The sequence below is a fragment of the Salminus brasiliensis genome, chromosome 22 (assembly GCF_030463535.1).
Source record: "Salminus brasiliensis chromosome 22, fSalBra1.hap2, whole genome shotgun sequence".
NCBI lineage: Eukaryota > Metazoa > Chordata > Actinopteri > Characiformes > Bryconidae > Salminus > Salminus brasiliensis.
In genome coordinates, this window is record NC_132899.1 from 3,865,642 (window position 1) to 3,937,730 (window position 72,089).

At 39.8% G+C, this 72,089-nt stretch overlaps 3 protein-coding genes across 5 annotated transcripts in view; 2 read left to right on the plus strand and 1 right to left on the minus strand.

Moving 5' to 3' along the window:
• Positions 1 to 12,250, plus strand: part of cdc42ep4b (CDC42 effector protein (Rho GTPase binding) 4b) — a 29,714-nt gene extending 17,464 nt beyond the window's left edge. For both annotated transcript variants that reach the window (XM_072667507.1, XM_072667508.1), the window contains exon 3: positions 10,115 to 12,250. In XM_072667507.1, coding sequence (XP_072523608.1) covers positions 10,389 to 11,297 — 909 coding nt within the window. In that variant the 5' untranslated portion in view covers positions 10,115 to 10,388 and the 3' untranslated portion in view covers positions 11,298 to 12,250. The remainder of the gene's footprint in view (positions 1 to 10,114) is intronic.
• Positions 12,251 to 23,779: 11,529 nt separating this feature from the next.
• On the plus strand, positions 23,780 to 29,495 carry LOC140544217 (uncharacterized). 2 transcript variants are annotated; one of them, XM_072667646.1, is made up of 2 exons: positions 23,780 to 23,897; positions 28,110 to 29,495. In XM_072667646.1, the coding sequence occupies exon 2, from the start codon at positions 28,215 to 28,217 to the stop codon at positions 28,995 to 28,997; it is 783 nt and encodes a 260-aa protein (XP_072523747.1). In that variant the 5' UTR covers positions 23,780 to 23,897; positions 28,110 to 28,214; the 3' UTR covers positions 28,998 to 29,495. The 2 variants fall into 2 exon arrangements, with proteins under 2 accessions (XP_072523747.1, XP_072523748.1); XM_072667647.1 differs by lacking the exon at positions 23,780 to 23,897 and adding an exon at positions 26,222 to 26,273.
• A 5,541-nt stretch (positions 29,496 to 35,036) lies between these two features.
• Positions 35,037 to 45,599, minus strand: LOC140544389 (legumain-like). Its single transcript, XM_072667913.1, has 13 exons — positions 45,525 to 45,599; positions 45,320 to 45,417; positions 45,108 to 45,189; positions 43,730 to 43,821; positions 43,571 to 43,646; positions 43,429 to 43,491; positions 43,259 to 43,325; positions 41,235 to 41,353; positions 41,004 to 41,093; positions 38,582 to 38,800; positions 37,201 to 37,362; positions 35,465 to 35,535; positions 35,037 to 35,076 (listed from the first exon to the last, which is right to left on the minus strand). The coding sequence occupies exons 1-13, from the start codon at positions 45,597 to 45,599 to the stop codon at positions 35,037 to 35,039; spliced, it is 1,254 nt and encodes a 417-aa protein (XP_072524014.1).
• Between the last annotated feature and the right edge of the window lie 26,490 nt (positions 45,600 to 72,089).

The window sequence follows — 72,089 nt, forward strand, 5'->3', positions numbered from 1 at the left end:
ATGAATGAGCAGGTGTCCCAATACTTTTTTTTTTTGTCCATATATTGTAGATATACCAAGTCATTAGCTTTCCTCAAACCTTAGCTAAGCTGCTAATAAGTCTCCGTACCGTCAGTAAAACCTGAAATAGCGAAGTGTAAACTCTTTGGCTTCGTTAATACCGCCATCAAAGCCCATCAGCTCCATAACACATCTCTCATCTTTCATTTTCTATTAGACTTCAGTTCAGACGAGTGTGTGTTTGTTTGTTTGATCCTGGGGGCACAAAATAGCCACGCCTCCACATACCAACGACTGTTATGTAAATTAGCACTGTGTTTGTGAGAGAGTCTCTGATCTGATTGTGAAACCTCAACCTCAGTAAGAAGCTACTGCTGCTGTTCGGTCTGTAACGATTCACAGCATTTAGAGGTACGGTACGATGCCGAGGTGACTGGAGTGAATATTATAAAAATATGCCAATAAAACATGCAACAACAAAATACACTGCCCTGATTGGTCAGAAACATGGCTCTGAATGACCAAAAGGTTGGTTGTGGCTCATTAGAAGGTTTGTCCTGTTTGGTCTGGAAGGTTGGTTGTGGTTGAGCACATGGTGGCCCTTATTGTTCAAAATGGTCAAACATTGGCGCTGATTGGTCAGATGGTTGGTCTTGAACGTTGGGCCTAATTGGTCAGAAAGGCTGCCCTGATTGATCCGTGGGTTGGTCCAGATTGGTCAGAAGGGTCAGAAGGTTGGCCGTGATTGATCAAACTGGTTGCTTGTGATTTGGAGAGATGTTGGCCTTGATTGGTCAGAATGTTAGTTAACCAACACTACACCAGTATACACCAGTATAACCCAGTATATGTTGTGTTCTGAACATGGGAATGTTGGTCATCCTGCACTATACCAGTATAAACCAGTATACACCAGTATAACCCAGTATATGCTGTATTCTGACTGTGGAAATGTTGGTCAACCAGCACAACACCAGTATAAACCAGTACATGTTGTGTTCTGAAGGTTCATCAGAAGGTTTGTCCTGTTTGGTCTGGAAGGTTGGTTGTGGTTGAGCACATGGTGGCCCTTATTATTCAAAATGGTCAAACAGGGGTCCTGATTGGTCAGATGGTTAGTCCTAAACATTGGACCTAATTGATAAGAAAGGCTACCCTGATTGATCTGTGGGTTGGTCCAGATTGGTTATTGGGTTGGCCCTGGTTGGTCAGAAGGGTCAGGAGGATGGCCGTGATTGATCAGACTGGTTGCCTGTGATTTGGAATGATGTTGGCCTTGATTGGTCAGAATGTTGTTCCTCAGTGGTCTGAAACTAAACTGGCACAGATTGATTGGACCCTGACTGATTAGAAGGTTGGTCTTGATTGGTAAGTAGGTTTTCTTAGATTGGTCAGAGGCTTGACTATGAATGACCATTAGCTTGGCTGTGATTGGTCAGTAGGTTGGCTTTGATCATTCAGAAAGATAGCCCAGATTGATTGGAACTTTGGTCCTGACTGATCAGAAGTTTGGCCCTGATTGGTTGGATGGATCAGAAGGTTGGTTCTTGCTGGTCAAAAGGTTGGCCCTGATTGGTCCAGGATCTTATTATGATCCCGCAAAGCAGGTTAGGCATGTTGATGTAAAAGTAAGAAGTGATCCAGTATGATGAGAAATCTAGAAAATGCACGAACTAGGGTTGAAGTTATCTGCAGTATCTGACGTATGCAGAAATGTATACCATATAAAAGTGGTGGTATTTTACCAGATTTCCAACCAGATATTCAGTGAAATTGGATTAAAGGGAATAACTGAAATGTTACAGGAATGATGTGAATAAGTCTGGCCTTACATCAGTCCTGCACAAAAGAATAAAACTACGTCACGCTACCGAATCACCATTATGTAAATAACCTCATGCTAACTGGTGGCTACTAGCTTCCATTCATTGTTGGCTACATTAGCATGCTTGGCCAGGCTATTCCTTTAAAGGGATTGTGTGCTGCGTCTGCCCGGCCCTCACTGCAAAGATGAGTAATCTCAGTCCTACTGGCCTAAATCTCAGAGGATTACTGCAACTCATACTGATATACTGCAACAGTCCAGCAGTATATCTTACTGAGAAACGGTACTGTAGTGAAAGTATGGTACTGTATCCCAATCTAACTCAATTAAAGAGCTGAAACTGTACTATAGTGACAGTATGGTACTGTATCCCAATCTAACTCAATTAAAGAGCTGAAACTGTACTATAGTGACAGTATGGTACTGTATCCCAATCTAACTCAATTAAAGAGCTGAAACTGTACTATAGTAAAAGTATGGTACTGTATCCCAATCTAACTCAATTAAAGAGCTGAAACTGTACTATAGTGAAAGTATGGTACTGTATCCCAATCTAACTCAATTAAAGAGCTGAAACTGTACTATAGTGAAAGTATGGTACTGTAACCTAATCTAGCTCAATTAAAGAGCTGAAACTGTACTATAGTGACAGTATGGTACTGTAACCTAATCTAACTCAATTAAAAGAGCTGAAACTGTACTATAGTGAAAGTATGGTACTGTATCCCAATCTAACTCAATTAAAGAGCTGAAACTGTACTATAGTGAAAGTATGGTACTGTAACCTAATCTAACTCAATTAAAGAGCTGAAACTGTACTATAGTGAAAGTATGGTACTGTAACCTAATCTAACTCAATTAAAGAGCTGAAACTGTACTATAGTGAAAGTATGGTACTGTATCTCAATCTAACTCAATTAAAGAGCTGAAACTGTACTATAGTGAAAGTATGGTACTGTAACCTAATCTAACTCAATTAAAGAGCTGAAACTGTACTATAGTGACAGTATGGTACTGTAACCTAATCTAACTCAATTAAAAGAGCTGAAACTGTACTATAGTGAAAGTATGGTACTGTATCCCAATCTAACTCAATTAAAGAGCTGAAACTGTACTATAGTGAAAGTATGGTACTGTAACCTAATCTAACTCAATTAAAGAGCTGAAACTGTACTATAGTGACAGTATGGTACTGTAACCTAATCTAACTCAATTAAAAGAGCTGAAACTGTACTATAGTGAAAGTATGGTACTGTATCTCAATCTAACTCAATTAAAAGAGCAGAAACTGTACTATAGTGAAAGTATGGTACTGTATCTCAATCTAACTCAATTAAAGAGCTGAAACTGTACTATAGTGAAAGTATGGTACTGTATCCCAATCTAACTCAATTAAAGAGCTGAAACTGTACTATAGTGAAAGTATGGTACTGTATCTCAATCTAACTCAATTAAAGAGCTGAAACTGTACTATAGTGAAAGTATGGTACTGTATCCCAATCTAACTCAATTAAAAGAGAAGCTGTACTATAGTGAAAGTATGGTACTGTATCTCAATCTAACTCAATTAAAAGAGAAGCTGTACTATAGTGAAAGTAGGGGTACCATTTCCTTTACCTTATTATATTAACAGAGCTGAAACTGTACTATAGTAAAGTATAGGTACTGTATTAATATATATTTATTTGCTTAAATACACAGTTATTTATTTTTTTACAAAAACTTAGGCTGAAGTTTGGGCCCTTAACTGATCAGCAGTCCCGCTCTGTTAAACTACAGCTACTAAAGGCGGGCCTGTCCAGAACACTCAACCAATCAACAAGCCTTTAGTATTTTAATAAAGTGACAGTTTCAGTAAGGCTATGTGTGTGTGTGTGTGTAAAGTTTACTATGTATATAATACAATGAATAATGTTTTATTTATATTTGTTATATAGAATATATTTGTTTTATAATATTTGTATGTCTATCTACATGTCTATATATGTCTGTCTGTATAGTTGAGCCGCGGCTGCTCTGTATCTCCTCTCTCTGGATGTCACAGCTGCTGTTTGTTTACAGTGCAGAATTATGGGTAATTGTGTGAATCTGCCAACGGTTTCTTTTCGTTTTATGCAAAGTATATGAGGGGCCATTGTTTGACCTTACAGGATCACTATTCTGTGTGAGGGTGTGTGTGTGTGTGTGTGTGTGTGGGTGTGTGTGTGTGTCTGTCCCAGATAAGTTGATGTTAATCTTTCACGCTGTGCTGGTTTCCGGGTGGTGATGCTGGTCATGTGACGTCGGTCTCTGAAGTCTTTTATCTAAGCAAAGGCGAAGCTGTAGGCAACAGGCAGAAAAGCTGTTTTTGATTGTGTGTGTGTGTGTGTGTGTGTGTGTGTGTGTGTGTGTGTGTCTAACTAGAGTGAATGTACAATGACTTTGTGGATCATATGAACATAATATTGCATAGCCCTATGCTTCCTATGGGGTCATAATGAGCATGTGGATCATATGAACATTATAGAGCATTATAGAGCGCCCCCTACGCTTCCTGTAGTGTATTACACTGTTTTTTAAGTAAAATTGTTTTTTTCTATAATTGACTTTGTAAACTGCTCATGCAGTCTTACTGTGTGGGTTTGAGAGTGAGTGTGTGAGTGTGTGAGTGTGTGAGTGTGTGTGTGTGAGTGTGTGTGTGTGTGTGGATGCAGTGGTGTGTGTGTGTGTGTGTGTGTACAAAGTTCACACACTAAGAGCCATACAGCTGGGAGAGGTTGGAGAGTTAAACACACACACACACACACACACACACACACACACACGTCCTTATGCTCCTCTCCAGCTGTGGTTTGTGTATGTACAGGTGTGTGTGTGTGTGTGTGTGTGTGTGTGTGTGTGTGTGTGTGTGTGTGTGTGTGTGCGCGCATTTGGGCCACAGGCAAAACTGAAACACCCGCAGAAGGAGGAGTCGTCCCTACTCTGAATCAGTGCTTAAATCAGTACTATGTAAGAATTGGTATTTTTGCTACTGCTTTGAGCGCCCCCTCATGGACAGACGGCTGTACACATGCATTTCTGGACAAGCTGAGAGCTCCAGAAGCTTGATCTGAAGGTAGAGCAGCATGTGGGCTGAGGCGGTAGAGTAACACTACAGGGTTTTACACTAATATGACTCTATGGGTTCTGCAGCGTTACACAGCAGCAGTTCTGGAGAGAGGTTCTCCTCCTGCAGCTCCACCACCCAAGCTCCATAGTGCAGTAGCAGCAGCAGCGCTCCGGCCCGGAATGGGAATGACGGAGATGGCATTCTCCTATAATATTACTCTACTGCCTCAGTTCGCATGCTTCTGGAGATCTCAACAAATGCACTTGTACAGCTCTCCATGAGGGGGCGCTGTATTTCCTGCAGTGGTGAAAAGTGAATTACATTCCCCCCAACTGTAGGGGGAGCCGAGGAGCAAAAACGACCAGTTCCCAGGCCTTTAAGATAAACTTTCAACCAAATGAAGGTTTGTAATAAATGTAGTTTCGCTCTATGAAGTACTCCAGTACTGCAGGTGGCGCTATGATGCTTTCATAATGATAATGATATGATCCATGATTTCTATGGTTATTAGTATAGTAATACAAGTGCTGCGAGTGTTGCTGTGGCGACAGAGGAGTTGCTGTGTGATTGAAGCCAGGACCAATCACAGGCTTGGGTTTTTTGGCATGGTGTGTACATTTGTCTGCTATAGTAAAGTAAACTGAGGCCTCAAGAGTCCCTACAGCCTTCCCTTACACCCCTCACTCACACAACAGCCTGTGATGGGTCAGTCCTCTCTTTAAGTCCTGACCACTGACCAGACGCTCTGGCGATCGGTGCAGGTCTAGCTGGTGAGGTCTTGTCTGACTCAGAACCGGGTTGGATTTGGACTCTAATAAGCCTCCAGCTGCAGGCCAGCTCCGTCTGACCGAGGAAAGAGAAATCGGCTATTATTCTCTTTATGAGTTTTCCACTGTCTGGCCTGGAAGCCACTCAGCTGCCTGATAAAGTCATTCGTGCAGCACCTCATGTGTTCCAGCTTTGTTAAGACTGGGCTGTAAATCACAGGGAAACAGCCTGGGAATCAGTTCATCGTCTAATAATTCTTATTTTCGAATCATTTATAATTTACAAGCGATTATCTCAGTTTATTTTAGTCATTTATCCACTGAAACTGTTTTTATTCCACTGAAAAATTTATCTTTACATCCACACTGCATGTCCAAATATTTATGGACACCCCATTCTAATGAATGCATTCAGTTCTAAGCTTTACATTGCATCCTTTGCTCACACAGATGTGCAACTGCACATGCACAAACACACTCACACACGGCTAGATAGAATAGGACTCTCTGGAGGAAATGAACATGAACCTATTGGCACCATGCCAGGCCTAATGCGAGGCGTGGGCTAGTAGAGGGGTATAATAAAGCCCCCCAGCAGCATTGAGCTGTGGAGCAGTGGAAGAGCTGTGCTCTCTGGAATGATGGATGGTGGAGCTCCATCCAGTACTTTTGGGATGAGTTGGGGAGTTGGGGAATACCCTTGATTTTTAAAAGAACTTATGAATGAACTGGTGTCCCAATACTTTTGTCCATATAGTGTGTGTATACTTTGGGATTGGTAAGTAAACTGTTTCGCTGTTCTGCGTCAGTCTGTGTTTTTTTGCACTAGCGTATCTTCATTGTGAGTACGCAAGCCTGGCACTGCCTTCACCCTACACACACACACACACACACACACACACACACACTGTCGCTCTCCCTGCCACTGTCTCGGACTCTCTGTTTAGAGTTGATGTGAAGTTCTTGAACAATAGAAGCCCCTCCAGTCGTGTGGAGCTGATTTCTCTGGGCAGACAGTGAGTCCTCTGACCACAGCGTCCATCTGTTCGTCTCTGGCCTGTTCTGAATGGGCTTCTGTAATGGAGATGTAAATGTGTGTGTGTGTGTGTGTGTGTGTGTGTGTGTGTGTGTGTGTGTGTGTGTGTGTGTGTGTGTGTGTGTGTTAGTCTGAGAGCTGTATCAGGTCCTGTTTAAAATAAAGAAGTATGTTTAATTTTATACATTGGGAGCCCTTACACTGTGAGAGAGAGAGAGAGAGAGAGGGTGAGAGACAGAGAGAGAGACAGGGTGAGAGAGAGCGAGAGGGTGAGAGACAGAGAGAGAGAGAGGGTGAGAGAGAGAGAAAAAGAATGAGATAGAATGAGACAGAAAGTGAGAGAAAGAGAGAGAGAGAGAGAGAGAGAGAGGGTGAGAGACAGACAGAGACAGAGAGAGAGAGAGAAAGAATGAGACAGAAAGTGAGAGAGAGAGTGAGAGTGAGAGAGGGTGAGAGACAGACAGAGAGAGAGGGTGAGAGAGAGAGAGAGAGGGTGAGAGAGAGAGGGTGAGAGAGAGAGAGAAAAAGAATGAGATAGAATGAGACAGACAGTGAGAGAAAGAGAGAGAGAGAGAGAGAGAGAGAGAGAGAGAGAGAGAGGGTGAGAGACAGACAGAGAGAGAGGGTGAGAGAGAGAGAGATAGAATGAGACAAAGTGAGAGAAGGAGAGAGAGAGAGAGAGAGAGAGAGAGAGGGTGAGAGACAGAGAGAGAGAGAGAAAGAATGAGACAGAAAGTGAGAGAAAGAGAGAGAGTGAGAGTGAGAGAGAGGGTGAGAGACAGAGAGAGAGAGAGAGAGAGGGTGAGAGAGAGAGAGGGTGAGAGAGAGAGAGGGTGAGAGAGAGGGTGAGAGACAGAGAGAGAGAGAGAGAGGGTGAGAGAGAGGGTGAGAGACAGAGAGAGAGAGAGGGTGAGAGAGAAAAAGAATGAGATAGAATGAGACAGAAAGTGAGAGAGAGAGAGGGTGAGAGACAGACAGAGACAGAGAGAGAGGGTGAGAGAGAGAGAGATAGAATGAGACAAAGTGAGAGAAGGAGAGAGAGAGACAGAGAGAGACAGACAGAGACAGAGAGAGAGAGAGAGAAAGAATGAGACAGAAAGCGAGAGAAAGAGAGAGAGAGAGAGGGTGAGAGACCGAGACAGAGAGAGAGGGTGAGAGAGAGAGAGAAAGAATGAGAGAATGAGAGAGAGAGAGGGTGAGAGAAGGAGAGAGAGAGGGAGGGTGAGAGACAGAGAGAGAGAGAGAGAGAGAGAGAGAGGGTGAGAGAGAGAAAAAGAATGAGATAGAATGAGACAGAAAGTGAGAGAAAGAGAGAGAGAGAGAGAGAGAGGGTGAGACAGACAGACAGAGAGAGAGGGTGAGAGAGATAGATAGAATGTGAGAGAGAGAGAGAAAGAATGAGAGAATGAGAGAGAGAGAGGGTGAGAGAAGGAGAGAGAGAGGGAGGGTGAGAGACAGAGAGAGAGAGAGAGAGAGAGAGGGTGAGAGAGAGAAAAAGAATGAGATAGAATGAGACAGAAAGTGAGAGAAAGAGAGAGAGGGTGAGACAGACAGACAGAGAGAGAGGGTGAGAGAGATAGATAGAATGAGACAGAAAGTGAGAGAAGGAGAGAGAGAGAGAGAGAGAGAAAGAATGAGATAGAATGAGAGAGAGAGAGGGTGAGAAACAGAGAGAGAGGGTGAGAGAGAGAGAGAGAGAGAAAGAATGAGAGAATGAGACAGAAAGTGAGAGTAAAGAGAGAGAGGGGGGGAGGAGAGAGAAAAAGAATGAGAGAATGAGATAGAGAGTGAGAGAGAGAGAGACTGAAAGTGAGAGAGAGAGAGAGAGAGAAAGAGAGAGAGAGCGGGTAGGAGAGAAGTGATAAAACGAGAGAGAGAGTGAGAGAGAGAAAAAGAATGAGATGGAGAGAGAGAGGGTGAGAGAGGGTGAGAGAGATCTGGCTGCAGACGCTGGCGTCAGTCTGCGCTTCTGATTTAACGATTCAGGAACAAAAGTAAAGTCTTCAGAAAAGCATTCCTCCTTCACCCAACTTCAACAGGAGGAGGATCCAGGAGAACTGGAGAGGACAGGAGGGAAAGAGTCCGTCTGTCTCTCTTTGTCTGTCTCTCTTTACCTCTCTCTCTCTCTCTCTCTCTCTGTCTCTCTCTCTTTACCTCTCTGTCTCTCTCTCTCTGTCTCTCTCTCTTTACCTCTCTGTCTCTCTGTCTCTCTCTACCTCTTTCTCTCTCTCTGTCTCTCTCTCTCTCTGTCTCTCTCTCTCTCTCTCTCTCTCTCTACCTCTTTCTCTCTCTCTCTGTCTCTCTCTCTCTCTACCTCTCTCTCTCTCTCTCTCTCGTTACCCCTCTCTCTCTTATGTAACTTGTTCTGGTCCTGTCCTTTTTTCTGCCTAATTACACCCTCTCATGCTCTTGGCTCTGATTTCCCTCTTTAAAGTCCTGGTGGAGAAAGTTTCCACTGTGGATTTGTGGCTGGAGCTGCAGGCCGTCGGGTTTCGGAATAATTTCAGTGTGTGACTCATCTGGATCACGCATTCCACACCAGTTAATGCCCACCGCCGTAAATCAAGCTCCACTTTTAGAATAAAAGCTTCTCTGAACGAATGACGCAAACACGAGCAATGTTAGATATTTACACTAGATTTAAAGTGATTTTCTAAGATATGCTTTATGGACAAAAGTATTGGGACACCTGCTAATTCACTGTTTCTTCTGAAATCAAGGATATTAAAAGAGCTTTTTGCACGTTAGCGACTTGAACAGGATGATGTTAGTGAAATCAGAATGTTGGATGATCACACCCCCACCTCATCATCCCCAATTCCCCACCTCATCCCAAAAGTACTGAATGGAGCCCCACCACCATCATTCCAGAGAGCACAGCTTAATGCTGCTGAGGGCCTTTATACCCCTCTAGCCCACGCCTGGCATTAGGAGACATGGTGACACAAACAGTTTCATGCTTATCTGCTCCAGAGAGTCCTATTCTATTGGCAGTACTTCTCTACAGGGACTAGGGACTAGACAAGGTGTTTGTGTGCATTTGCACTTCTGTGTCAACAATGGGTGCGACTTACAGTAGCTGAATGCACTCATTAGAAGAGGTGTATATTGGCCCCCCAGCATTGAGCTGTGAAGAACTGTGTTCTCTGGACTGATGCAATCAAATCCTCACAGCAATGCTGCTCCAAAATCTAGTAGAAAACCCTTCTTCTTTAGACAGTGGAGACAGTTACTCCAACAAAAGCAGGATCAGCTCTTTTTAATGCCCTTGATTTTGGAAGAAACGATAAATCAGCAGGTGTCCCAATACTTTTGTCCATATAGTGTTATTTATTTTTAACCATTTTGACCAGATTCCCACATACTTATGGACTGCTGTGTTTCCTGTTACCCTGCAGGTTCTTCTGCGGACACCAGCGATCAGCCACTTGTTCAGACTGATGATGGCTTTGAGGCCCGGACCTGTGGACCGTTTGGTTTCCTGACCACACATCCTGGAAAACTAGTGCACTAAGAGGACTGACCCTCCTATTGGGCAGAGTCTCTGCCTTCAGAGACAGGAAAGCGATAGCGTGTATCTAGAACACCTGCTGGAAAACCCGTGCAACTAACAGAACTGACCCTTCGTTCCTTTTTCCGTTTGTTCTGGACCTGGTCTGGACCGCGTTCACCATGCCCATTCTAAAGCAGCTTGTGTCCGGCTCGTCTCAGTCCAAGCGCCGCTCCCGGGCCGATCTGACGGCAGAGATGATCAGCGCCCCGCTGGGCGATTTCCGCCACACCATGCACATCGGCCGCGGGGGCGATGCATTCGGAGACACTTCCTTCCTGAGCAGCCGGTCCGGAGAGCCTCCTCAGGAACCGCAAACCCAGCAAAGCAGCTCACCCAAGCAGGGCCTGCTGTCTCGCACCTTCAGGAGCAGCAAGCGCTCGCAGTCTGCCAACCGTCCGGACAAGAATGACAGCAAAATCCCACCCTCTAGTGGCTCGCCCGGGTATGTGAAGACCGCCATCTCTCTGCCGTACCTTAACAACGAAGAGGCCACTAAAGGGGGACCCAACCTGCCCAAGAGTGTGTCTTCCAGCCCAGTCAAGAACCCTCCAGAAATTGACCAAAAACCGACCGGAATTGACCCCGAGCTGGACGAGCACAACTTTGGCGTACTGACCGACCTCCCTGTGTCTTTGGCTCCCCCTTGTAGCGGTGGGATGAAGCACGCTGAGTCCATCCTTTCGTTCCACGTGGATTTGGGTCCCTCCATGCTTGGAGATATCCTCAGCGTAATGGACAAGCAGGGATACGATGAGGCTGACTTTGGATTTGAGGAGGATCTCCGGTCACCCACATCCCGTCCTTTCAAAGAGCCCGAAGAGAAGAGAGCGGCGTCTCCGTCGCAACCGGTCAACTTTCATGCCCGAAGCGAACGGCAGCATCCGGAGAGCTGCTCCATGTCCAGCTCAGGATCTGCAGACGAGATACCCAACAATCACCATACGGACAGCGGCGAGAACAGAGCCATGGACGACAGGGACTTCACCTACATGGACGAGGACGAGGACGACGATGAGATCAGGGTGTGAAGGCGGCCGGAAGGCGCTGGAGCGGATTAAGAGGACGCTTGCGATGGGAATTTGAGTTGTATATGAAAACCAGTGGATACTGGACAAGAGACGTCTGAGCCACCTCAGACTGGACAGGTGTTTGACGGTAGAAGGTGGAGGGCAGAAGGAGACTCTAATTGACCTAGTTTCAACCCCTTACCATGGATGTAGTCAGTCAGCCAGGTGTGGAGTGAGGCGAGGTCTCAGAACTCTCTTATAGATGTAGCTTCAGGCATCAGTTGGAGGCTGATGAGTGCAAAAGCAAAGAGGCAAAGATCAGACTAGGGATGGGCGATATTGCAGGAGTACGATGATCACAATACTTTTAACGATACTCATCACAAAAAGTTAGTTCTTCTACATTGGTTTTCTCGCATTAAACATATCGTCAGCCAGGCAGGCAGGTTCTTCAAGGGTTCTTTAGTAAAGCCAGTGGTTCTGTATAGAACCGTGCTAACTCCAAGAACAATTGGGATGCTTAAATGACTTTAGGCCTTTAGGCTCTTAAACTTTTCTTAATAACTGGTTTTATACAGAATAGTTTAAAAAGGGGTTCTGTAAAGCACCGAAATGGGTTCCATTCTGGTTAGAACCCAAAGAATCCCTTTTTAGTACCACATAGAATTTTTTTTGCTTTGGTTTTTCAGTTTTCTTTCTAAGCACACTCTGTTCCATGTAGTACTAACACAGGGCTATTTTACTCGTCAGTATGGTGGAACCCTTTTCTAGGCTTTTTAGGAGGTTCTATATGGAACCCTCTACAGAAGGCTTTCTAACAATTCAGAGCAATCTAACTGTGCCAAGAACCATCCAGTAAGCACTCCAGTAGTTTTTTTTTAATTGCCATAGAGCCACTGCCTTTGGTAAAGAACCTTTGAAGAGCCCTTTATTATTATTATTTTTAATTATAATTAATAAATTAATGATAAATATTGTCATATTGCCAGCCTCTCCTTCAGAAGCCCCCAATCTGGGCTGATTGGCTGCATTAGTGTTAAGGGTGTGAACTGGGGGGGATCGTATTGTTTCACCAAGCTACCGCTTTAAGGACCAGAACTAATGGAGGAGCTAATGCTGCAAATCTCAGTGCCATAGACCTTCTCTACAGGACCTATTCCAGCAATACTGACTGCCCACAGCCCCCCTGTACCGCCTGCAGTGAGTGTGAGTGTGTATGCTGGGATTAGGAGAGGTTTTGAGATTCTGTAAACAAAGTGCTGCAAGTAGACTCAGCACACACACACATTTGCTGACCTCCTGTGACCTCCATCAGGCCGTGTACTGCAAGACGTGGGATCTTAGAAAGTAAAATCATCTTAATCTTCTTAAATATTGAATATCGAGGTCATTCTGTCTACTGAAATGCTTTAATTTCATGGGTTGATCAATTTCTTAGTTTGTTAGTTGATGGTTAAAGCAGGCAAACTGATCGACTGATGGAGTGAAGCACTCAGTAGATAAACTGACCTAAATAGTCTCTTAAATCAAGTGGAAATGGCTCCTATTTCTCTTTTCGAGATGATGATTTCACTTCTTTTATAAAAGTTCACTTGCTGAGATGGTTTTCTGCAGTGTTTGCAGCTGCACATCTCCCTCCTCTGCCTCTCCACACCGTCTGCTGAACGTCTTTCCCGCCGCTGCCTTAAGTCAGACGTTTCCTGTGTTTGACAGAGACTGTCTCAGAGGTTTACTGTTTTTACACAATGTGCTTTTTTTTTTTTACACAGCCATGCCAGAGAGAGTGATCTCAGTCACGTGAGAGGGTTAGGCCCCCTCGTTCTGCTCCAGTTGTGCAAAAAAAGTGACTTCAGCAAGTGAAATCATCTTAAAGAGCCCATAGCCTACTGTATCCTATCCTACCCTTTCCTACCATATTCTACACTAGCCTAGCCTTTCCTACCATAGCCTGCCCTATCCTACCATAGCCTACCGTATCTTACACTATACTACCTTAGCCTGCCCTACCCTATCCTACCATATCCTATTGTATCCTATCATATCTTACCCTGTCCTACCCTATTTTACACTATCCTACCCTATCCTACCCTTTCCTACCATATCCTACACTAGCCTAGCCTTTCCTACCATAGCCTGCCCTATCCTACCATATCCTATCATAGCCTGCCCTACCCTACCATAGCCTGCCCTATCTTACACTATCCTACCCTATCCTATTGTATCCTATCATATCTTACCCTGTCCTAAAATATCCTACCATAGCCTGCCCTACCCTACCATAGTCTGTCCTACCCTGTCCTTTCATTGCCTACATTACACTTGTGTTACATTTCCACCGGTGCTCCACTGATAACGTTTGTGTGGGTTTATGAAACAATCCATAGTTTATTCTGTTGGGCAAAACGCTTTTTCCAGCCTCTTCTTATCCCTAGATAGATAGGCTGTTTTGTCACTGTGCCTTTAAGACTGATATAGCTGTTCTGATTGGATATAGCTGTCCTGTATTGTCACTTGGAGCTGAAACACTCCCAAGAACTGCAATTATGATTAGCGGCGCAAAACTGCTGTAGGCTGAATGGGTGTTGCAAAACTGCAGTAATCTGAATCAGTGGGGCTGAACAGTGGCAGGCTGAATGGGTGGAGCTAAACAGCTGTAGGTTAACTGGGAGGGCCTTAACACTGGCAGGCTGAATGGGTGGAGCTAAACTGCTGAAGTTTGAATGGGATGGCCTTAACAGTGGTAGGCTGAATAGGAGGGGCTGAACAGTGGTAGGTTAAATGGGTGGAGCTAAACTGCTGAAGGTTGAATGGGAGGGGCTGAACAGTGGTAGGCTGAATGGGAGGAGCTAAACTGCTGTAGGCTGAATGGGAGGGGCTAAATGTTGGTAGTCTGAATATGTAGATATGTAAATGAGTTCTTGTGACATCAGAAAAACAGTGATTTTAAAATAGGCTGTTTATACGGATGAGTTTTATATATGGTTGGTATGTTAACGTTTACAGTCTTTATAGTTAAGTGGAAACATTATTAGTTCTAGTATAATATCATTTTAATTCAGGATATGGGCTCTTTAATATTATTTTTAGCTCTTTAATTTCTGTTTTTATTTTATATACAGGAGGACTGCCCAAAGTGTGGCCCACTCCCCTGGCACATTAAGAGAACACAGTTTATATTATATTTTTAATATTATTATTATTTAATCTTTTTGACCATGGACCATCACAGACACTACAAAAACATTTAAAGTCAAATTTTTAAAAAATTCTCATAATGAGAAATATTGGATATATGGAACATTTTTAGGATGATTTCACTCACCTTGATGTCCTTTTTTGCATTGTGTGTCTGTGTGTGTTTGGGGGAGGTATTATTGATTTGAGTATTGAGTATTTGAGTATTGGGGTCATTAAACAGGTGTAAACACTCTAAATACTGGGTTTACAGGTCAGAGATGGTCAGTTACAGCACTCCACAGATGTTTCTACTCAGGCTCTGCCCATAGATGTGTTCCTCCGTAGCTTCCGCAGGTTTTTTTAGTAAGCTACAAGTGCTTTTTCTGTACCTAAGTGCAGATAGCTAAGTAAGCATCATAGCCACACTTGCCACACAGCGGACTACTACTACTGCTTGGCTACAGTTACTTAGTTTGAGCTAATGACTGTTAAATGCGAGATAAATCCAAGTTAAATCTGAGCTGAATCTCTGAAATTCAATCTGCGCCAAGTCAGTTTTGCTAAATCTGAGCTCAGTTGGAGTGGAATCTCTGACAAATCTGAGCTGAATACGAATCTGAATCAGAGCTAAATCTGAATCAAATCTGAGCTAAATTTAAGATGAAACTTATCTGAAAATTAGAGCTGCATCAAATCTGAGCTAAATCCAATCTAAATACAAGTTAAAGCTGATCTTAATCTGATTTAAATCTGAGCTAAATGAAATCTGAGCTCAACTTAATCTGTGCTAAATCCATATTGCTTAATCCAATTCGATCTGAATTCAATATGAGCTCAGTTGGAGTGGAGTCTCTGACAGATCTGAGCTGAATATGAATCTAAGCTAAATCTGAATCAAATCTGAGCTAATTTTAAAATGAAACTCATTTCGATATCAGAGCTGCATTAAATCTGAGCTAAATTGAATCTGTGTTAAATCGGTTTGGCTAAATCCAATTCAGTCTGAATCAAATCTGAGCTAAATTTAAGATGAAACTTATCTGAAAACTAGAGCTGCATCAGATCTGAACTAAATCCAATCTAAATACAAGTTAAAGCTGATCTTAATCTGATTTAAATCTAAATCTGTTTTGCTAAATCCAATCAGCTCAGTTGGAGTGGAATCTCTGACAAATCTGAGCTAAATCTGAATCAAATCTGAGCTTAATCTGAATCAAATCTGAGCTTAATCTGAATCAAATCTGAATACATTTAAGATGAAACTCCTCTCAAAATCAGAGTTGCATCAAATCTGAGCTAAATCCAATCTACATCCAAGTTGAATGTGGGCTTAATCTGAGTCAGACCAGTGCTGGATCTGCTCGTCTCTGCTGTTCTACCTGTGCTTTATCTGCTACTGATTTAGGGCTAAAACCTGATGTCCCACAGCCGTCCTGCTGGATCTCCTGTCTTTATTCTTCTGTATTTGGTCCTCATGTTCTGGTCATTTGTTTCTGGAGGGTGTTCTACAGCAGTTAAGCCACTTGGCTCAAACCCAAACCCAAGCCTGTCCAGTAACACGAGAAGGAGTTCTGGACGTTTCCACTGGAGAAACCTCACTCTGGGCTTAAGTTATCTGGATGAATCAAGAAATCCTGCTTCTACAATCCCGATCTACCGTTAGGTGGTTATAATTTCCCAGTTAACTTGAGCCCAAAGTCAGTTCTGTCTGATTGGAGGTGATGTTTCTTTTGGGAAAACATTACTTTGGGTTTGAGTTAACTGGTTAAACTGGGAAATCTTGAAGATCCTCCTGATTTTGTGTTATTTTACACATTTCTTAAAGCTTTTTTGTGGAAAGGTATAAAAATGAGGTACACACACTTTGGTCAATCAGGGTTCAGATTGGATCTGGAAATCTAATCCAGTTTCTGAAGATGCTGAAGGTTTATTAATGTTTCAGCTTCTTTTCCAAGTCATTTTTGTTCACGGTCATCCTTAGAATCCAAACATAATCCCAGTGCATTCTGGGAAATTGAGTTTTCTGTGCTACAGTTACAGTTTTAACTAAAATAATGTCTTTTAAACCTGAACCATATTCACTCCCAGCTTGTCCGAAGACTAAAGACTTGCTTATTTGAATGTTTTTGAATAGTTTGGATTGTTTACGTTGGTGAAAGTTGCTCATCAGACCCAGTTCAGCTGTCAGACCAACACTAAAGCCACGACGGAGCTAAATCTAGTGGACTACAAAGGACTGGACCCCCTTCGATCAGCACCGTCAGCACTTCCAGCACATGGACCAACAACACTGCTGGAAGTGATGAGCTCCAGATACTAACTTTACAAACAGTCTCTGAAACTCAGATGCTGAGCGTGACCCTGGAAGGACAGTGGCCTTGTCTCCTTTCTCTTTTTGTCCTCAAGCTCTTGCTGTATCTTTTTTTGTTCTGTGGGAGTTTCTTATATTTCAGCAATAGAAACAGTAGCGATTATTCCTGGTGAGTGGTGATGTGGATGGATTTCTGTACGTGTGAGGAGAGTTCTGAGGAAAGTGAACCAACTGAAATGTACCAAGGGTGGTGTAAGACTTTGAAACTGAACACATCAGCATTAAATTAAGGAATTTTCTATTTAATCCGCTGAGCCTGACTTAAACTAAGCCATCACTGCCATCATACCTACTGTTACCTGGTAATAACCGAATCTCTACTCAACATTACTCTAATTCTTCTCATCTGTAATCAACATAATCCAGCAAAGCCAAAAAATCAGCTGTTTGTTACCTTGTAATAATTTCCCAATAATGTAGCAAAAGTAACACCCATAAATGTAATATTTTAAATGAATATACATACATATATATATATATATATGTTGTATTATTAAATTATTACACTATTAAGTTCAACAAGCCATTTTAATAGTGTAATATTAATATTAACCTGCATAGTATGCATTGGAAGTATTAGTAATATTAATACTTTCAACTGAAGTAATAATATGACATATGACATAATAACCCCAGAAATCTATGAAACTTTTGCATATAACTCAGTAACAAAAATTTAATAAATTGCTTTGTAGACATTACATGAATGTTATACTATTTCCATGATAATGTAATTATTAATTATGTAATAATGTAATATTTAGCTCTTTTTAATATTATTGGATTTTGTGCAATAATATGATATATTAAATTAATAATGCACAATTTAATTACATTTCTGGGTGTTGTAACAATAATAAGTGCCACAAGCTATTTTAATAGTCTAATCTAATAATAATAATAATAATAATAATAATAATAATAATTTGCCTGGGATTATTATCCCACAAATGTAATAAAATTGTGCACTTAACTTAAGATATAAATATATGTAGCATAATAAAAACGTAATAAAACCAAATACTGTAATAACGTTTTTTGTTTTGGCTATTCATGTAAGCCTATCTACCAATAATGTCATTATTATTATTGGGTTTTATTATATTTTTATGACTGTGTTAAGTGCAAAATTGTGTTTCTGGAATTATTATTCCAGGCATATTATTAAATTTATATTAGACTATTAAAATGACTTGTATACTTAATGTTGTAATAATTTCCCAATACTGCAATAATCCCAGAAATGCAATAAAACTGTAACTGTCAAAACCTTTTCCATCAGCTATTTGTAATACCTGCATTACACTGTTTGGTTTTATTACATTTCTGACTGAGTTACAGAGTGCAAAAGTATTACATTTTTGGGGTTATGACATTATAAGGAAATTATTACATAGTAAATGCTACAAGTCCTGACAGAATCCACACTCGGCCAGCTTTCCAGGGACCATCTGTGTTTGTTATGTAGCGCTGGAAAACACAGAACTGCTTAGAACTTGCAGATTCCACACACTGCTCTGCTGTGGACGAGGGCTTTCGTCATGGCGAATGTGGATGAGCACATGGTGTCTCCATCTTCTTCATCTTTTGGGCCCGGTACCGGCTCTGACGGGTTCAGTGAGTTACAATACAAGGAAAGGGTTTTTTTTGTTTGTTTGTTTTTTAGAGCCAACAAAGCCTTTTTTGGTAATAACCACAATCTAAAAAGGGGTTCTCTGAGGTGATGCTATATAGGAACCACTCTTTAGGTTCCCTAAACAATCTTTCAGTGGATGATATTTGCAAACGCAATGTGTTTTAGTAGGGAAAACCCTAAAGTCCTTAAAGAAGGTTCCCCATGTAATGTAACAGGATGTCAGGATGTCTGTGGGTAGAACCAGAGAGAAGACCGTGAAAGTGTGAATAAGACGTGCCAATCTCTTCATTTGTTTCTTCTGTCTTTCTGTTCTTGATTTTTTTTTTCACTTTAATCCATAACTAAGCAAAACTACACAGCGCAAAAGTTAGCAAGCGCAATAATCCTGAAACTGCACAATGCATCTTCTCAATTTTCACCAAGAACTTACTGTAAAATATTATAAGATTATACAATCTGTTTCTAAACTGTTTCTAAACTCTCCTTCAAGCATTTTGTTTTTTCACAAAGCAAGAGAAAATGATCTGATGCTAAATAAATAATAATTTCTCAGGCAAACTTACTGCATAACAGTGTGTGGAAATTAGTTGAATAATCTCATAATATTTTTAGACTGTTCTCATTATGAGCAATGATGTAGATAAAATATTAGATTTGTTTTTGTTGGGGGGTGGGGGGGTGTTGTTAGCTGTTCCGGTCGCACCAAGGCTATTGCGTATCCCTGCTTGGCTCTATAGTATTCGCTGAATAGAGCTGTAGATGGATGCCGTTAGCACTGCTGAGAGCTCTTGGGTACAGTAGTTCAGCGTAATGCTGAAAAAACCACAGGCTGCTGTATAGACACTGATCCATCACGACGCTGGACCGTTGTTCATCAGCTGACACTTGTTTTAAGGCCACTCTGTGATCTATCTTTGACTTTTCCATCAGTTCTGTATGATTCTATTAAACACTCACCTGCCTCCCTGTCCACTGCAGAAATAACAGCTATATTTTTAAATAAAAGTATAAAAAAGTATGATTATTGTTCTGTATTCTTTGTGTTTTTATGTGTAAATTTATATTCAATTTTATATGTATGTATATATTAATAATTACAATCAATATTAAATCACATTTAAATATTAAACTAAATGCCAATGAAATATGTTACGGGTGGTGTGTTAGGGGTCAGTGGTGTAACAGTGTGGAGTGTGTTAGGGGTCAGTGGTGTAACAGTGTGGAGTGTGTTAGGGGTCAGTGGTGTAACAGTGTGGAGTGTGTTAGGGGTCAGTGGTGTAAACAGTGTGTGGAGTGTGTAAGGGGTCAGTGGTGTAACAGTGTGGAGTGTGTTAGGGGTCAGTGGTGTAACAGTGTGGAGTGTGTTAGGGGTCAGTGGTGTAAACAGTGTGTGGAGTGTGTTAGGGGTCAGTGGTGTAACAGTGTGGAGTGTGTAAGGGGTCAGTGGTGTAACAGTGTGGAGTGTGTTAGGGGTCAGTGGTGTAACTGTGGAGTGTGTTAGGGGTCAGTGGTGTAACTGTGGAGTGTGTTAGGGGTCAGTGGTGTAACTGTGGAGTGTGTTTGGGGTCAGTGGTGTAACAGTGTGAAGTGTGTTACTGGCCTGACCTGTCACACAAGGACCACACTTTACCTCTGTATCACTCTCTATCAAACTATCTCTGTCTCTTTCTGTCTCTCTCCCCCCCCCTCTCTCTCTCTCCCCCCCCCTCTCTCTCTCTCTCTTTCTGTCTCTCTCCCCCCCCACCCTCTCTCTCTCTCTCTCTCTCTCTCCCTCTCTCTCTCTGTAGTGTGATTGTTCTAATCTAAACTCACTCTAAAGAAGGTCAGCGTCGGCTGCTTAGCACAAAGCCTGCATTGTAGCACTGAAATGCTGAAAACGATTTGTCTGTGAATAAGTGTGTGTGTGTGTGTGTGTGTGTGTGTGTGGATTGTTGGGGGAGGGAAAGGGGAATTTATTAATAAATCACAGTGAAGTACAGTCATGCTTTAGTAGCAGAGAGTGTGTGTAATGTTTATTCACTCACTCTACCTACACTGCTTCAAACACACACACACACACACACACACACACACACACACACACACACACTGATATTACTGTTCTGTTGATTGTTCAAAACAGTAATTTATTTTAATGTATGTTAATATAATGAGTTCATTCTGAGTAATTCTGGATTATGTTTTTATGATTATTTGGGTTTGTTCTAATGTTATATAGAGTTAATTACAGGTAGACACTCTCACTGACCACTGACTTTATGTTTATTTGGGTTTATTCTAATGTTATATAGAGTTAATTACAGGTAGACACTCTCACTGACCACTGACTTTATGTTTGTTTGGGTTTATTATAATGTTATATAGAGTTAATTACAGGTAGACGCTCTCACTGACCACTGACTTTATGTTTGTTTGGGTTTATTCTAATGTTATATAGAGTTAATTACAGGTAGACGCTCTCACTGACCACTGACTTTATGTTTGTTTGGGTTTATTCTAATGTTATATAGAGTTAATTACAGGTAGACGCTCTCACTGACCACTGACTTTATGTTTGTTTGGGTTTATTCTAATGTTATATAGAGTTAATTACAGGTAGACACTCTCACTGACCACTGACTTTATGTTTATATTGGTTTATTCTAATGTTATATAGAGTTAATTACAGGTAGACACTCTCACTGACCACTGACTTTATGTTTATTTGGGTTTATTATAATGTTATATAGAGTTAATTACAGGTAGACGCTCTCACTGACCACTGACTTTATGTTTGTTTGGGTTTATTCTAATGTTATATAGAGTTAATTACAGGTAGACACTCTCACTGACCACTGACTTTATGTTTATTTGGGTTTATTCTAATGTTATATAGAGTTAATTACAGGTAGACACTCTCACTGACCACTGACTTTATGTTTGTTTGGGTTTATTCTAATGTTATATAGAGTTTTACAGGTAGACACTCTCACTGACCACTGACTTTCTGTTTATTTGGGTTTATTCTAATGTTATATAGAATTAATTACAGGTAGACACTCTCACTGACCGCTGACTTTATGTTTATTGAGGCTCATTCAAATGTTATGAGCACCAATCCACCGTAACATTAGCACCACCTTCCTAATATTAAGTAGGTCCCCCAGTGCCACCACAACAGACCGAGGCATGGACTCCACAAGACCTCTGAAGGTGTCCTGCTGTGGTCTCTGGAACCAAAGCCCTAATCAAAGAGTCCAAGATCCTGCTATTAAAATGCACAGATCCAGAAAAGCTCCAGCCTCACAGTAAAGCTCCTGTCCTGAGCTGACCTTTAGAGACCACGCCGACCTCGCTGGACGCTGCACGCACAGAAAGGCCCGGTCAGACGTTACTGACCTCACACAAAACAGAACCTTCACTCCTTTCTAAGCGGATGTTCCTCCTGCAGTGACCACACCTTAATTCACTGCTGTTCTCCTGCAGCCTCCTTCAGGGTCAATAAAGGTCGATCTGTCCATCTGTATATCTGCCTGTCGATTCATCTCTCTGTGTGTCTATGTGCTTATCTACTATATATATAGGAGACTCTCCAGATCCCAATCCCATTGAGGTCCTGTGGTCAAGCCTGAAAAAGAAGGTGGACAAACTGTATAACAATACAGACACTGGGATCAACTCCAAGCACTGATTAGGCAAGAACAGGCTGCTCTTAGTGTAGATCTTGCGCAGAGGCTGATGTCTAGCATGTCGAGGGTGAATTGCAGAGGTCTTACAGATGAAGGGTCAACACTGTAAATATTAAGTCTTCGCTTAAACTGGACGTAGTTATCAATAAAAACTTTAACAATGTATGAAATGATTCTTAATGTTCTTCAGAATAGAACAAAGGACTAAAGGATCTAAAAAACTGAGACAGGAAACTTTGTGAAAAACAGTGTCAGCCACGACTGTTTATATATATATATATATATATATTGACAAAAGTATTGGGACATTGTGATGAAAGTTCAGATTCTGGTCAGGGAGACCCATCCTCTTGTGGTCAGGGGATCCCTTCTTCTCTGGTCAGGGAACCCATCCTCCTCTGGTCATGGGAACCCATCCACTCCTGGTCAGGGAGACCTATCCGTCTCTGGTCAGTGGAACCCATCCTCTTGTGGTCAGGGGAACCCATCCTCCTCTGGTCAGGGAGATCCATCCTCTTGTGGTCAGGGGATCCATTCTTCTCTGGTCAGGGAAACCCATCTTCCTCTGGTCAGGGGAACCCATTCTCTTGTGGTCAGGGGAACCCATCCTCCTCTGGTCAGGGAGACCCATCCTCTTGTGGTCAGGGAAACCCATCTTCCTCTGGTCAGGGGAACCCATTCTCTTGTGGTCAGGGAGACCCATCCTTCTCTGGTCAGAAAGACCATCCTCCTCTGGTCAGGGAGACCCATCCTTCTCTGGTCAGGGAAGACCATTCTCTTGTGGTCAGGGGAACTTATACTCCTCTGGTCAGGGGAACCCATTCTCTTGTGGTCAGGGGAACCCATCCTCCTCTGGTCAGGGAGATCCATCCTCTTGTGGTCAGGGGATCCATTCTTCTCTGGTCAGGGAAACCCATCTTCCTCTGGTCAGGGGAACCCATCCTCTTGTGGTCAGGGAAACCCATCCTCCTCTGGTCAGGGAGATCCATCCTCTTGTGGTCAGGGAAACCCATCCTCCTCTGGTCAGGGAGACCCATCCTCTTGTGGTCAGGGAAACCCATCTTCCTCTGGTCAGGGAGACCCATCCTTCTCTGGTCAGGGAAGACCATTCTCTTGTGGTCAGGGGAACTTATACTCCTCTGGTCAGGGAAACCCATCCTCTTGTGGTCAGGGAGATCCATCATTCTCTGGTCAGGGAACACCATCCTCCTCTGGTCAGGGGAACCCATACTCCTCTGGTCATTTTTTTAATTATACTTATTACTTTATAACATTATTATTATTATTATTATTATTATTATTATTATTATTATTATTATTATTATTATCCCTATTACCTTTATTATTTATATATATATTTATAACTACACCCCTGTCTATACATGCATTCTGTGCGTGTGGTATGTGGCTCCCCCTGGCGTTGGTTTGCTGCAGTTGCAGAGTTGACCAGTCTGCAGTTATCACGGTCTCGTGCTCAGTATCTTCAGTAGAGCTGCTTTCTGCTTTATTAAATATCAGATTTGAGGCAACAGAGAAACAAAGGTTGATCAGAGCTGTGCGGCACTGGGGTGACAGCTGGGACCTGCTGCAAAACCGGTTGGATTAACATCAGTTCCAACGGCCTTTTTTGGCTCACTCAGTTGTAGAGCTCCTGCAGGCCAGGCGAGGGCGCTGTTTCCGTAGCGGTGCTTCTCCAACATCAACAAAGCGAAGAAGGAGAGGAGCGGGCTGTGGAGCTGCTGGAGGAGAAGATACTGGAGCTGCTGGAGGTAAAGACTGTCTGTCTGTCTGCTCACTGTCTGTCTGTCTGCACACTGTCTGTCTGTCTGCACACTGTCTGTCTGCTCACTGTCTGTCTGTCTGCACACTGTCTGTCTGTCTGCACACTGTCTGTCTGTCTGCACACTGTCTGTCTGCTCACTGTCTGTCTGTCTGCACACTGTCTGTCTGCTCACTGTCTGTCTGCACACTGTCTGTCTGTCTGCACACTGTCTGCCTGTCTGCTCACTGTCTGTCTGCTTACTGTCTGTCTGCCTGCACACTGTCTGTCTGCTCACTGTCTGTCTGTCTGCACACTGTCTGTCTGCACACTGTCTGTCTGTCTGCTCACTGTCTGTCTGCACACTGTCTGTCTGTCTGCTCACTGTCTGTCTGTCTGCACACTGTCTGTCTGCTCACTGTCTGTCTGTCTGCTCACTGTCTGTCTGCACACTGTCTGTCTGTCTGCTCACTGTCTGTCTGTCTGCACACTGTCTGTCTGCTCACTGTCTGTCTGCCTGCACACTGTCTGTCTGCCTGCACACTGTCTGTCTGCACACTGTCTGTCTGCACACTGTCTGTCTGCACACTGTCTGTCTGCTCACTGTCTGTCTGCCTGCACACTGTCTGTCTGCCTGCACACTGTCTGTCTGCACACTGTCTGTCTGCTCACTGTCTGTCTGCCTGCACACTGTCTGTCTGCACACTGTCTGTCTGCACACTGTCTGTCTGTCTGCACACTGTCTGTCTGCACACTGTCTGTCTGTCTGCTCACTGTCTGTCTGTCTGCACACTGTCTGTCTGCTCACTGTCTGTCTGCCTGCACACTGTCTGTCTGCCTGCACACTGTCTGTCTGCACACTGTCTGTCTGTCTGCTCACTGTCTGTCTGTCTGCACACTGTCTGTCTGTCTGCACACTGTCTGTCTGCTCACTGTCTGTCTGCACACTGTCTGTCTGTCTGCACACTGTCTGTCTGCACACTGTCTGTCTGCTCACTGTCTGTCTGCTCACTGTCTGTCTGCCTGCACACTGTCTGTCTGCCTGCACACTGTCTGTCTGCACACTGTCTGTCTGTCTGCTCACTGTCTGTCTGTCTGCACACTGTCTGTCTGCACACTGTCTGTCTGTCTGCTCACTGTCTGTCTGTCTGCACACTGTCTGTCTGCTCACTGTCTGTCTGTCTGCACACTGTCTGTCTGCTCACTGTCTGTCTGCCTGCACACTGTCTGTCTGCACACTGTCTGTCTGCCTGCTCACTGTCTGTCTGCACACTGTCTGTCTGTCTGCACACTGTCTGTCTGCACACTGTCTGTCTGTCTGCTCACTGTCTGTCTACGCACTGTCTGTCTGCGCACTGACTGCACACTGACTGCACACTGTCTGCAGACTGTCTGCACACTGTCTGTCTGCACACTGTCTGTCTGCACACTGTCTGACAACTGTCTGTCTGCACACTGACTGTCTACGCACTGTCTGTCTGCGCACTGTCTGTCTACACACTGTCTGTCTACACACTGTCTGCACACTGTCTGTCTGCACACTGTCTGTCTGCACACTGTCTGTCTACACACTGTCTGCACACTGTCTGTCTGCACACTGTCTGTCTACGCACTGTCTGTCTGCGCACTGACTGCACACTGTCTGTCTACACACTGTCTGTCTGCACACTGTCTGCACACTGTCTGTCTACACACTGTCTGTCTGCGCACTGTCTGCACACTGTCTGTCTGCGCACTGACTGCACACTGTCCACACACTGTCTGTCTGCGCACTGACTGCACACTGTCTGCAGACTGTCTGCACACTGTCTGTCTGCACACTGTCTGTCTGCACACTGTCTGTCTGCACACTGTCTGATAACTGTCTGTCTGCACACTGACTGCACACTGTCTACAGACTGTCTGCACACTGTCTGTCTACACACTGTCTGTCTGCACACTGTCTGTCTGCACACTGTCCACTGTACACTGTCTTTAAAGCCCTGCTGTAGACTCATGGGTTTCCCCCCTTTAAGGAGGTGGTCTTTGATTGGGGGCGATAGTGAAACCCTTTACTGCTTTACAGAACCATCCACAGTGTTCCTCTGACTAAGAACCAGTTCATCTTCCCAATGGTTCTTTAGATGATTCTGTATAGAACCATTATCTCTCATGAGGAACCCTTTTATAGTGTACATCTGATCAGTGTGTGTGTGTGTGTGTGTGTGTGTATATATATATATATATCCACATACATACATACATACATACATATATATATATATATAATGTGTGTGTGTGTGTGTAAATAAAATGTAATATTTATGTTTATAATTCATTTATTTTTATTTGCCAAAATAACCAAAAATGAAAAGGGTCCAAAGCCAAAGTTTGGGTACCCTACATGGTAAGTATCTAGTAACCACTCCTTTGGCTTTTTGTAGCCAGTTGAAGTGAAGTCATGTAAGCTTCTTTCAATATTTTTAATTTCTGGATGCAGCAGGTGGTGTAAGTGTGTATGATGGGAAGGGAAGAGAGACCCCGATGATCTCAGCCGTCCTCTGTATAAACTGGAGGGTCTTGAGATCACAGATGTTGCAATTCCCAAACCAGACAGTGATGCAGCAGCTGCTCAGGAAGCTCTCTCCAGTCTACAGCTGAGCCTGTTCTTAATCTTGTTTGCAGGATTTTCACCCATCCTTCCTGTAAAGGGCTTCTAGATCTGTGAGATTCCGGATTCCTTGCTCTTTTAAGGTCCATGCACCAGAGTTTGCTGTTCAGCAGTGAAATGTCCCCAGTGACACTGGCTGTAACACAAACCCAAAGTGTGATTGACCCACCTGGGCTTTTAACAGTTGGAGAGGTGTACTTTTCAAGAATTCTGCCCCATTTACCATTTACATTTTTACTGCTCTACAGAACCATCTACGAAATGTTCCCCAGCCTGAGATCCAGTTAACCTTCCAAATGGTTCTTTATCATAGTGCTGTATAGAACCATTGACTCTCTTGAGGAACCCATTTATAGTGTCTATATCTATGTATGTATAATTTTAAAAGTTGGAGAGGTGAGCTTTGTATGAAATTCTGCACATTTTCCCCTGCACAGGTATACCTTCACTCATTGTAGCCAAAAAGTTTCATTTTAACTCCAACTTTTCAAAATGCGTCAGGGCTGTTTAGATGTTCCTATGTAAATGTGGGCAATTGGATTTTATAGTGCAAATGCAGGACAGGTTTTCCTTCCATGGTTTTTCTATGAAGGTCATATTTGTGCAGGTATCACTGCACAGTAGAATAGTGCACCAGCAGTGCCCAAACCTTTATATTCTGTGTATTTCTATCATTTTAAACTTACTATGTTTTAGTTACTTTTTACTGCTATACAGAACCATCTACAAAATGTTCCCCAGCCTAAGATCCAATTAATCTTCCAAATGGTTCTTTGTTATTTGTTGTTATTCTGTATAGAACCATTGAGGAACACATTTATAGTTTATACACCTAGGTTTTTAAAAGTTGGAGAAGTGCACTTTTCATCAAATTCTGCACCTTTTCTCCAAATATACCTTCAACAAGATTATCCTTTCCATATCCACTTTAACTTCAGCTTTTCAGAATATCACTGCACAGTAGAATAGTGCACCAGCAGTGCCCAAACTTTTATATTCTAGTGTATTTCTATCATTTTGAGGTTACTTTGTAACTAACTATGTATTAGTTACTTTTTACTGCTATACAGAACCATCTACAAAATGTTCCCCAGCTTAAGAACCAATTAATATTCCAAATGGTTCTTTGCCATAATTCTGAATAGAACCATTGACTCTCTTGAGGAACCCATTTATAGTGTCTATATCTATGTTTTTAAAAGTTGGAGAGGTGAACTTTGTATGAAATTCTGCCTATTTTCTCCAATTATACATTTACTCATTGCAGCCAAGATTATATATTCCATATTTATTTTAACTTCAGCTTTTCAGAATATCACTGCACAGTAGAATAGTGCACCAGCAGTGCCCAAATGTTTATATTGTACTGTATTTATATTATTTAACCCATTTTTTTTAACCCAATTTGCCATTTCTTAGGTTAATTTTGAAGTTTCTTCGTAACTAGCTATGTATTTAATATGAAAACAGGTTGAAAACTGGATGTTCTCTGCTCTAGGTACAGTTACTAGCAGCTTTGTTGCATTTCACTCCAACTTTCATAATATTTTCTTTTCTATTTTGTTCCTCCAGAAATGCACGAAACCCTCTCACAAGTGACCTCCACAATCACATCAGGACATGCCACGAAGATCAATCCATTACATAGCTGAAATCAAGAGAAATTCACAGTGAAATATGGCATCCAGTAGAGGCTTCAGCGCTCAGCAGACGTCCTCTGCTACTCTCCACTCGACCTCATCAAACAATAAAATAAAGAAGAGCGCATTAAAGCAGAGAACTCACTCTTGCTCAGAGTGCGGGAAGAGCTTTCATAAGCGAAACTATCTCAAAGTGCACATGCGCATTCACACAGGAGAGAAGCCGTACCGCTGCTTAGACTGTGGCAAGGGGTTTGGAGAGAACGGTTCCCTCAAGAAACACCGGCGCATTCACACAGGCGAGAAGCCGTACGAGTGCCCGGAGTGTGGGAAGACTTTCAGAGACAGTGGTACCATCCGAAAGCACCAGCTCACTCACACGGGAGAGAAGCCGCACGAGTGCTCAGACTGCGGGAAGAGCTTTGCGCTGCAGAGCAGTCTCCGGCGGCACAGGCGCGTTCACACGGGAGAGAAACCATATAGCTGCTCAGACTGCGGGAGGAGGTTTTCTATTCTGAGCCATCTCCAACTCCACCAGCGCATTCACACGGGGGAGAAGCCGTACTACTGCTCGGAGTGTGGCAAGAGTTTTAGAGACGGCGCCTTCTTCAAGAAACACCAGCACCTCCACACCGGACAGAAGCCGCATGACTGCTCAGACTGTGGGAAGAGTTTCGCTCTAAAGCATTCTCTCCATGCACACCAGCGCATTCACACAGGGGAGAAACCGTATCACTGCCCAGATTGTGACCTGAGCTTCAGGCACTGGCGCACTTTTAAGAAACACAAGTGCACTACGATGAACACTATGCACTCATAACATGTATTGGAGAAATGTGATTGATGTGACGTATATTTGCAGATTAAGTAGTTTCTAATGTAGGAAGTTGTTGATGTTGTGTTTATTGTGGTTGTTAGTTCAGTTAACAAATGTTAACAAATCAGATTTGAAGGTAGAATTTTAAAGGTCAAATATAGTTATGTAAGCTAGATATGCGTACATACAGATCTTAACTAAACTATACTAGAGTAGATAGATTCATTTACTTGTGTTGCTCAATGTTCAGGGTAGTGGCAATTTAGCATGGCCTACCAATTGTGTTTTTGGTAGGTGAAAGGAAACTAGAGTACCTGGGCGGGTGGGAAGCAGTGACTGAACCTGTAACTCATACATTCTGTCTGCTGTGCCTCCATGTTCCCCAGCCAGAGTAATGCTTTTTCCTCCAAATAATCAGTTTACATGTATTCTAGTAAATGTGTGTACCAGTGCACAAATAAAATAAAATAGGAGGTACAGAATTGTGCCTTCTGCATTAGATGGAAGTTTAATGTCTAATGTGAGATCATCAGGACATCAATAATTTCTCCTGTAAATAAGAAGGACCTGACCGATATTCTCTCTACTGACCAACCGTACCCACTAGGATCTTTGCTTCTTACCAACTTTGTCAGATCTGACCAGTATCCTCTCTACATCAGAGGGATCTGACCAGTATCCTCTCTCGACATGACTGTACATCACAGGAACCCGACTGATAACCTCTGTCCTGACTGGCTGTATATCAGAGGGATTCAACTGATCTCCTCTTTGTTGATCGAATGTACATCAAAGGGACTCGACTGATATCTTTTTATGGACCGACTGTACATCAAAAGGACTTGACTGATATCCTTTTTTTTTTTTTGACAGAGTTTACATTTAAAAGAACTGATATTTCTTTTTTTTCTTTTGACCGACTGTACATCAAAGAGACTCCACTGATATATTTTTGATATCTTTTTTTTGGCTGACTATACATCAAATGGACTCCATTGGTATATATATATTTTTTGACAGACTGTACATCAAAGGTACTCAAATGATATCCTTTTTTTTTTTGACCAACTGTATATCAAAGGCACTCGACTGATATCCTTTTTTTGGCCGACTACACATCAAAGGGGCTCCATTGGTATCTTTTTCTTTTTGACAGATTGTACATCAAAGGGACTCAACTAATATCCTTTTTTTTGACTGACTGTACATCAAAGAGATTCCACTGATATCTTATTTTTGACCAACTATACATCACAAGGATTTGACTGATAGCCTCTCTCTCGTTCAACTGCACATCAGAGTCTACTGAAAGCTCCTCTCCTGACTAACTGTACAGTTGGTCTTCCAAGACCAGGTTTGGGAGCTATTGGTCTAGACTACTGCTACAGATCACCGCTCTGAACCCTAAGGAAGTATTCAAAACATTGTAGACATTTTTCTTTATCCTTTTTTATCCAACCATTATATTCTTCCACTGAAGGAATTTAATGCTAAACCATTGTTTCTTGTTCCCTAATATTATTTTAATATGCACAGCATTTGATTTAGTGCCACTTGGAGGAGCTGTGAAATCATGGAGTGACCCTGGAGCGAGCGCTGCTCTGCATTAATGATGTGTTCTGGATGTTTCTGTTTCCAGCTGAAAGTAAAACCTAGATATATTTATCTTTGAGTCTGAGCTCTGAGGATTAAACCTGCTTCCCTCAGAGTGGACCCAGAGTCTGTAAAAGGAACTGATCATTTTGAAGAAATATTATAGAAATATTTTTTATTATATACATTATTTTTATATATATATATATATATATATATATAGCCCCTGTGGAAGGCTCCGCCTCTTTATCCCAAACTTGTCCAGCCAGACAGCCACCCTCCCAGTCCTAACTAAAGAGGACACACCCCCAAGAGGACAACAAACAGAGAACAGTGCTCAGAACAGCTTTTAAAGACTGGACCCTTACACTGTGTATTCTTTCATTGGCCACTTTATTAGAAACCCCTACACCGCATATCCCTCCACTGGCCACTTTATTAGAAACCCTGACACTGTGTATCCGTTCACTGGCCACTATATTAGAAACCCCTACACTGTGTATTCTTTCACTGGCCACTATATTAGAAACCCCTACACCACATATCCCTCCACTGGCCACTTTATTAGAAACTTCTACACTGTGTATCCTGCCACTGGCCACTTTATTAGAAACCCCTACACTGTGTGTCCTTCCACTGGCCACTTTATTAGAAACTTCTACACTGTGTATCCTGCCACTGGCCACTTTATTAGAAACCCCTACACTGTGTGTCCTTCCACTGGCCACTTTATTAGAAACCCTGACACTGTGTATCCGTTCACTGGCCACTATATTAGAAACCCCTACACTGTGTGTTCTTTCACTGGCCACTATATTAGAAACCCCTACACTGTGTATTCTTTCACTCGCCACTATATTAGAAACCCCGACACCCCATATTCCTTCACTGGCCACTATATTAGAAACCCCTACACTGTGTATCCTTTTACTGGCCACTTTATTATTATTATTTTCAACGTAGGGGACTAAATGAACGTTGGAGAGAACAGTATGTTTTGGACTGATCAGTCAAAAATCCAGGCTGTGTTTTCTGAGATGGTCTAGATCTCAGGTTCAGTATATCTCAGTTATCATCACTGTGAAAACTATGCTCATAACCTTAAAGCAGCCCAGATTAGAAAACTCTACACAGTGTGGATGAGGCTTTACACACAGAGCTGAACCACAGTATGCTTTGCAGTTACTGCTAACTGTAATTAAAGCAGATGACTGATTGTCTGGTCAGTCTTAGCCTGATGCTCTAGACTTCACTTTGATGGTAAGTCTGATAATTAGCATATTACCCAATCAGGGACTGAGCGAAGTAACAATCCGTGTGAAACGCTGGTTTAAAATGGGCTGCACTGAATCTTATATGCAGTATAAATTGGTGTTGGCCCAGTTTGCCTTGCTCACCATTCAAAGTGGGTGGGTGGGTTCAGGGCAAGCCTAATGCTGGTAGGACCAGTGAACTGATGGCCTATATTGCATGTCTTCTGATACACTGATTTCTACACTGATGGAGGTTCAGCAGCTGCTCTTTTCTGCACTAAAAGAGAATTCAGAATCCAGTCAGAGCTAAACTCTTGTTCTCAGTGGAAACGACATGAAGTCTGAGCTTCTGTCTGATTACAATAAGTACCTTAAAAAGGCCAGTGGATTGTTTTTCTGTTAGTTATGAAGGAAAGTTAGTGGAAACTGGGACTAGCCCTATGAAGAAGGGCACAGCACCACCGACAGCGTGGTGATTTTATTAAAGAACTCACTGTAAGAAACGTAGAGAGGAATCCTGGACCAATAAGGACACATTTTGCTGGACACAGTACAGTGACAAGTACTTACACCTTTACCTTTACCTTTTTATAGGAAATACACAAGCATTTGAAATAATATAATCAGCGATACTCAGACTTTTGACTGCTTTCTGTAATAGCTACAGAACACAGTACTTGTACTTTTACTTTCAGTACTTAAGTAGTACATTTTAGAATAAACTACTTGCAGTACTTAAGTACAAAAATGTACTCCTCAAGCTCCCTCCAGCTCCCTCCCCAGTCTTTAAATCTTTACCTCCTTCTGGCTCAGCTCCTCCTTCTGCTTGGTTTACACTCATTTTCTCATTATTTTACCACAAAATTATCATAATGCAAATAATTACAAAAAAAATAAACAGGGTCCGGAGTACTCCTAATTCATAAACGTGTTTATGTACTGCAGTAGTCATGAAGGGTATTGGGGACCCTTAATTTTAAGAATATCCTTAAGTACAAGGTTACGAAGTACATGCCCTGTGTTCAAACGCTCATCTGTGGGTTCTATATATCAGCTGGTTCACTAGGAAATATGACTTCATAGGATATCATAAAACAATGACACTGAGTGATCAACAGACGCTGCGAAATACCAAAGGAATTCAATTAATATCAATATTAATAAAAAAAAAAATCAATATCAGTTAAGAGTTAAGAGTGCAAACATTAAAAAAATGTAAAACTTCATTTAAAAACATATGGAAATGATAAAAGGTTGCGATATACGTCACATATCAGAAGCTTGTGTTTCCCACGTGTAAATATGACTTCACTGGCTGATTGAATGTAATTTACAATAGTTCCAAAAGGTATACCCTATTTTCAACAGCGTAGCAACGTAGCATCAGCAACAGTGTGTAAAAGGTGTGATTATTGTGTCAATTATTATTATTATTATTATTATTAGGAACTATTTTTGACCACAGTGGAAACTGTACCTACTTCAACAGCTCAGTTTTAGTTTAAGGTTTTTTATTCTCCTCCAGCTCCCCCTTCAGTCTTTTAATCTTCACCACCTCCTCGCTGAGTTCCCGCCTCATTCTACTTTGTTTACGTATATTTAGAACTGTCAAACTTTTTAAAACAATTTTTAAAATTGCGATTAATATTATGTTTTAGGTTAGCTGTTAGTTTGCTGGTTATATACTCATATCCTACTTTTTTAAGTTATGAAAGTACACATATAAATTGAATATGAACAATTTTGAGCAATTTTAGGTTGGAAATTTCAGTGCTATCTAGCTAGATATGAAAACCATGAAATATGTTAAAAAAATTGTTGCTTACAAAATTGTTGCTGTATATTGCTTATATTACCAGCCAGCAAGAATCCACTATGTTACAACACCCTCAAATAATTAAATCAGCCAAATAAATATCTGTTTCAGTGTTGGTTTATAACCATGTGTATAAACATTCAGGTTCGGTTAGCCATAAGCCATAACCATAAGCCAAGCATACATAAAAAGGTTGTACATGGCAAAACCTCTTTGTTATACTTATACTTGTAAAGGACATCTAAAGCAAATTAGCTTTAAGCAGATTAAGCACAAGTATTGGCCAAATATACTTAAATATATCTTAAATATCTTTTCCAAATATTTGTGAGTATAAGCCAAGTATGATAGTATAATCTGGGTTAGTATGTCTCTAAATAAGTACATGGCAAGTAATTGAAAGCAGACTCACTTGTTTTTAGTTTAGAAAAAGTATATCAGTATGAAATTCTTTTATGCATGGGCAGGTATATGTCCGCTAAAAGTGCCTGAGCCTCAAATTTAACAAGAAGTAGATGTGGCTATGCAGATATTGTTCAAAATCAGATCATGAATAATCTGCGACTTCCTTTGATTTAAAATTAAAATCAGTCCAAAATTGCTTTTACCAGTTTATTTGACTTTTATTTAGTCAGACAAATCCAGTTTTACTGATGCAAAATGAAAAATAGAACAGTAAGAAATCAGTAAATGATGATTAAAATAGCTGAACTGCAAATATAGAAATAATGTAAAATTCAAATGTAATCATAATATGCCTAAGCTTACACATCTCAAACCCTAACAGTCTGAGAAGGCGTTTGCAAATTAGCAGTTGCTTCCCCCTGATTGTGTCCCTTTATTCCACTAAATAGATTTCAATCTAAAGCCTTTTAAAGCCCTGTACTTAACAAAAAACTAGACTAGAGTAGATACTAGAGCTAAAGAAGCAAAGATCAAATGTAGAAAGTAGTAGTAGTAGTAAGTAGTAAGTATAGATATCATATCATGTCTATGCCTTGAAGGTGGTCTCTGACTAAAAGCTTGCATTAAAATGATGAGTTGAGTGGCTCCCCTGCCACCCGTGTCTCCACCCACTGTTCAGACTGTTCAGAGTCCAAATTAAATGATTTCTGATATTTGGGACAGAATAGAAATGATGTTTTTTGGGTTGATATTGGAGTTGAGGACAATGTTTAACTGGAGATAATGAAGAAACTCATCTACCAATTCTTATAATGTTACAAATCAGTATTTGTATTTCCAGGTGTAATAATAAATGGATGTTTTCTACAGTTGACAGTCTAAAATATACCAATTAGGTGTATGTCTGAAGGGGGAACTGATCAGTAGTAGAGGACTGCAGAAGCTTCAGTGTTGCACAGATGATGGACTGCAGGGTCATTGCAAAGAGTGCACATGGGTTATCGCCTCTTTGATCCTGCAAGAAGACAAACCAATAAGGGCTGATGTAACACAGCAGAAGGGACTGTATGTATGCATAAACACAAAAAGAACAACATCTGCACTGTAAACGATTCTGGCATAATTTCAGGAAATCCACTGTTTAAAAATAAGGATGACAAATGGGTTATTTTTGTTATGCAAAAGAAAATCACTTTTTAATCTAATGAAAATTTCTAGAACAAAAACTCTTTGGTACAGAACCTTTACATTATGATTACCTGTAAAATAAAAGCCTTTAAAAGGCTTTTTACCTTTAGAAAACATTTTCAAACATTATCTCAAACATTTTGAAAGCAAGGCATTCTTGTTCTTTTAGTACTAAATATAAGTGTATGCAGTTTTAATGCATTTTGTTGACTTACTTGGCAACCTCCACTCCAGACTCAAAGAGGTTCACAAACACCTGAATTTGTGACAGAGTAAAGCTGATGTCCTAAAGAGAGACAGACACCGCCATTAGTTTGGCTGTAAGAGTAGTACAATAACCCTAATCCTGGAAGCTCAGCTGTATGCAGTGTGTGCTGGAAAGGTGTTTTTTATTTGTGGTCTCAGTGATTCTATCAACATCTCATTATTTTGTCAGTAAATGAATAGTGGTGTCAATTTATTAACCGTTTAATGGCGTTATTCACAACAATGTTCTGTGCTAATTATGATTAATCACAAGTTAAAATGCTAGCTGCATGTCCTTTCATTTTTGGGTGGGAGAGCATATAAATATGGGAGAATAAATTAATATGTACCTAATAAACTGTCAAGAGGAGTCTGGGTTATTGTTCTTATAGTATCTCAGTGTAGTTTAGAGAACTTTAGCCTTGAACACGATGAAGCTCGAACACTTTAATAGAGAAGAAGCTTCAACAGCTTTTTAAGAGATACACAGGTGGACAAAATTGTTGGTACCCCTTAGTTAATGAAAGAAAAACCCACAATGGTCAAAGCAAGACTCATGACCTGCGACTGAGACCAAGCTTTCTGACACTGGGCAGCACATTTCTCTCTAGAATCCCTTGATAGTCTTGAGATTTCATTGTACCCTGCACAGATTCAAGACACCCTGTGCCAGATGCAGCAAAGCAGCCCCAGAACATAACAGAGCCTCCTCCATGTTTCACAGTAGGGACAGTGTTCTTTTCTTGATATGATTCATTTTTTTTGTCTCTGACATTCTCCCAGAAGCTTTGGGGCTTGTGAACATGTAGTTTGTCAAATTCCATTCTGGCTTTTTTATGATTTGTTTTCAACAATGGTGTCCTCCTTGATCGTCTCCCATGAAGTCCACTTTGGCTTCTGGGCTCTTTTGTTACCATTCGTATAATTCGTCTCTTTGATTTGTCATCAATTTTCCTCCTGTGGCCACGTCTTATAACCTTTACCTTTAACATGCTTGTATATAAATTTCTTTCTAATCTCCTGAGACATCTCTTTCCTTCACGTTCTCTGGTCCATGTTGAGTGTGGTACACACCATGTCATCAAACAGCACACTGGCCTGTACCTGTGGCCCTATATATAAGCCCACTGACTGATTACAAGATTGTAGACACCTATGATGCTAATTAGTGGACACACCTTGATTTAACACGTCCCTTTGGTAACTGGTTATTTTCAGGGGTACCATCATTTCTGTCCAGGTCTGTTTAATGTTTACTTTTTAAAATAATTCTGTTGAATCATGGTTCAAAATCAATGTCGGATTTCTGTCAGATTCAAGTTATTTCTGTGAGCATTGTGGGTTTTTCTTTCATTAACCGAGGGGTACCAACAATTTTGTCCACGTGTGTAAATGGACAATCAGTCACGGGGCTGAATTAAGCTAAGAGCTGAGAGAGGAGCAGCTGTGTGTGTGTGAGAGAGACAATATAAGAGTTAGTTATGAGATTTAATCCATATTTCATCAGAAATAAAGTATAATCTGCCCTCTGAGATCATCAGTAGCGATGCCAGTAGTAGTTTACATTGCTCGATAAAAGCGCTAAAACGCCACTGGGCAATAATATATATACATACAGTGTGTGACACCATAAAGCTGAAGAGGAATATAATAAAAGGTTATATTTTATAATATTTAAGACAAATATGAGAAATCTGCAGCTCACCTGCTCATGCCACTCAGTGAAGGTCATCCTGAAATGCTCCGCTACATCTTTCAAAGCATCAAGGCGAGTGAGAGGACGGCTCTCGTCCAGAGCATGGAGGCCTCGTTCAGGGCAGGAACGCTCAGCAATTTTGTGCATTGCTTTTTTGATCTTGTCTCTTCTCTATATAATATAATAATAATCATAATAACCATATGCAAATGAATGAATGATAACAATCAAACACATTGAAAGTGTGTTGTGTTTGAGTGGATGGGGATTTATTACACATCAGATAAATGTTTCAGCTCTGTGTGTAATATTAGCTAAAGTTTCTGCCTCAGGTCAGTATGGTGAAAACTGAATACCTGGAAAGTCCTGGAAAGGCAGAGGTGGCAGGTAATGAAGTATGAGTACTTTGTTACTGTAATTAAGTCCATTTTTTAAGTATCTGTACTTTACTTACGCATTTTTACTTCTACTTACTACATTTCAGAAGAAAAAATAAAATAAAATGCATTTTACTATTTGTATTATATTATATTATATTATATTATATTATATTATATTATATTATTTTATTTTATTTTATTTTATTTTAATGTAACTATTGAAGAATTGGAAATTTCATGCAGTTTCTAACAATTGATTCATTGATTCAATATTGATTCATTGTGCAAACCAGTTTCACCAGTCCAGAAAGTTAATGATTAGTGATGTGATGAAGACTGGGGTTTTCTGTGGTCTCAGAATCAGATGTCTCTTAAAACCAGCAAATAACTGGAAATGGCTGATCTTAAAACCTTAAACAGGGGAGGAGAGGTTGTGGATTTCAGATGGGCGGCATCGTTTTACTTAATCAACATTTTATGTTTTTTAAAAATGACACCTAAACCTAATCTTAATCTACAATTTTATCTACACCAAAACCTAATCTTATCCTAACCCAAACCTACACTTTAATCCACACCTAACTCTAATATTAACCAAAGTTTAACCTACCCCCTAATCTACACCTAAATCTAATCTTAACCTAATCTTAATCTACACCTAAACCTAATATTAACCTAACTTTAATCTACACCTTAATCTACACCTAAACCTATTAACTGTAGTGAAAAGAGGAAATCTTCTTGTTTCTCCATTGATGTTGGTCCATTAATTTTAAAGCTCCAAAAGCTCATTAAAAGTGGAATTCAAAACTTTTTAAATAAATACTTTTATTATTATAAAAACATTTACTTGCTAAAAAATTGAACCTTTTACTAAAGTATTTTTAAACTGAAGTATTTGTACTTTTACCTAAGTATGGGACTAGGTATATACTTCTGCCACCTCTGTAGAAAGGACATAAAACCAGAAGTAAATCCTTCGGTTCAGTGGGACCAGTCTCAGTCCTTACCTCGAGAAGCTTGTCGTAATCTTGCTGTAGAGCTTTCTTTTTCTCTGGGTCATTTTCACTTTCAATGCTTTCCTTGTAAATCTGCAGTGGGACTTCATGAGATGGGGTGAGATGTGTCAGTGTGAATGCTTCAGATGCACCGGCAGTCGGCTCTGCCGGCTCTGCTGGCTTGACGTCAGATCTACCGTACAAGTCACTGATGAACAGTTTGCTTAGTGCCTGGAAAACAGTGAGGACAAAATAATCTGCTTTAAGATTTGTACATTTAAAAATTACCCACAGAAACGTGCCAGTGTTAAATCAACACTTTTAGTGGTACATTAACACTGTAAGGGTTAAATGGCTCTTCATAGTGATTCAACACTAAAGGTAAAGGTAAAGGTGCACGTATTTGTCACTGTACAGTGTGGACTGTACAGCAAAATGTGTCCTCCGCATTTAACCCATCTGGTAGTGAACACACACTCACACACACACATGTGTTAGGGGCAGTGAGTACACACACACACCCAGAGCGGTGGGCAGCCAACTCCAGCGCCCGGGGAGCAGAGAGGGTAAAGGGCCTTGCTCAAGGGCCCAACAGTGGCAGCTTGCCGAGCCCGGGAATCGAACCCACAACCCTGTTATCGATATCCCGGAGCTCTAACCGCTGAGCCACCACTGCCCCCCTAGAAAACTTGCTATGTTTTGTTTAGGATTTAAGGGCTTAAGTCAAATTTCAGGGAGTTTAAAACTTGAAGAAGATGAAGAATGAGAGCGAGAAGTCAGTCTCACACACTATTTTGTTAAAATTAGAGGCCATAAAGGGTTATCTGAGTGATGCTGTAGACTCTAAACTAAAGGGTTTTGTCAGGACCTCTTTGTTATCTCTCCCCCAGCCAATCCCAGGACTCTAGTCCGCTCTAGTGCCCATATAAGAAGCTGGGATTCCCTCATCACACTTCATTCGCTGCACCTGGGACTGGGACTCTCGCACTTCACTCTGTCTTTGCCGTGAACTAGCTCTGTTACAGCCTCTGTTCAGTGTGTATTCCATGGTCTGTGCAAGGTAAAAGTATTCTTGTCTAGTCTTTGATAGCCCTGTTTATCACGATTTCCTTGTAACTCCTGCTTGTGTTTTACCCCGTGCCTTATTGTTTTTCTCCCGTCTTCTGAAGCACTGCTTTGTGGTTTTGGTTTATCGCTCCCCCGTTTGCTATCCAAAGCACTGCTTCGTGTTGGGCTATTTCCCTTGTTACTTGTTACTTCTACTTCTATTATTTATATTGTTTATATATTGGTAATTTATCTACATTTTTGCATCGGAGTGTCTTGCTATCCCTTTTCTGCTGTGACACTGAGAATTTCCTCGCTGTGGGACTAATAAATGATTTTTATCTTATCTTATTTTATATTCCTGCCCTGTTTTGCACCCTAGCACGGCTTAAAGGTTTTCTGTTGTCACTTTAACTCTCAAGCACTTTTTAGTGCTTTTAGTAGTTCTACAAAGAACCATCCACTCATCCACCCATTCTAACCACTTTATTTTTTCAGTCCTCTCTGTTTTTCTACTTCCCGTTTCTCTCCTTTGCCCTGTTCTGCCTTGGCCCTCAGTACCGCTACCAATCACAACCATGTAACATGTGCAGAAATTCTACCATTGTAGGATATATTTAGTCTAAACTACCCAATTACTCAATAAAACTCTTAAAGGAAGGTACAAAACTTTAAAGTTTCCAAAGAAGGTTTAAAGACTATGGGCCCCGTCTTACACCCTACACAAGGAGCATCACGATGCTCATCACTATCTTACAGCCGGCCAACAGTCTATTTTCACACCTTTTAAGATAAGATGGGGGGGGGGGGTATTGCCTGGTTACAGGTTTACTGGGAGTTGATCACACTCACCATGAAAGACAATCAATGGAGCAGCATGGTCTTGTACATTCATTTAACCCCCCAGGGGCAATAGAAAAGTCGCTGTTGTAAACAGACCAGCGACACTGTCATTATTCTGCCCCCTATAGACAGAGGTAGAACATTACTCTCTGTCTTGTACACTCTGCCACGGAGCTGCAGGATGCTAAACAGAACCGATGCACAGCGATTGAGAGCGGATGACTGTAAATCCTGCCCACAGAGATAGGTCTAAGCAAAAAGAGAGAACCACCAGGATGCTCTCTGTGTGTCTCTCTCTCTCTCGTGCTACATCTGTCATTCACTTGCTATGTCTCACTCGTGTCTGCGTTATTTAAAACTTTACAATCTTCCTCACACCCACACAGCTCTTTAAATTGGTTCTTCTATGGCATTGTCCCAAGAGGCCTTTTTGGCATCTGTACTTTTAAGACTGTAGAGAATTTCATTGCATTTCACCCCTGGTTGTCCACATACCTTTGACCACACTGTGTATCTAAATATAGTATGTTTAGACCGTACGTACCATGTTTCCGTACTGACAAGGGGTAGATCCGCTCATCTTGCCTTTCACATACTCAAACTGATCCTGGAAGGTTGTCTGAGTGAGGTTAAACTGTTTGAAGAGGAAACAGATGTACTGTTAATAAACTGTTACTGAACATTTCTGATTTACTGTTTAAGAGACTGTTCGACCTAGAAGAGGTCAAGCCAAAATATAAAATATAAAAATAATAATAAATATAAATAAACTCACTTGCTTGCAGTGGCGCAGCCACCATGAACTGAATTCACCAGTGAGATATGTTTGTCTTTGATAATCGTAGAAACAGGCATGATGAGGCTCATTAGGTTTGGAGGCAGACACTCCATAAACTAGAACACAAAGTCCATCAGCAGCACATCAGCTTAAAAACAGCGGAATTTAATAAGAACACAATTAATTACTGAGTTAACATCATCTCTAAGAAGGAGGCTGAGTCAGCATCCTCAGATTCATTTAATTAAAGATACTGAGAAAGATACATCTGCTACAGATCACTGCAGTTACAGTTAGGGATGTCCCGATCCCAAAATTGTTTTGCACCCTGATCCAATCCAAGTAATCCCGACTGTCCGAAATACCAATCCGATCTGATGTTTGAGTTTATACAAAAGAATACAGCCTCACAACTTAGGTAACACATGCTAATGATTAACACTAGTAAATACTGAAATCACTATTTGTATCAAACAGTTTCTTTAATGAGACACATGGGCGGATGAGGTGGCTTATAGGGTTCAAGTGGGGCTTTTGTTTTCCACAAATCTTTGCCAGATTAAAATGACTTTGTATCATTTCTCCTCACTAACTCTGGACTAACTAACACTGGACTGGCAAAATCATCGGCCCAAAATCTCTTTGGATCTACGCTGTCATTTATGGGTCTGTTCTGTCATGAAATACGGTGAGTGGACACTGGTTAAAATGTGTTCTCATAATGCTCAACATGGCGTCTGTTTAGAGATAAAGTCCCAGCCTTCAACAAAAAGAACCAATCAACTTGCTGGTTTCACTGTGAGAGAAGGAGGATCAACATGCTAGTGGGGATAGCCCCCTTTCGATTGCATTTGCCAGAACAGGCCGTACACTGAGATTTTAATGAGATTCATGAGATTTTCATCAGATTTGAAAAGGTTCAGTGATCTGACCTTCATTTTCCAGTATTCAGTCTGTCACCTCAGGGAGCAAGATTGCTAGAAGGTAGCTAGCACTAGCCAGGTAACAATGGATCTAGAAGTCAAGTAGCCACAAACATCAGCCATGGAAATTTATTCAGCATCAGAAGCAGCCCTTTTTCCAAAAACTACCTAAACATTCATTTGTTCATTTGTGACCTTATTTAGGTGAGCAAAACAAAAACACATCTGTATTTGAATGGATCAGTGCTGTGATATTAGCAGCCAAAACAAGGCTTCAAATTTGAACTCTCCATTCCATCTTAAATAGTGTATCAGTATCAGTGTTCATTTCAACAGCAGAGTGTAACAGCTGCATCATTTAAGGTGGAATGGGAAGTTAGAGTCAATTTCAAGACAATTTCAGCCTTGTTTTGGCGTCTAACTGGTAACGTCACCTACGAACGAGGGTAGTTTTTGAGTTCCTCACGGTGGCAGCAGAGAATCATGTCTGTTAATGGGGCCTAGATGATGCCAGTGACTGCTCTGCATAACCAAGGATCGGAAGTGGATCAGGCTTTAAAAGCCAGTACAGAGCTGGTTTATGGAGAGCCTGGCCATTTCCTATTTTCCTTCATGTATCAAAGAATGACTGTAAAACACCAGAGGGAGCCAGCAAGCAGGTCCTTGAAGCATGGGGGTGAAAGGATCTTCCTTTAATTTTGGAAAGTAGAATAAGATGTGTTTCACTAAAAAAGCAAAGAAAACATACCTGCAAACAGGTTTTGGGAGATAGAGAGACACTAGCGTTACTGCTACTGAGTGCTGATTGGTTGACGAGCTGAAACATCTGATGTTGTTTTGTATAAGGAAATCAGGTCATTTTTGGTATGAAATTGATTAAACACTCATATGCTATGATTTTGCTCAAATGCTTCATATTGACCCATTCATTTTGGATGGGAGCGCCCCCTAGTGTCTGACCAACCCAGAAAACATTATCAAATGGTCATTCTCCTCTATATATATAGGAAGTTCTCTGGCCAATACTCAAACCATTATAAAGCTGAGTTACTGGATAGAATCAGGACATCCTCGGTTAAAGTTTAGGATAAAACTTGCCTTGGATGTTTTTTGGGAGATGTTCAATCATGGATCCAGAGAAACAGCTTTCAATGTAAATCACCATCTGCAGTGTTGGACAGGACAATGTCAATATCATTGCTTTCAAAAATCTACCTAAATATATCAACACATGAAATGTTGAGATGTTGCATATGTTGATTACTGACCTTTGAGAACTGCTGGCATTTAGACATCTTGTTTATAGTGTCAAGAAGGTCACTCGCATAAAGCTGAAATGAGGTAAAGCATCTTTGATACTGATCTTTACTAAATGTGTACAATTCTGAAAACTCGTAAAACACAGCTTACTGTATCACTGGGAAAAGCAAACAGTCCTTGACCCCCGTGATCCGACAGGAAGATGAAAATGGTGTCATTTTTACCGCTGTTGAGGAAAACAGTGGGACAGTTCATTAATATGACCATCTTGTTTAATCAGCTGCTGTTGTTTAAAACAGGAAAAATTACCTTTTCAGGACCTTTTTTGGTCCCCCTCCCTGTTTGTTAACACCTGCTTCATCTCCACGGAGCACAGCCAGAAAGTTGCTGGCTGTTACGTCCTGTACAGAGCATTAGAATATATTATTACATATATTATTTCTGTATTATTATTTTTATTATTTTGATTGATTTGTAGCGTATTCACCAAAAATCCTTTGTATTGAACAACTCACATAGAAAAAAGAGCAGAAGATACCTCCACTCCACTTAATCTAAATTACAATACAGTGTCAATATCAGCGGGGGGTTAGTGCTTCTCTAGCGAATTTGAATGAATTGACCCTGACAGTTATAGTGTCCAAAAGCTGTGACCCGCTCTCATTTTATGATTTTCTATTACTAAACCCCCCTAAGTCTGAATGTCTTCCTCTAAAAACAGCGTGAATATTCTAATATTATGCATCAACTGTGTTCGAACCTGAGTCCTATTCACTATCCTCTACATGTGAAAATCCAGATCAGTATATAAAGCTCTATTATAGGGAACAGAATTCCAGTGAACGCAGTGACCGACTTTAGACACCTTGTGAACTCCCTGCTAAGCCACAGCAGAGTGCGTCTCATAAACAGTAATAAGAATATTAAAACCAAACGAGGTGATGGATTATGGATATTCCATGTCTGATGGAGTACATTATAATTTTTGTCCATGACCAAGACCATTAGCAAGCATATACACTAAGCATAGGGTGTGTTTTTGTTTGGATGACCAGCTTTTCAACCACCTTGACCATCAAAGATAGCTCAGACCATCTGAAACCACATACCAGCAAAAGTTGCATTGCTATGCACATATATATATATATATATATATATATATATATCTCATATCATTATATGTATCATATCATCATATCACATGTATATATCATATCATCATATGTATCATATAATTATATCACATGTATATATACATATGTATCATATCATTTCTCATGTATATATATGTATCATAAAATGTGCCTTTTTGTACATCTGCCTGATGTAAGTCATCATCTTTACTGAAGTTGTCATGTTTAAATTATTAATCTGATTAATGATTCGTTGTTGTTGTAAAAAACAGGAGTGTGTGTTCCTGGTAATTTGATTAAATTAGTAAGCATAGAATCCTTGATTCTGTGAGAGTAACTACTCTCCATTTTTTAATTGTAATTCATGGCACCCAAATTTCATTCTCACTCTCATTATTATTATTATTATTATTATTATTATTATTATTATTATTATTATTATTATTATTATTGTTATTGCTATCCTTTTATATACACATGAACCATCTCATCAGGTAATCAGCCTAAAAATCAGACTTCATATAGGTATAATAAAAGTATGAAAGCACACATACTAGTCCAGTGTAGTCTTTCAGAACTCCTGGGTAAATGTTTGGGCCATTAGGCACATTGATGATTTCTCCTTTACGTGGGTTGCTGTTAAAAGAGGAAAGAACTAGAGAGTTTCTGCTTCCACTTTCCACTCCACACACACACCATTTCAGTTTACAAGCAAATACAGTCATTATATTCAGCCATTACAGGATTAAAATGAAGATCTACTTACTTTGAATTTGTAGCTATATCATCATACATCATCACTACAATCTGCTCAGCTGGAATGCCTCTGCGGCAAATCACTTGAAAGGCATGGCACACATTTGCCTAATGAATAGATCAGAAAGTTTTATACAGTGATGTATTCAGGAACCTGGAAGGTGCTTATTATCAGTTTTGAATATCGTAAGTTTGAATAAACAGTGTAGTCATACCTGATGTCTGTAATTGTTCCAACCTGTGGAACCAGCAGCCAGAAGAACCCAATGCTTGCCCTGTGTCCCAGCCATTTTAGAACTTAACAAAATGAAGAGGTGAAAAATTCATGTAGATAAATACTGTATATTGTTTATTGATGTAAAACGATTTTAATATATATACATTCCATAAAAGTACAAAAATACAAAAATCCCAGAATTTTGCATAAAAACTACTTTTTGTAACTTTTCCTCCTAAATTCTCTAGACTGTTTGATGAATAAGATAAATAATCTTACCAGTTTCGGTGCTCAGTGCTGAGTTCAGATATCAGTATGAACAGCTTCAGGGAGTGACACTGAAAATCTCTCCTGCAGAACATGACTGTCAGTGTCGCTTATAAAGTGTCACCCCATCCCACCAAATACCTGGGAACAAGTTCTACACCTACACCAAGTTCTTAGAGGCAGTTCAGTGAAAGTTTGCGTGCATTCAACCGTTTAATTTTTGATTAATAGGAATCTGTAGGAGGTTTGTGATTGACATGGAAAATCAAGTGTCATGACGCGTTCTTGCTTTCGCTGGAAATGTACTGATTGTAATGGGAGTTTTTAATTTGTATGGTTTTCTTGTGTTGATGTCACTCAAGTACAGGTTACTGCCAATATCTATAGAAAGAGTTCATTTAAATAAAACAAAATCTATACACAGCTAAAATAGTAATATATATATATATATATATATATATATATATATATATACATGCACACACTGGCATGCAAAAGTGTTATATTGATGATATTTAGCTGACTCTCTAATCTAATTTGTGTAGCACAGCATAATCACCCAGACTAGGAATCAAACCCCAGTCTCCCACGTGGTGAGGTAGTGGTGTTATCTGTTGTGCCACACCAAACCCAAAGTCTTCAGTCCCCTGGAACACATTTTGTCACCTTACAACACAACCCTAAATATATTTTATTTAGATTTTAAGTGATAGACCAACACAAAGTAACACATAATTGTGAAGTGGATCGGAAATAATACATGGTTTTCATAAATGTAATGAAATAAAAATCTGTGTGTTTCGCAGAAGTGTTCAGCCCCCTTTACTGCAAAGCTGAACTTTTTTGCCTAAGTGCAAAGCGTGGAAATGTGTGGCGGAAAAGCAACAATCACCCTGAATACACCATCCCCACTGTGAAACATGGTGGTGGCAGCATCATGCTGTGGGGATGCTTTTGTTCATCCAGAGCTATGGTGGAATGGTTTAGATCAAAGAATATTCATGTGTTACAATGGCCAGCCACAGTCCTGACCTAAATCCCATCGTGCATCTGTGGCAAGACATGAAAATCGCTGTTCACAGACACTCTCCATTCAACCTGGCTGAGCTTGAGCTATTTTGCAAAGAAGAATGGGCAAAAATCTCAGTCTCAGATACGCAAAGCTGGTAGAGACATAACATACCTCGCAATACATGCAGCTGTAATTGCAGCCAAAGGTGGCTCCACAGAGTATTGATATAGGGGGACTGAATAATTTTGCACGTCAAACTTTTCAGTTTTTATTTGATTCAAATTTTGAAAACCATGTATCATATAAAATTAAATTAAATACATTTAAGTTTGTGGTTGTAAGGTGACAAAATGTGAAAAGGTTCAAGGGGTATGAACACTTTTGCAAGCCACTGTATATATAGAAGTTATTGTAATGCTTTCTTGCTGAGTGATAAGTGCTCTAAATATAAATATATATATATATATATAGATACAGTGGGGGAAAAAAGTATTTAGTCAGTCACCAATTGTGCAAAAGTTCTCCCACTTAAAAGGATGAGAGAGGCTGTAATTGACATCATAGGTAGACTCAACTATGTGAGACAAAATGAGAAAAAAAATAAAAAAATCACATTGTCTGATTTTTAAAGAATTTATTTCCAAATAATGGTGGAAAATAAATATTTGGTCGCCTACAAACAAGCAAGATTTCACAGACCTGTAACTTCTTCTTTAAGAGGCTTCTCTGTCCTCCACTCATTACCTGTATTAATGGCACCTGTTTGAAAAAGCACTATGTACAGTGAAAAGTGTCCTCCACATTTGACCCATCTGTGGTAGTGAACATGCACACACACACACACACACTAGTGAACTAGAGGCAGTAAGCACACACACACCCAGAGCGGTGGGCAGCCGACTCCAGTGCCCAGGGAGCAGAGAGAGGGTGAAGAGCCTTGCTCAAGAGCCCAACAGTGTCAGCTTGCCAAACCCACAGCCCTAAGGTGGTTAGCTTTGGACAACAGTGACTAATAGCTGGGCCCATTTTATTGCACAATAGAAAGTGCACAGTACATCTCAACAGGTGTCTCAATCGATTCTTGCGAGTTAATTCTTGCAGGCATCTTCTCAGGAATGTTCTTCCTTCCCAATGTAATGTTCTTAACATTCTTGGTATTGAGAAACACCCTAGAACTCTCCCTTTCACATGCAAAGCTTTCAACACCAGGAGAATGAGGACAAGCACATGCCGCCTCCGATTAACGTTAATTAACGTTAACTAACAATTAGCAATAATTATCAATTAATGTTCTCTGGATGCTTTACTCCCAACTCGCAGTCACTGCTTGCAATTACAACTCGCACCTGGGCAGCCGAAGCACTTCGTGTAAACAGAAGGGGGCAGGCAAACCAGACCATGCCGAGGCTTGGGTGTTTACTTTTTGCCAAACAAGAAAAAAAAAAAAAAAAAAAAATTACATTATTGTAATTTTATACATTATTACATTAATTACATTACTGATTCATTACTGATTCAGCTGATGGAATGAAGATTCGTGCCGTCCAGGTACTGCTTCTAGGAATGTTCTTCTTTCTGGCTTCTGGTCCAGGAAAAGTTCACAGGAAATGTTCGCTGTACCCTCGTTCAGGTCGTGACCACCCGTTCCACCCGTGATTTCAAGAAAGTAGCCACGTGGGAACGCTGATCAGACGTCCAGGACGTCCAGCTGAAATTCGAAAGGTTTCTAAGGTGGTTAGAGTTAGGCCCATCAAGAGCTGGCTGTCCTTTGTTAGGACAGTGGTAGAGGACTCCCTTGGTTCCTTTGTTTATCCCTGTTGGGTGTTTGTTTACCTGGCTGGGGAAACAGGTTGGTTCTTTGTTGGGTCTTTTTAATCACCTGTGTAGCCACACCCATTTTCCTCCTCTGGTGCTGTCACTGCTACTGGTGAGTAAGGGTACCTACATCCCCTGTTGGTCTTTAGGGTATGATTTATTGTACATTTGAAGAGCACTTATGGATGAAATGTCCACTGGGAGAGATAAAGTTCATGGCAGGTCAAGCAAGTCCTTCTTAGCAGGTTAATTTTCCATGAGGTGTTCCTAGAAGACTGAAAACATCTGGGCAGTTCTGGTTGACTAACCAAACTTACAATGCAATGTTGGTCATGTTAAAGCTTTGAATTATATGATTGCATCATAAACAAAATACATGAATAAATAAAAAACACCAAATATGATTTAATATTGTGGAAATGATTAGATAGATGGCTTTTGATGGAAAGGAGGAAGTATCATCATTAAGCCTTATAGAGAGGAAAGTTAGTGAAGGGGTTAGCTTTGTTGACTGGGATGGATCCCTGATGTTGTCTATATAACATGTGGACCCCTTGTGCTGTCCTGGGAATCAGGTTGTTTCCTGATCAATGGCTTGTGACTTTGTTGACAGTCTGTTTTAGACTGTATGTATTACATGTTGCAGGAGGTTAATTAAGAGTTAAGCCGACATTAGGTTGACTAATGCCTTATAGGACGATATCCTATGATCTTAGATTTAGACTTTGCTTAGGTCAAGTAACTCCACATTTATGATTGAGTAATTAATTGTCAGGCAGTGTTTCAGTTATTCACACCAAGACTAGTCTTGCAATGGACTAGTGAGGATAAATGTTTCAGGATCCTAAAGCCAAGCATAGACTTGAGCTTAGTGATTTGAACACGTGTCTGCATAAGTAAGTATGTTTATGTAATTATGTTTCAAGAAAAGATCATTAAATATATTGCTGCATTGGTCAAATGTACTTGCTAGGTTTGTACAATGGTGGTAGCAGATATGCTGTCCAATAATCTATATACATAGATTAAAAATTTGACTTATTGGACTCTAATAAACTGAAATTAAAAAAAAGTTCTTAATTAAGACACAAGATATATATTATAATAACATAAAAAAAAACACTTCCAAACAGCGCCCTCAGTGCAGTAACGAAGCTCCACAGGGTTAGCATAGCATGCTAACGGAACATGCTAACATGGCCTGTTTTCACAGTAGCAAACCTGAAAAAATTTAAGTGCCTTTATGAGGCTGATTTTCATTTATTAATGAGACCAATTTCATTTATGAGGCTGGAATCTAGGTGATCAAAGCTGAGGCAGAAATGAACTGTATAGCTGTAGGTCTTCTTAGCATGTTCTTCTGAGGTGTTTGAGGCCGGTGGACCTCAGAGCAGTACTGATCAAATATTACGGCTGGCCATAAATGAATGAATGAGTGAATGAATGAGTGAACGAATGAATGAGTGAATGACTGAATGACTGAATGAATGAGTGAATGAATAAATGAATGAGTGAATGAATGAATGAATGAATGAATGAGTGAATGAATAAATGAGTGAATGAGTGAATGAATGAGTGAATGAATGAATGAATGAATGAATGAATGAGTGAATGAATGAGTGAATGAATGAATGAATGAGTGAATGAATGAGTGAATGAATGAATGAATGAGTGAATGAATGAATGAAAGAATGAATGAATGAGTGAATGAATGAATGACTGAATGAATGAGTGAATGAATGAATGAATGAATGAATGAATGAATGAGTGAGTGAATGAATGAGTGAATGAATGAATGAGTGAATGAATGAATGAATGAAGGCCCCAAACCTGAAAAAAATGCTTAGAAAAAAATAAAATAATAATCCTTAGTGGTTTCCAGACTGTCCCCTGGTCAGATCTACGATCTTGAGATGAGAAGTTGTGATTCAGGAGGCGTTTGAACCGTGTTTCTGCGCCGTATTATCTCAAAGATATTAATAGAAACGCAGAGACAACATCGTAAAAAAGCACTAATTAGCATTAAACAGTAGCATTTATTAGATTCCGAAAAAAGGACCTGTCCCAGCAAAGGGGGGCACCCGGTCACCCTGTCTGATCACTCCCAAAGGAGCTGGTTCAGTTGTTTGAAGGTGTCGAATTACTGGACAACAGTGAGGGTTCCGCCATTCCTTGTTTACCCTGGTTACCATGGTTACGCCATGGCCAGAGGTTTAGTACAGCTCCCTGCAGAAGTCAATGGCAGCGGCCAAGTGACCAATCAGAGAGCACGGTTTTAAAAAATGTCAGTCGATGATGTCATAATGGCCTCTTTGACATCCCTGTGACATCACGGCCCCACAGAGCAGTATAAATAGACCCTGCAGAGCTCACCTTCCTCACTCTGAGCCTTTCACTCACACAGTGCAAAGGAGCAGTCAGTGGCATTACCAGTGCTCACCTGAACCACGACCGACACCGGGGAGATGGAGCAGTGGAAGGCCGAGCGGGAGTCCCTGCTGTTTCAGCTCAAGGAGGCCCAAGAGAGCCTCGAGAAGGAGAAGGCAGCCAGGCTGAGGGAGCAGAACGCCAACAAGAGGAGGCACAACCGCTGGATAAAAAGGGTCAACACAACCAGGGAGCAGGACACTGAAAGGGTCTCGTACGAGCTACGTGCCAAAATTCAGGACCTGGAGGAGGCCAAGCAGGAGGTAAAGGACTCGCTGGACTTCCAGTCGGAAATCCTCCGACAGGTCAGTGAGGAGCTGGCAGACACCAAAGCCAGGCTCAGCAGGGACAGGGTGCTGGCAGAGCAGCTGTACGCCCACAACATAGAGCTGTATAAATGGGACTGGTACATGAACCAGGAGATGGAGGCCCTGCGAGAGGAGAGGGTTCTGACAGAAGCACTGGACCGAGAATACAGGCTGGTATCGTCTCTGCCTCCAGTTGCGCTGCAGAAGCAGAGGGTGATGGAGGAGCTGAAGCTGAAGGCAGCTTCTGCAGAGGAGGCCGCTGCGGAGAGGGCCGCGGCAGAGAGGGCCGCTGCGGAGAGGGCCGCTGCGGAGAGGGCCGCTGCGGAGAGGGCAGCTGCGGAGAGGGCAGCGGCGGAGAGGGCAGCGGCGGAGAGGGCCGCGGCGGAGAGGGCCGCTGAGGAGAGGGCCGCTGCGGAGAGGGCCGCGGCGGAGAGGGCCGCTGCTGAGAGGGCAGCTGCTGAGAGGGCAGCTGCTGAGAGGGCCGCTGCGGAGAGGGCCGCGGCGGAGAGGGCCGCTGCTGAGAGGGCAGCTGCTGAGAGGGCAGCTGCGGAGAGGGCCGCTGCGGAGAGGGCCGTTGCTGAGAGGGCCGTTGCTGAGAGGGCCGCTGAGGAGAAGAGCCTCAGCCTTTTTAGCCTTCTCAGCCTTCTCAGGGCAAGGCTTAAAGGCTTCTGGAGCCGACTCTCTGCTGCGTTCAGAATGAGGAAGTGAGAGAGGAAGACAGAAACCGAAACCGAAACCGAAACCGAAAAAAAAAAAAAAAAAAAAAAAAAAAGGAACGATGAAGATGAAGGGAACGACAGAAGGAAACAGAAAGAGACAGAGTGACGATGAAGATGAAGGGAAAGACAGAAGGAAACAGAAAGTGACAGAGTGACGATGAAGATGAAGGGAACGACAGAAGGGAACAGAAAGAGACAGAGTGATGATGAAGATGAAGGGAAAGACAGAAGGCAACAGAAAGAGACAGAGTGACGATGAAGATGAAGGGAAAGACAGAAGGGAACAGAAAGAGACAGAGTGACGATGAAGATGAAGGGAAAGACAGAAGGCAACAGAAAGAGACAGAGTGACGATGAAGATGAAGGGAAAGACAGAAGGCAACAGAAAGAAACAGAGTGACGATGAAGATGAAGGGAAAGACAGAAGGCAACAGAAAGAGACAGAGTGACGATGAAGATGAAGGGAAAGAGAAGGAAACAGAAAGAAACAGAGTGACGATGAAGATGAAGGGAAAGACAGAAGGCAACAGAAAGAGACAGAGTGACGATGAAGATGAAGGGAAAGACAGAAGGCAACAGAAAGAGACAGAGTGACGATGAAGATGAAGGGAAAGACAGAAGGCAACAGAAAGAGACAGAGTGACGATGAAGATGAAGGGAAAGACAGAAGGCAACAGAAAGAGACAGAGTGACGATGAAGATGAAGGGAAAGAGAAGGAAACAGAAAGAGACAGAGTGATGATGAAGATGAAGGGAAAGAGAAGGAAACAGAAAGAGACAGAGTGACGATGAAGATGAAGGGAAAGAGAAGGAAACAGAAAGAGACAGAGTGACGATGAAGATGAAGGGAAAGACAGAAGGCAACAGAAAGAGACAGAGTGACGATGAAGACGAAGGGAAAGACAGAAGGGAACAGAAAGAGACAGAGTGACGATGAAGATGAAGGGAAAGACAGAAGGCAAGAGAAAGAGACAGAGTGACGATGAAGACGAAGGGAAAGACAGAAGGCAACAGAAAGAAACAGAGTGACGATGAAGACGAAGGGAAAGACAGAAGGCAACAGAAAGAGACAGAGTGACGATGAAGATGAAGGGAAAGACAGAAGGCAAGAGAAAGAGACAGAGTGACGATGAAGACGAAGGGAAAGACAGAAGGCAACAGAAAGAAACAGAGTAACGATGAAGACGAAGGGAAAGACAGAAGGCAACAGAAAGAGACAGAGTGACGATGAAGATGAAGGGAAAGAGAAGGAAACAGAAAGAGACAGAGTGAAGATGAAGATGAAGGGAAAGAGAAGGAAACAGAAAGAGACAGAGTGACGATGAAGATGAAGGGAAAGAGAAGGAAACAGAAAGAGACAGAGTGACGATGAAGATGAAGGGAAAGAGAAGGAAACAGAAAGAGACAGAGTGACGATGAAGATGAAGGGAAAGACAGAAGGCAACAGAAAGAGACAGAGTGACGATGAAGATGAAGGGAAAGAGAAGGAAACAGAAAAAGACAGAGTGATGATGAAGATGAAGGGAAAGAGAAGGAAACAGAAAGAGACAGAGTGACGATGAAGATGAAGAGAAAGAGAAGGAAACAGAAAGAGACAGAGTGACGATGAAGATGAAGGGAAAGACAGAAGGCAACAGAAAGAGACAGAGTGACGATGAAGACGAAGGGAAAGACAGAAGGGAACGGAAAGAGACAGAGTGACGATGAAGACGAAGGGAAAGACAGAAGGCAAGAGAAAGAGACAGAGTGACGATGAAGACGAAGGGAAAGACAGAAGGCAAGAGAAAGAGACAGAGTGACGATGAAGATGAAGGGAAAGACAGAAGGCAACAGAAAGAAACAGAGTGACGATGAAGATGAAGGGAAAGACAGAAGGCAACAGAAAAAGACAGAGTGACGATGAAGACGAAGGGAAAGACAGAAGGCAACAGAAAGAGACAGAGTGACGATGAAGACGAAGGGAAAGACAGAAGGGAACAGAAAGAGACAGAGTGACGATGAAGATGAAGGGAAAGACAGAAGGCAACAGAAAGAGACAGAGTGACGATGAAGACGAAGGGAAAGACAGAAGGCAACAGAAAGAGACAGAGTGATGATGAAGATGAAGGGAAAGACAGAAGGGAACAGAAAGAGACAGAGTGACGATGAAGATGAAGGGAAAGACAGAAGGAAACAGAAAGAGACAGAGTGACGATGAAGATGAAGGGAAAGACAGAAGGGAACAGAAAGAGACAGAGTGACGATGAAGATGAAGGGAAAGACAGAAGGGAACAGAAAGAGACAGAGTGACGATGAAGATGAAGGGAAAGACAGAGACAGAAGAAGGGTAGAGGAAGAAAGTTTGGGGGAAATGGGGACGTTAATCACAATGACATCATAAAATGGGCTGCATACCCAGCCTCAGAATTCTCAAATAATTAAACAAATCAGTCCAATTAATAAATAAAAATCAGCCTCATAAATGAAATCAGCCTCATTAATGAAATGGGCCACATTAATAAATGAAATGGGCCTCATTAATAAATGAAATGGGCCTCATTAATAAATGAAAATCAGCCTCATAAATGAAATGGGCCTCATTAATAAATGAAATGGGCCTCATTAATAAATGAAATGGGCCTCATTAATAAATGAAATCAGCCTCATAAATGAAATGGTCCTCATTAATAAATGAAATGGGCCTCATTAATAAATGAAATGGGTCTCATTAATAAATAAAAATCAGCCTCATAAATGAAATGGGCCTCATTAATAAATGAAATGGGCCTCATTAATAAATGAAATGGGTCTCATTAATAAATGAAAATCAGCCTCATGAATGAAATGGGCCACATTAATAAATGAAAATCAGCCTCATAAATGAAATGGGCCTCATTAATAAATGAAATGGGCCTCATTAATAAATGAAATGGGCCTCATTAATAAATGAAAATCAGCCTCATAAATGAAATCGGTCTCATTAATAAATGAAATGGGCCTCATTAAAAAATGAAATGGGTCTCATTAATAAATGAAAATCAGCCTCATGAATGAAATCAGTCTCATTAATAAATGAAATGGGTCTCATTAATAAATGAAAATCAGCCTCATAAATGAAATGGGCCTCATTAATAAATGAAATCAGCCTCATAAATGAAATGGTCCTCATTAATAAATGAAAAGGGCCTCATTCATAAATGAAATGGGCCTCATTAATAAATGAAAATCAGCATCATAATTGAAATCGGTCTCATTAATAAATGAAAATCAGCCTCATAAATGAAATGGTCCTCATTAATAAATGAAATGGGCCTCATTAATAAATGAAATGGGCCTCATTAATAAATGAAATGGGCCTCATTAATAAATTAAAATCAGCCTCATAAATGAAATCGGTCTCATTAATAAATGAAAATCAGCCTCATAAATGAAAATCAGCCTCATAAATGAAATGGTCCTCATTAATAAATTAAATGGGCCTCATTAATAAATGAAAATCAGCCTCATAAATGAAATCGGTCTCATTAATAAATGAAAATCAGCCTCATGAATGAAAATCAGCCTCATTAATGAAATGGTCCTCATTAATAAATTAAATGGGCCTCATTAATAAATGAAAATCAGCCTCATAAATGAAATCAGCCTTATTAATAAATGAAAATCAGCCTCATAAATGAAATGGGACTCATTAATAAATGAAATCAGCCTCATAAATGAAATGGTCCTCATTAATAAATGAAATGGGCCTCATTAATAAATTAAATGGGCGTCATTAATAAATGAAAATCAGCCTCATAAATGAAATCAGCCTCATTAATAAATGAAAATCAGCCTCATAAATGAAATCGGTCTCATTAATAAATGAAAATCAGCCTCATAAATGAAATCAGCCTCATTAATAAATGAAAATCAGCCTCATAAATGAAATGGGCCTCATTAATAAATGAAAATCAGCCTCATAAATGAAATCAGCCTCATTAATAAATGAAATCAGCCTCATAAATTAAATGGGCCTCATTAATAAATGAAAATCAGCCTCATAAATGAAATCAGCCTCATTAATAAATGAAAATCAGCCTCATAAATGAAATGGGTCTCATTAATAAATGAAAGTCAGCCTCATAAATGAAATCAGTCTCATTAATAAATGAAAATCAGCCTCATAAATGAAATGGGCCTCATTAATAAATGAAAATCAGCCTCATAAATGAAATGGTCCTCATTAATAAATGAAATGGGCCTCATTAATAAATGAAAAGGGCTTCATTAATAAATGAAATGGGCCTCATTAATAAATGAAATGGGCCTCATTAATAAATGAAAATCAGCCTTATTAATAAATGAAATGGGCCTCATTAATAAATGAAAATCAGCCTCATAAATAAAATGGGTCTCATTAATAAATGAAAATCAGCCTCATAAATGAAATGGGCCTCATTAATAACTGAAAATCAGCCTCATAAAAGAAATGGGTCTCATTAATAAATGAAAATCAGCCTCATAAATGAAAAGGCCTCATTAATAAATGAAAATCAGCCTCATAAATGAAATGGGCCTCATTAATAAATGAAAATGAGCCACATAAACGAAATGGGTCTCATTAATAAATGAAAATCAGCCACATAAACGAAATGGGTCTCATTAATAAATAAAAATCAGCCTCATAAAAGAAATGGGTCTCATTAATAAATGAAAATCAGCCTCATTAATAAATGAAAATCAGCCTCATAAATGAAATGGGTCTCATTAATAAATGAAAATCAGCCTCATTAATAAATGAAAATCAGCCTCATAAATGGAATGGGTCTTATTAATAAATGAAAATCAGCCTCATTAATAAATGAAAATCAGCCTCATAAAAGAAATGGGTCTCATTAATAAATGAAAATCAGCCTCATTAATAAATGAAAATCAGCCTCATAAATGAAATGGGTCTCATTAATAAATGAAAATCAGCCTCATTAATAAATGAAAATCAGCCTCATAAAAGAAATGGGTCTCATTAATAAATGAAAATCAGCCTCATTAATAAATGAAAATCAGCCTCATAAAAGAAATGGGTCTCATTAATAAATGAAAATCAGCCTCATAAATGAAATGGGTCTCATTAATAAATGAAAATCAGCCTCATTAATAAATGAAAATCAGCCTCATTAATAAATGAAAATCAGCCTCATAAAAGAAATGGGTCTCATTAATAAATGAAAATCAGCCTCATTAATAAATGAAAATCAGCCACATAAACGAAATGGATCTCATTAATAAATGAAAATCAGCCTCATTAATAAATGAAAATCAGCCTCATAAAAGAAATGGGTCTCATTAATAAATGAAAATCAGCCTCATTAATAAATGAAAATCAGCCTCATAAAAGAAATGGGTTTCATTAATAAATGAAAATCAGCCTCATTAATAAATGAAAATCAGCCTCATAAATGAACTGGGCCTCATTAATAAACGAAAATCAGCCTCATAAAAGAAATGGGTCTCATTAATAAATGAAAATCAGCCTCATAAAAGAAATGGGTCTCATTAATAAATGAAAATCAGCCTCATAAAAGAAATGGGTCTCATTAATAAATGAAAATCAGCCTCATAAATGAAATGGGCCTCATTAATAAATGAAAATCAGCCTCATAAAAGAAATGGGTCTCATTAATAAATGAAAATCAGCCTCATAAATGAACTGGGCCTCATTAGTAAATGAAAATCAGCCTCATAAAAGAAATGGGTCTCATTAATAAATGAAAATCAGCCTCATAAATGAACTGGGCCTCATTAATAAATGAAAATCAGCCTCATAAAAGAAATGGGTCTCATTAATAAATGAAAATCAGCCTCATTAATAAATGAAAATCAGCCTCATAAATGAAATGGGTCTCATTAATAAATGAAAATCAGCCTCATTAATAAATGAAAATCAGCCTCATAAATGAAATGGGTCTCATTAATAAATGAAAATCAGCCTCATTAATAAATGAAAATCAGCCTCATAAAAGAAATGGGTCTCATTAATAAATGAAAATCAGCCTCATTAATAAATGAAAATCAGCCTCATAAATGAACTGGGCCTCATTAATAAACGAAAATCAGCCTCATAAAAGAAATGGGTCTCATTAATAAATGAAAATCAGCCTCATAAAAGAAATGGGTCTCATTAATAAATGAAAATCAGCCTCATAAAAGAAATGGGTCTCATTAATAAATGAAAATCAGCCTCATAAATGAAATGGGCCTCATTAATAAATGAAAATCAGCCTCATAAAAGAAATGGGTCTCATTAATAAATGAAAATCAGCCTCATAAATGAAATCGGCCTCATTAATAAATGAAAATCAGCCTCATAAAAGAAATGGGTCTCATTAATAAATGAAAATCAGCCTTATTAATAAATGAAAATCAGCCACATAAACGAAATGGGTCTGATTAATAAATGAAAATCAGCCTCATAAAAGAAATGGGCCTCATTAATAAATGAAAATCAGCCTCATAAATGAAATGGGCCTCATTAATAAATGAAAATCAGCCTCATAAAAGAAATGGGTCTCATTAATAAATGAAAATCAGCCTCATAAATGAAATCGGCCTCATTAATAAATGAAAATCAGCCTCATAAAAGAAATGGGTCTCATTAATAAATGAAAATCAGCCTCATTAATAAATGAAAATCAGCCTCATAAAAGAAATGGGTCTCATTAATAAATGAAAATCAGCCTCATTAATAAATGAAAATCAGCCTCATAAAAGAAATGGGTTTCATTAATAAATGAAAATCAGCCTCATTAATAAATGAAAATCAGCCTCATAAATGAACTGGGCCTCATTAATAAACGAAAATCAGCCTCATAAAAGAAATGGGTCTCATTAATAAATGAAAATCAGCCTCATAAAAGAAATGGGTCTCATTAATAAATGAAAATCAGCCTCATAAAAGAAATGGGTCTCATTAATAAATGAAAATCAGCCTCATAAATGAAATGGGCCTCATTAATAAATGAAAATCAGCCTCATAAAAGAAATGGGTCTCATTAATAAATGAAAATCAGCCTCATAAATGAACTGGGCCTCATTAATAAATGAAAATCAGCCTCATAAAAGAAATGGGTCTCATTAATAAATGAAAATCAGCCTCATAAATGAACTGGGCCTCATTAATAAATGAAAATCAGCCTCATAAAAGAAATGGGTCTCATTAATAAATGAAAATCAGCCTCATTAATAAATGAAAATCAGCCTCATAAATGAAATGGGTCTCATTAATAAATGAAAATCAGCCTCATTAATAAATGAAAATCAGCCTCATAAATGAAATGGGTCTCATTAATAAATGAAAATTAGCCTCATGAATGAAATGGGTCTCATTAATAAATGAAAATCAGCCTCATTAATATATGAAAATCAGCCTCATTAATATATGAAAATCAGCCTCATAAAAGAAATGGGTCTCATTAATAAATGAAAATCAGCCTCATAAAAGAAATGGGTCTCATTAATAAATGAAAATCAGCCACATGAAAGAAATGGGCCTCATTAATAAATGAAAATCAGCCTCATAAAAGAAATGGGTCTCATTAATAAATGAAAATCAGCCTTATTAATAAATGAAAATCAGCCACATAAAAGAAATGGGCCTCATTAATAAATGAAAATCAGCCTCATAAAAGAAATGGGTCTCATTTATAAATGAAAATCAGCCTCATTAATAAATGAAAATTAGCCTCAGAAATGAAATTGGTCTCATTAATAAATGAAAATTAGCCTCAGAAATGAAATTGGTCTCGTTAATAAATGAAAATTAGCCTCATTAATAAATGGGCCTCATTAATAAATGAAAATCAGCCTCACAAATGAAATCGGCCTCATTAATAAATGAAAATCAGCCTCATAAAAGAAATGGGTCTCATTAATAAATGAAAATCATCCTTATTAATAAATGAAAATCAGCCTCATAAAAGAAATGGGTCTCATTAATAAATGAAAATCAGCCTCATAAAAGAAATCGGCCTCATTAATAAATGAAAATCAGCCTCATAAAAGAAATGGGTCTCATTAATAAATGAAAATCAGCCTTATTAATAAATGAAAATCAGCCTCATAAAAGAAATGGGTCTCATTAATAAATGAAAATCAGCCTCATTAATAAATGAAAATCAGTCTCATTAATAAATGAAAATCAGCCTCATAAAAGAAATGGGTCTCATTAATAAATGAAAATCAGCCTTATTAATAAATGAAAATCAGCCTCATAAAAGAAATGGGACTCATTAATAAATGAAAATCAGCCTCATAAAAGAAATGGGTCTCATTAATAAATGAAAATTAGCCTCATTAATAAATGAAAATCAGCCTCATTAATAAATGAAAATCAGCCTCTTAAATGAAATGGGCCTCATTAATAAATGAAAATTAGCCTCAGAAATGAAATTGGTCTCATTAATAAATGAAAATTAGCCTCATAAATGAAATGGGTCTCATTAATAAATGAAAATCAGCCTTATTAATAAATGAAAATCAGCCTCATAAAAGAAATGGGTCTCATTAATAAATGAAAATCAGCCTCATTAATAAATGAAAATCAGCCTCTTAAATGAAATGGGCCTCATTAATAAATGAAAATTAGCCTCAGAAATTAAATTGGTCTCATTAATAAATGAAAATTAGCCTCATGAATGAAATGGGTCTCATTAATAAATGAAAATCAGCCTCATTAATATATGAAAATCAGCCTCATTAATATATGAATATCAGCCACATAAACGAAATGGGTCTCATTAATAAATGAAAATCAGCCTCATAAAAGAAATGGGTCTCATTAATAAATGAAAATCAGCCTCATTAATAAATGAAAATCAGCCTCATAAATGAAATGGGTCTCATTAATAAATGAAAATCAGCCTCATTAATAAATGAAAATCAGCCTCATAAATGAAATGGGTCTCATTAATAAATGAAAATCAGCCTCATTAATAAATGAAAATCAGCCTCATAAAAGAAATGGGTCTCATTAATAAATGAAAATCAGCCTCATTAATAAATGAAAATCAGCCTCATAAATGAAATGGGTCTCATTAATAAATGAAAATCAGCCTCATAAAAGAAATGGGTCTCATTAATAAATGAAAATCAGCCTCATTAATAAATGAAAATCAGCCTCATAAAAGAAATGGGTCTCATTAATAAATGAAAATCAGCCTTATTAATAAATGAAAATCAGCCACATAAAAGAAATGGGTCTCATTAATAAATGAAAATCAGCCTCATAAAAGAAATGGGTCTCATTAATAAATGAAAATCAGCCTTATTAATAAATGAAAATCAGCCACATAAAAGAAATGGGTCTCATTAATAAATGAAAATCAGCCTTATTAATAAATGAAAATCAGCCACATAAAAGAAATGGGCCTCATTAATAAACGAAAATCAGCCTCATAAAAGAAATGGGTCTCATTAATAAATGAAAATCAGCCTCATAAATAAATGAAAATCAGCCTCATAAAAGAAATGGGTCTCATTAATAAATGAAAATCAGCCTCATTAATAAATGAAAATCAGCCTCATAAAAGAAATGGGTCTCATTAATAAATGAAAATCAGCCTCATTAATAAATGAAAATCAGCCTCATAAAAGAAATGGGTCTCATTAATAAATGAAAATCAGCCTTATTAATAAATGAAAATCAGCCACATAAAAGAAATGGGTCTCATTAATAAATGAAAATCAGCCTTATTAATAAATGAAAATCAGCCACATGAAAGAAATGGGTCTCATTAATAAATGAAAATCAGCCTCATTAATAAATGAAAATCAGCCTCATAAATGAAATCGGCCTCATTAATAAATGAAAATCAGCCTCATAAAAGAAATGGGTCTCATTAATAAATGAAAATCAGCCTTATTAATAAATGAAAATCAGCCACATGAAAGAAATGGGCCTCATTAATAAATGAAAATCAGCCTCATAAAAGAAATGGGTCTCATTAATAAATGAAAATCAGCCTTATTAATAAATGAAAATCAGCCACATAAAAGAAATGGGCCTCATTAATAAATGAAAATCAGCCTCATAAAAGAAATGGGACTCATTAATAAATGAAAATCAGCCTCATAAAAGAAATGGGACTCATTAATAAATGAAAATCAGCCTCATAAAAGAAATGGGTCTCATTAATAAATGAAAATCAGCCTTATTAATAAATAAAAATCAGCCTCATAAAAGAAATGGGTCTCATTAATAAATGAAAATCAGCCTTATTAATAAATGAAAATCAGCCTCATAAAAGAAATGGGACTCATTAATAAATGAAAATCAGCCTCATAAAAGAAATGGGACTCATTAATAAATGAAAATCAGCCTCATAAAAGAAATGGGTCTCATTAATAAATGAAAATTAGCCTCATTAATAAATGAAAATCAGCCTCATTAATAAATGAAAATCAGCCTCTTAAATGAAATTGGTCTCATTAATAAATGAAAATTAGCCTCATTAATAAATGAAAATCAGCCTCATTAATATATGAAAATCAGCCTCATTAATATATGAAAATCAGCCACATAAACGAAATGGGTCTCATTAATAAATGAAAATCAGCCTCATTAATATATGAAAATCAGCCTCATTAATACATGAAAATCAGCCACATAAACGAAATGGGTCTCATTAATAAATGAAAATCAGCCTCATAAATGAAAATTAGCCTCATAAATGAAATGGGTCTCATTAATAAATGAAAATCAGCCTCATAAATGAAATCGGTCTCATTAATAAATGAAAATCAGCCACATAAATGAAACTGGTCTCATTAATAAATGAAAATCAGCCTCAAAAATGAAATTGGTCGCATTAATAAATGAAAATCAGCCTCATAAATGAAATTGGTCGCATTAATAAATGAAAATCAGCCTCATTAATAAATGAAAATCAGCCTCAAAAATGAAATTGGTCGCATTAATAAATGAAAATCAGCCACATAAACGAAATGGGTCTCATTAATAAATGACAATCAGCCTCATTAATAAATGAAAATCAGCCTCAAAAATGAAATTGGTCGCATTAATAAATGAAAATCAGCCACATAAACGAAATGGGTCTCATTAATAAATGAAAATCAGCCTCATTAATAAATGAAAATCAGCCTCTTAAATGAAATCGGTCTCATTAATAAATGAAAATTAGCCTCATAAATGAAATTGGTCTCATTAATAAATGAAAATTAGCCTCATAAATGAAATTGGTCTCATTAATAAATGAAAATCAGCCTCATAAATGAAATCGGTCTCATTAATAAATGAAAATCAGCCTCATAAATGAAATCGGTCTCATTAATAAATGAAAATTAGCCTCATAAATGAAATTGGTCTCATTAATAAATGAAAATTAGCCTCATAAATGAAATTGGTCTCATTAATAAATGAAAATCAGCCTCATAAATGAAATCGGTCTCATTATTAAATGAAAATTAGCCTCAAAAATGAAATTGGTCGCATTAATAAATGAAAATCAGCCTCATAAATGAAATCGGTCTCATTAATAAATGAAAATTAGCCTCATAAATGAAATCGGTCTCATTAATAAATGAAAATTAGCCTCATAAATGAAATTGGTCTCATTAATAAATGAAAATTAGCCTCATAAATGAAATTGGTCTCATTAATAAATGAAAATCAGCCACATAAACGAAATGGGTCTCATTAATAAATGAAAATCAGCCTCATTAATAAATAAAAATCAGCCTCATTAATAAATGAAAATCAGCCTCATAAATGAAATCAGTCTCATTAATAAATGAAAATCAGCCTCATAAATGAAATCGGTCTCATTAATAAATGAAAATCAGCCTCATTAATAAATGAAAATCAGACTCATAAATGAAATGGGCCTCATTAATAATTGAAAATCAGACTCGTTAATAATTGAAAATCAGACTCATAAATTAAATCGGTCTCATTAATAATTGAAAATCAGCCTCATAAGTTAAATCGGTCTCATTAATAAATGAAAATCAGCCTCATAAAAGAAATCAGTCTCATTAATAAATGAAAATTAGCCTCATAAATTAAATCGGTCTCATTAATAAATGAAAATCAGCCTCATTAATAAATGAAAATCAGCCACATAAATTAAATCGGTCTCATTAATAAATGAAAATCAGCCTCATTAATAAATGAAAATCAGCCACATAAATTAAATCGGTCTCATTAATAAATGAAAATCAGCCTCATAAAAGAAATCAGTCTCATTAATAAATGAAAATTAGCCTCATAAATTAAATCGGTCTCATTAATAAATGAAAATCAGCCTCATTAATAAATGAAAATCAGCCACATAAATTAAATCGGTCTCATTAATAAATGAAAATCAGCCTCATTAATAAATGAAAATCAGCCACATAAATTAAATCGGTCTCATTAATAAATGAAAATCAGCCTCATTAATAAATGAAAATCAGACTCATAAATGAAATCGGTCTCATTAATAATTGAAAATCAGTCTCATTAATAAATGAAAATCAGACTCATAAATGAAATGGGCCTCATTAATAATTGAAAATCAGACTCATTAATAATTGAAAATCAGACTCATAAATTAAATCGGTCTCATTAATAAATGAAAATTAGCCTCATAAATTAAATCGGTCTCATTAATAAATGAAAATCAGCCTCATTAATAAATGAAAATCAGCCACATAAATGAAATCGGTCTCATTAATAAATGAAAATCAGCCTCATTAATAAATGAAAATTAGCCTCATAAATTAAATCGGTCTCATTAATAAATGAAAATCAGCCTCATTAATAAATGAAAATCAGACTCATAAATGAAAATCAGACTCATTAATAAATGAAAAATAGCCTCAAATGACCAAATATGATCAAATAAATATATATATATATATATATATATGTGTGTGTGTGTGTATAATATATATATATATATAATTGTAATGTCTAAGTATATAAGGCAGGGCCCTGGGTCCCCATAATACAGACCATGTGAAAATATTTTGGGTTTTGACTTATTGGACTCTAATAAACTGAAATGAAATAAAAGTTCTTAATTAAGACAGAAGATATGTTTTATAAAAACATTATTAATAAAAACTCTTCCAGACAGCCCCTCAGTGCAGTAACCAAGCTCCACAGGGTTAGCATAGCATGCTAACGGCACGTGCTAACAGGGCCTGTTTTCACAGTAGCAAACCAAGAATACACACATAAGAAAACTGCAGATTCGCCTTAAACAAGCACACAAATGTCCTGCGAGTGCTTTCACTGAGCGGTTTCCTCAGTCTGGACACTTTTCTGTCAGAACTATTTGCTGGGTCCTCGAACCGTTTGGCCTCAGCCAGCTCTCGATCAGCTGGTGAAATCCCGAAACCCCCTCATTGGTCCCACAGGACTGATTGACAGGAGCTTAAACCAATAAGAACACGGAAACAACTCGCGTGAACCAATACAGAAAATAAGAGAGTTAAGCTGTAATTGAAAATACTTATTTAATAACGTGTTAATACAGTAATAAGAGCTATATTTATAAACAGTAAACACTAGGGATACATATATAATAAAAATACATAAATAATAAATGATTTCACTGGACACTCGTCAGTCCTTCTGGGGTGTCGGACAGGCTGTAAGTGTGTGTGATTAATTTGGTGATTGATTTGATGATTGATCAGTGCTTCTGGACCTTTTGGACGGATTGTTTTGGTTTGGTATCTTAGCTTTTAGCAATGTTTTAGTCGATCGCCACCTGCTTGCTCTCTTTCTACGGGCAGAAGTTTTGACCAATGGCTGCATGAAGCTGCAGGATCACACCATAAAGACCAATCACAGTAGGCGAGAAGGCGGGACCACTGAGGCAGAAATGTACAGCTGTAGGTCTTGTTAGCGTGTTCTTCTGTGGAGTTTCAATGAATGAATGAATGAATGAGTGAATGAATGAATGAATGAATGAATGAATGACTGAATGAATGAATGAATTAATGAATGAATGAATGAATGAGTGACTGACTGAATGAATGACTGAATGAATGACTGAATGAGTGAATGAATGAATGAAGGCCCCAAACCTGAAAAAATTAAAGTGGATGACGCTGGAATCTAGGTGATCAAAGCTGAGGTAGAAATGAACTGTATAGCTGTAGCTCTTCTTAGCATGTTCTTCTGTGGTGTTTGTGGCCGGTGGACCTCAGAGCAGTACTGATCAAATTTTACGGCTGGCCATAAATGAATGAATGAGTGAATGAATGACTGAACGAATGAATGAGTGAATGAATGAATGACTAAATGAAAGAGTGAATGACTGAATGAATGAATGAGTGAATGAATGAGTGAATGAATGAGTGAATGAATGAATGAATGACTGAATGAGTGAATGAATGAATGAGTGAATGAATGAATGAGTGAATGAATGAATGAATGAATGAGTGAATGAATGAATGAATGAGTGAATGAATGAATGAATGACTGAATGAGTGAATGAATGAATGAGTGAATGAATGAATGAGTGAATGAATGACTGAATGAATGAGTGAATAAATGAGTGAATAAATGACTGAATCAATGAGTGAGTGAATGAATGAATGAGTGAATGAATGAGTGAGTGAATGAATGAATGAATGAATGAATGAAAAAAGCACTAATTAGCATTAAACAGTAGCATTTATTAGATTCCGAAAAAAGGACCTGTCCCAGCAAAGGGGGGCACCCGGTCACCCTGTCTGATCACTCCCAAAGGAGCTGGTTCAGTTGTTTGAAGGTGTCGAATTACTGGACAACAGTGAGGGTTCCGCCATTCCTTGTTTACCCTGGTTACCATGGTTACGCCATGGCCAGAGGTTTAGTACAGCTCCCTGCAGAAGTCAATGGCAGCGGCCAAGTGGCCAATCAGAGAGCACGGTTTTTAAAAATGTCAGTCGATGATGTCATAATGGCCTCTTTGACATCCCTGTGACATCACGGCCCCACAGAGCAGTATAAATAGACCCTGCAGAGCTCACCTTCCTCACTCTGAGCCTTTCACTCACACAGTGCAAAGGAGCAGTCAGTGGCATTACCAGTGCTCACCTGAACCACGACCGACACCGGGGAGATGGAGCAGTGGAAGGCTGAGCGGGAGTCCCTGCTGTTTCAGCTCAAGGAGGCCCAAGAGAGCCTCGAGAAGGAGAAGGCAGCCAGGCTGAGGGAGCAGAACGCCAACAAGAGGAGGCACAACCGCTGGATAAAAAGGGTCAACACAACCAGGGAGCAGGACACTGAAAGGGTCTCGTACGAGCTACGTGCCAAAATTCAGGACCTGGAGGAGGCCAAGCAGGAGGTAAAGGACTCGCTGGACTTCCAGTCGGAAATCCTCCGACAGGTCAGTGAGGAGCTGGCAGACACCAAAGCCAGGCTCAGCAGGGACAGGGTGCTGGCAGAGCAGCTGTACGCCCACAACATAGAGCTGTATAAATGGGACTGGTACATGAACCAGGAGATGGAGGCCCTGCGAGAGGAGAGGGTTCTGACAGAAGCACTGGACCGAGAATACAGGCTGGTATCGTCTCTGCCTCCAGTTGCGCTGCAGAAGCAGAGGGTGATGGAGGAGCTGAAGCTGAAGGCAGCTTCTGCAGAGGAGGCCGCTGCGGAGAGGGCCACTGAGGAAAGGGCCGCTGAGGAGAGGGCCGCTGAGGAGAGGGCCGCTGCGGAGAGGGCCGCGGCGGAGAGGGCCGCGGCTGAGAGGGCAGCTGCTGAGAGGGCCGCTGCGGAGAGGGCGGCGGCGGAGAGGGCCGCTGAGGAGAGGGCCGCTGCGGAGAGGGCCGCTGCTGAGAGGGCCGCTGCTGAGAGGGCAGCTGCGGAGAGGGCAGCTGCTGAGAGGGCAGCTGCTGAGAGGGCAGCGGCGGAGAGGGCAGCTGCGGAGAGGGCCGCTGCGGAGAGGGCAGCTGAGGAGAGGGCCGCTGCGGAGAGGGCCGTTCCTGAGAGGGCCGTTGCTGAGAGGGCCGCTGAGGAGAAGAGCCTCAGCCTTTTTAGCCTTCTCAGCCTTCTCAGGGCAAGGCTTAAAGGCTTCTGGAGCCGACTCTCTGCTGCGTTCAGAATGAGGAAGTGAGAGAGGAAGACAGAAACCGAAACCGAAACCGAAACCGAAACCGAAAAAAAAAAAAAAAAAAAAAAAAAAAAAAAGGAAGGGAACAACAAGAGACAGAGTGACGATGAAGATGAAGGGAAAGACAGAAGGCAACAGAAAGAGACAGAGTGACGATGAAGATGAAGGGAACGACAGAAGGGAACAACAAGAGACAGAGTGACGATGAAGATGAAGGGAAAGAGAAGGCAACAGAAAGAGACAGAGTGACGATGAAGATGAAGGGAAAGACAGAAGGCAACAGAAAGAGACAGAGTGACGATGAAGATGAAGGGAAAGACAGAAGGCAACAGAAAGAGACAGAGCGACGATGAAGATGAAGGGAAAGACAGAAGGCAACAGAAAGAGACAGAGTGACGATGAAGATGAAGGGAAAGACAGAAGGCAACAGAAAGAGACAGAGTGACGATGAAGATGAAGGGAAAGACCGAAGGCAACAGAAAGAGACAGAGTGACGATGAAGATGAAGGGAAAGACAGAAGGCAACAGAAAGAGACAGAGTGACGATGAAGATGAAGGGAAAGACAGAAGGCAACAGAAAGAGACAGAGTGACGATGAAGATGAAGGGAAAGACCGAAGGCAACAGAAAGAGACAGAGTGACGATGAAGATGAAGGGAAAGACAGAAGGCAACAGAAAGAGACAGAGTGACGATGAAGATGAAGGGAAAGACCGAAGGCAACAGAAAGAGACAGAGTGACGATGAAGATGAAGGGAAAGACAGAAGGCAACAGAAAGAGACAGAGTGACGATGAAGATGAAGGGAAAGACAGAAGGCAACAGAAAGAGACAGAGTGACGATGAAGATGAAGGGAAAGACAGAAGGCAACAGAAAGAGACAGAGTGACGATGAAGATGAAGGGAAAGACAGAAGGGAACAGAAAGAGACAGAGTGACGATGAAGATGAAGGGAACGACAGAAGGGAACAGAGACAGAGTGACGATGAAGATGAAGGGAACGACAGAAGGCAACAGAAAGAGACAGAGTGACGATTAAGATGAAGGGAAAGAGAAGGAAACAGAAAGAGACAGAGTGACGATGAAGATGAAGGGAAAGACAGAAGGGAACAGAAAGAGACAGAGTGACGATGAAGATGAAGGGAAAGACAGAAGGCAACAGAAAGAGACAGAGTGACGATGAAGATGAAGGGAAAGACCGAAGGCAACAGAAAGAGACAGAGTGACGATGAAGATGAAGGGAAAGACAGAAGGCAACAGAAAGAGACAGAATGACGATGAAGATGAAGGGAAAGACAGAAGGGAACAGAAAGAGACAGAGTGACGATGAAGATGAAGGGAAAGACAGAAGGGAACAGAAAGAGACAGAGTGACGATGAAGATGAAGGGAACGACAGAAGGCACAAGAAAGAGACAGAGTGACGATGAAGATGAAGGGAAAGACAGAAGGCAACAGAAAGAGACAGAGTGACGATGAAGATGAAGGGAAAGACAGAAGGCAACAGAAAGAGACAGAGTGACGATGAAGATGAAGGGAAAGACAGAAGGCAACAGAAAGAGACAGAGTGACGATGAAGATGAAGGGAAAGACAGAAGGGAACAGAAAGAGACAGAGTGACGATGAAGACGAAGGGAAAGACAGAAGGCAAGAGAAAGAGACAGAGTGACGATGAAGATGAAGGGAAAGACAGAAGGCAACAGAAAGAGACAGAGTGACGATGAAGATGAAGGGAAAGACAGAAGGCAACAGAAAGAGACAGAGTGACGATGAAGATGAAGGGAAAGACAGAAGGCAACAGAAAGAGACAGAGTGACGATGAAGATGAAGGGAAAGACAGAAGGGAACAGAAAGAGACAGAGTGACGATGAAGATGAAGGGAACGACAGAAGGGAACAGAGACAGAGTGACGATGAAGATGAAGGGAACGACAGAAGGCAACAGAAAGAGACAGAGTGACGATTAAGATGAAGGGAAAGAGAAGGAAACAGAAAGAGACAGAGTGACGATGAAGATGAAGGGAAAGACAGAAGGGAACAGAAAGAGACAGAGTGACGATGAAGATGAAGGGAAAGACAGAAGGCAACAGAAAGAGACAGAGTGACGATGAAGATGAAGGGAAAGACCGAAGGCAACAGAAAGAGACAGAGTGACGATGAAGATGAAGGGAAAGACAGAAGGCAACAGAAAGAGACAGAATGACGATGAAGATGAAGGGAAAGACAGAAGGGAACAGAAAGAGACAGAGTGACGATGAAGATGAAGGGAAAGACAGAAGGGAACAGAAAGAGACAGAGTGACGATGAAGATGAAGGGAACGACAGAAGGCAACAGAAAGAGACAGAGTGACGATGAAGATGAAGGGAAAGACAGAAGGCAACAGAAAGAGACAGAGTGACGATGAAGATGAAGGGAAAGACAGAAGGCAACAGAAAGAGACAGAGTGACGATGAAGATGAAGGGAAAGACAGAAGGCAACAGAAAGAGACAGAGTGACGATGAAGATGAAGGGAAAGACAGAAGGGAACAGAAAGAGACAGAGTGACGATGAAGACGAAGGGAAAGACAGAAGGCAAGAGAAAGAGACAGAGTGACGATGAAGATGAAGGGAAAGACAGAAGGCAACAGAAAGAGACAGAGTGACGATGAAGATGAAGGGAAAGACAGAAGGCAACAGAAAGAGACAGAGTGACGATGAAGATGAAGGGAAAGACAGAAGGCAACAGAAAGAGACAGAGTGACGATGAAGATGAAGGGAAAGACAGAAGGGAACAGAAAGAGACAGAGTGACGATGAAGATGAAGGGAAAGACAGAGACAGAAGAAGGGTAGAGGAAGAAAGTTTGGGGGAAATGGGGACGTTAATCACAATGACATCATAAAATGGGCTGCATACCCAGCCTCAGAATTCTCAAATAATTAAACAAATCAGTCCAATTAATAAATAAAAATCAGCCTCATAAATGAAATCAGCCTCATTAATGAAATGGGCCACATTAATAAATGAAATGGGTCTCATTAATAAATGAAATGGGTCTCATTAATAAATGAAAATCAGCCTCATAAATGAAATCGGTCTCATTAATAAATGAAAATCAGCCTCATAAATGAAATCGGTCTCATTAATAAATGAAAATCAGCCTCATAAATGAAATGGTCCTCATTAATAAATTAAATGGGCCTCATTACTAAATTAAATGGGCCTCATTAATAAATGAAATGGGCCTCATTAATAAATGAAAATCAGCCTCATAAATGAAAATCAGCCTCATAAATGAAATGGGCCTCATTAATAAATGAAATGGGCCTCATTAATAAATGAAAAGGGCCTCATTAATAAATTAAATTGGCCTCATTAATAAATGAAAATCAGCCTCATAAATGAAATGGGCCTCATTAATAAATTAAATGGGCCTCATTAATAAATGAAATGGGCCTCATTAATAAATGAAAAGGGCCTCATTAATAAATTAAATTGGCCTCATTAATAAATGAAAATCAGCCTCATAAATGAAATGGGCCTCATTAATAAATGAAAATCAGCCTCATAAATGAAATGGGTCTCATTAATAAATGAAAATCAGCCTCATAAATGAAAATCAGCCTCATAAATGAAATGGGCCTCATTAATAAATGAAATGGGCCTCATTAATAAATGAAATGGGCCTCATTAATAATTGAAATCAACCTCATAAATGAAATGGTCCTCATTAATAAATGAAATGGGCCTCATTAATAAATGAAATGGTCCTCATTAATAAATGAAATGGGTCTCATTAATAAATGAAAATCAGCCACATACAGTGCCCTCCATAATTATTGGCACCCCTGGTTAAGATGTGTTCTTTAGCTTCTAATAAATTGAGTTTTTTTCTAAATAATATAGGACCATGATGGAAAAAAGAGTCAAATCCAACCTTTAACTCAAGTGAATTTATTCAGTAGGAAAAAAATCCCACA

Excerpts from the sequence above, each read along its gene's own strand:
- LOC140544217 (XM_072667646.1), top strand. The coding sequence starts at position 28,215 with ATGGCATCCAGTAGAGGCTTCAGCGCTCAGCAGACGTCCTCTGCTACT.
- LOC140544389 (XM_072667913.1), bottom strand. The coding sequence starts at position 45,599 with ATGGCTGGGACACAGGGCAAGCATTGGGTTCTTCTGGCTGCTGGTTCC. Across the intron at positions 43,647-43,729 it reads CCAAAAAAGGTCCTGAAAAG|CGGTAAAAATGACACCATTT; the intron begins GTAATTTTTCCT and ends TTTCCTCAACAG. Across the intron at positions 35,077-35,464 it reads TCTGGAGTGGAGGTTGCCAA|GATCAAAGAGGCGATAACCC; the intron begins GTAAGTCAACAA and ends GTCTTCTTGCAG.